Raw genomic sequence first — 72,089 nt, forward strand, 5'->3', positions numbered from 1 at the left:
AAAGGAGAAAATCCTGTTCGGATTCCACCACCTTCAAAGCTTCCTCCAGATGTGCAACCAAACAATTTGATCTGTAAAAACTCGGCCTGTAAGGCCTTTCTAACCTCAGATGACGCATTTTGCAAGAGGTGCTCTTGCTGCATCTGTCACGGGTTTGATGATAACAAAGATCCTAGTCTTTGGTTAGTCTGCACATCAGAATCCAGCGAACAAGACTCATGTGGGTTATCTTGCCACATTGACTGCGCGCTTCAACACCAAAAAGTAGGAGTCGTAGATCTTGGGCCGTTGATGCAATTAGATGGGAGTTATTGCTGTGCTTCTTGTGGCAATGTTTCAGGGATACTTGAGTGAGTAATTTGGTTGCAGCTTGTGGTTTCAATTTGATGCTTCTCTCCTATTCGATCTGTTTCATGTCGTTCTATTTTGTACTCATTTATTACTATGGTATGACTATTTCATGCAGATATTGGAAAAAGCAGATAATGATCGCTAAGGATGCCAGGCGTATGGATGTTTTGTATGATCGGATCTGTTTGAGTTATAGAATCTTGGATGGGACTTCGAGATATAAAGATTTGCATAAAATAGTGAGGGATATTAAGGACAAACTTGAAATTGAAGTGTGTCCTATGAAGGGAGTCTCCGCCGTGATGGCTCGTAGCATTGTTAGCAGACTCTCAATTGCTGGTGAGGTGCAGAAACTCTGTTCTCTTGCAATTGAGAAAGCTGACACATCGATAAACACCAATTCGAATGCCAACAATCCACATCACAGAGGTGAGAAAGCCAAATCAACTCAATCCCCATTTTTTTTTTCTTCTAACTGATTAGAAAAATTTTGCAATGAATAAACTTTTGTTCCTTTGTTTCCATTGCAGAGGATTCATACACAGAGACTGGCAACTTAGATTGTTTCGCCAAGAATGTGGACATGATGTACAAGAATTCCAATTCAACAGTAGCAATGGATCATAAGAATGAGAAATCCGGGGTTGAAGGAAGTTCCAATACAAACAGAGATGGCTGCTTTGATGCGTCTTATAGAAAACAAGACCAACCTCAAACTGGTTCACATGAGTTTGATATCAATGTCACTTCAGTACCTGATCTCAATATAGTGCCAACTCCACTAGTAGAGTGTTCGAGAGATGAAGACAATGGGTGCACTTTGGGGCAAGTTGTTGAGGTTGAGGATGGCATCACTTCTCTTGGGATGCAGAAGAAGGAGAGATTGAGATCTAATGGTAGCGGTGACTCACAGACCTTGATTAGTGGGTCCACTGGGCTTGTTGACTTTGACGGAAGCTACGAATCCTGTGTGAAGATCATTAGATGGTTGGAACGTGGAGAACACATTGAAAAGGAATTTAGAGAGAAATTCCTAACGTGGTATAGCTTCAGATCAACCGCAAAGGAGCATAAGGTGGTGAATACCTATATCCGGACTTTGATTGACGATCCAAGAAGCTTGGCAGGGCAACTGATTGACTCCTTTTCAGAAATCATTTCCTCCAAGAGGCCAAATAATGGTTGGCACTGAATCAGGTGGACACCTGATGACAGGGTTGATATTTTAAATTCAGATTTATCTTTTTCAGCAATAAGTTCTTTTTTTATTGTTAATTGTCATTTCTCAATACAGGCATTTTCTTCCCATTGTAGGATTTGATTCTTTTTTTGTTTTAATATGGGGCAATGTCCAGAAAAATAGTTTTTGATTTGGATACTGTGGAGGTGGTTTTTGATGATTTTTCTTTGGAGAGCCTTCAAAGAGGAGATTTTGAAGTGTTTAAGGCTTTCTCACTCATTTCCCAAACTTTTGATTACTTGTAATTTGAAGAACTGGAATATCTGCAACAAGGGTCCAGTTTTTTTTTTCTTTGTTTTCTTGGCATCTGTTGTTTGATGATGAGTGGATGAATGTTAGTTGATCCATAGTTGCATTCCTCAATTTTCATTCTTTTCCTGGAAATCCGAAGACTATGTTAGCAGAGGGAAGATGTATCTTAATGGTTTGAGTGCAACAGCTGTCAGTTTGGTCTGAAAGCAAATTCTTAAATTTCTAAATTCATAGTTGAGATGTTCCAATTGGATTTTGAATATTTGTCCGACTTGAAACCTGATGTTCGAATCTCTCCAAAATGCAATTTCTTTGAGCACAACTTATACAGTAGTCCATTTTTAGTCTCTCAAAATGGAGGTTTTTCCTTCTGTTTTTTTTACTTTTTACTAAATGTTTTTCTCACTCTATGGCATCTCTTTGCTAACCATTTTTACTCAAATCTCTTTGCACCAGTAATCGTTCTGCTGCGTTTTAAAGACGTGAAAATTTTATATAGGTATTGCTTAATCCATCTATTTTAACCCAATTTCCATCGGAACTGCTTCTGCCGTAGGTAATTTTCCACTTTTAAGCATAACCCAAAGAATTTTTTATATATATTTCATATCAAAACCCAGTTTTGATAATTTGCTGAATATATTGTAAAATGGTTTGTTAAGTTTATTGTTCTTTGTGGTTTAAATGTGAAGATGAATATTATATATGAAACCCATATCTGTTGCGATTCTCACTTGCATGGTTGACTAGGTGGCGCTGATGTGGATAGATTTGCATAGATCTGCTGGGGAGAACATATTTGAATCTTTCTATTTTTGTTTTTCTGTTGCTATTTTATAGGCATAGATTTCTTATTCTAGTTATAGAAGATTATGATAAAAGGAATAGGAAGCTCTGTAATTAGGGGAGAATAAAATGTTATTTTAGTCAAGGAGTTCAGCCAATTCGAACAAGCCTATATTTCTTCTTCTTCTTCTTCTTCTTTCTCTTCTTTTTATTTAGCAATGTTACAACTGGTATCAGAGCGTTCCGATCCGCAATGCCCACTCGTGGACAAGAAAAGCAAGAGAGGTTTGAGCGATTGGAAACAGAATTCTCATCATTCAAGGAAAGGATGGAAGATCAACACACACAGACGACACAAAACTTCACAGAAATTAGGGCACAAATGGTGGTGTTGCAAGGTCTCATTCAAGGAATGCTGGAACAAGACAAGGGCTAGGCACCAACAGTTTCGTTGGAATCACTAGAAATCGGATCCAATCATGATATTCGATCTGAATCTGTGGAAGTAGTTCGTGATCAAAACCCATTGCCGCCGGCTTACCCTCGTCCTCAAAAAGTCTTCCAGCATATCGATCCCATGTATTCCAAGGGAATGAAGCTGGATTTTCCGACCTTTGATGGAACACAACCATCCATATGGCTAGCTCGAGTAGAACGCTATATGTGCTTTCACAAAATCCCTGAAGAAATGAAGATGGAAATCGCAAGCTTCCACCTCGAAGGAGAAGCCTTCAAATGGCATGAATGGTTGTTGCACCATGTGGGCTACCTTCCGTGGCCGACATTCAAAGATGGCCTCCTGGCAAGATTTGGACCCACCAAGTTCGTCAGTTATTTTGGCGAGCTCACTAAGCTTAAACAAACCGGATCATTGGATGAGTATCAGCGAGAGTTTGAGAGGTTGTCTTGCCAAGTTACCGGAATCTCGTAAACTAATCTGGTGGAGACATTCATAAGCGAACTGCATGAAGACATTCATTATGATGTAGTTGGTCAACAACCTCTCACATTGGTCCAAGCGATAGCTTTTGCTTGACTATTTGATGAGAAGTTGGGTTCTCAACGACGTCGATCTAAGTTGGGGCAAAAATCAGCAACAAACCCAATCCTACCTAGTCCTCGAGCCAAAATCAAACCTCCGCCAAATCCCAACTTCAAGAGGTTGACCATTGTTGAAATGCAAGAAAGGCGATCTAAAGGCCTTTGTTATAATTGTGACGAGAAGTTTGGACCCAACCATTGTTGCAAGGCTCAACAGTTTTGTTGCATTGGAGAGGTTATGACAGATGAGGTCAACACAACTGAATCAACCAGGGAACCTGAGGAAGACCTAGAAAACGTTGATGAATCGATTCCACCTCTTTTAGCTGAGATCTCTGTTCATGCATTTGGGGGACAGCAAACACCACGCACTTTTCGTGTACAGGGTTTTGTGAAGAAGCAGCCCATCAATATTCTCATCGATGGAGGAAGTACACACAACTTCATTAATTATCGACTCGGACGGAGGCTCGGGTTTCCAGTACACAAGGGTGATAATCTAAATGTTACGGTAGCTAATGGTCATCGTATGATCACTTCCGGCATGTGCTCCCAACTCCCAATATCAATTCAAAACCATGTATTTTATGCAGATGTCTACCTCTTGGATATTGGAGGTTGCGATATAGTGTTAGGTGTTGAATGGTTACGAGCATTGGGTCCTGTAACTTTTGATTATAACAAATTGGGTATGCAATTTCATGTGGATGAGAAATTGATTGAACTTCAAGGGGACTCTTCCCTAAAGGCACACGCAATGGATCCATTTGCTGCTTTGAGATCTCTACAAGTAGGGGAGCCTTCTGCCTTTCTTTATATGAGTTTGGCAACAACAAATTCAACTGATGCTTCCATTGCTTCCGACTTACAACAAGTATTGGACACCCACAGCATTGTGTTTGAAGCATCAACGGGCCTGCCGCCATCACGGTCGAACATTGTATTAATCTCATACCGGGAAGCGAGCCAACTAATGTAAGTCCTTATCGATATCCACACTATCAAAAGGGTGAAATTGAAAAGATAGTTTAAGAGATGCTCTCATCAGGCATTATTCGACCAAGCAATAGTCCATTTTCTTCCCCGGTGATATTAATTCGTAAAAAAGATGGAAGTTGGCGTTTTTGCGTCGATTATTGTGCCTTAAATGATATTACCGTAAAGGACCGGTATCCAATACCCGTGATCGATGAGCTTTTGGATGAACTACATTGGGCTGCCTTTTTCTCTAAACTAGACTTGCGAGCAGGTTTCATCAAATCAGGGTCCAACAGGACGATATACACAAAACAGCTTTCAGGACTCATGATGGCCACTTTGAATTCTTGGTGATGCCTTTCGGTTTCTCTAATGCTCCCTCAACATTTCAGAGTATGATGAATGATGTGTTCCGCAAGTACCTTCGCCGGTTCGTCCTGGTATTTTTTTTATGACATCTTGATTTATAGCAAGTCTTGGTCCGACCACGTGGAGCATGTTCACATTGTTCTACCAGGCTACAAGATCTTAAGTTGTACGTCAAAAAATCTAAATGCGTCTTTTGAACTAGGGAGATCGAGTATCTTGAGCATGTCATATCTCGCAATGGAGTTGCAACCGATCCTAATAAGGTGGCTTGTATGCTTGATTGGCCAATTCCAAAATCGGTCTGAGCTTTAGGAGGGTTCCTTGGTCTTACAGGCTACTACCGAAAGTTCGTCCAAAACTATGGGGTAAGCAGTGCACCTTTAATTGCCTTACTCAAGAAGGATGGATTCAAGTGGAATGTCGATGCAGAAAATGCCTTCAATACCCTCAAGAATGCCATGTCTACCACACCGGTCTTGGCGTTGCCAGATTTTACCAATAAATTTGTGATTGAAAGTGATGCCTTGGACGTTGGTTTGGGGCTGTTTTGATGCAGGGAGGAAGACCACTAGCCTACATAAGTAAAGCAGTTACCAATAGAGATCGAGGATTATCTACTTATGAGAAGGAGATGGCAGCTATTATCTAAGCGGTTCGTAAATGGCAACCTTACTTAATTGGTCGATGCTTTGTCATCCGCACAGACCATCAAAGCTTGAAATATATGTTGGATCAACGTGTGTCTACACCTGCTCAACAAAAATGGATCTCTAAACTCATTGGGTTTGATTATGAGTTGGTTTTCAAGAAAGGTGCGGATAACAAAGTTGCAGATGCACTATCTAGGCGGACAGAAGACTCGTCACTAATAGCGATTTCCACCCCAATTCATACTTGGTTAGAGCAACTTCGGGCAAATCAGATGGATGATCCCCGTCTCCAGTCCATTGTCAATCGCCTCAAGAACGATCCCAATTCTGTTCCTAAATATTCCTTGGCCAATAATTGCCTTTTTTACAAAGGGCGCTTCGTGATAAACCCGATTAATTCCAACAAGCAATTGGTATTAAACCTATTGCATGATGGACCGGAAGGGGGACATTCGGGGTTTTTGAAGACATATAAGCGCATTCGACGTCATTTTTATTGGGCAGGTATAAAAAATGATGTCAAGAAACATGTAAGAGAATGTGATGTTTGTCAGCGTAATAAGACAGAATCAGTGGCTCCTCCGGGTCTCTTACAACCCTTGCCAATCCCTACCAAGGTATGGATTGATATCTCTATGGATTTTATTGACTGTCTGCCTATCTCTCACGGGAAAAGTGTCATTTGGGTTGTGGTCGATCGACTGTCAAAAGCAGCCCACTTCATTGCATTAGCACACCCATACACAGCAATCCACGTTGCTCAAGCTTTTGTCGACTATGTCTTCAAGCTTCATGGAATGCCAAAAACTATCGTTAGTGATCGAGATGTTGTGTTCATCAGTAATTTTTGGCAAGAATTCTTCCGCCTACAAGGTACCAACCTTCTCATGAGTTCTGCATACCACCCGCAAACCGATGGTCAAACAGAGCGTGTTAATAGATGCTTGGAAACTTATTTACGATGTTTTGTTGGTCTACAACCAAAACAATGAGTTCGTTGGCTTCCGTGGGCAGAATGGTGGTATAATACCTCGTTTCATGAGGCAACGAAAACCACACCTTATGAGATAGTCTATGGACAAAAACCTCCCTCTATTGATCGTTACATTAAAGGAACAGCTGAGGTACAACATGTAGAGGAAGAGTTACTCAACCGAGATCAGGTTTTGGGGCTTCTGAAATACAACCTTGAAATAGCTCAAGAGCGCATGAAAACTCAAGCCGACAAACATCGAACAGAACGCTAATTTCAAGTAGGTGAGCTAGTGTTCTTACGATTGCAGCCTTATCGTCAAAACTCCCTCGTAAATAGACACTCCAACTAGCTTGCACCACGATATTTTGGTTCTTTCCAAATTGTTGAAAAAATTGGGCTAGTTGCATATCGCTTGGACCTGCCCCAGATTCTAAGATACATTCAATCTTCCATGTATCTTGCTTAAAGAAACGACTCGGCAACTCCGTTCCTGTTTCCATGGTGCTACCACCTACTACTGATTCTGGACAAATATTGCTCTTACCTGACAAGGTATTGGATAGATGCATGGTGAAGCGTAATAATCAAGCCATTACCGAACTATTAATCCAATGGCGTAACTTACCTATGGAAGATGCTACGTAGGTACCATGGAAACGTGAATTTCCTTCGTTTCAACCTTGAGGACAAGGTTGATTTCAATCGGTCAGGAGTGTTGCGATTCTCACTTGCATGGTTGACTAGGTGGCGCTGATGTGGATAGATTTGCATAGATCTGCTGGGGAGAACAGATTTGAATCTTTCTATTTTCTATTTTTCTGTTGCTATTTTATAGGCATAGATTTCTTATTCTAGTTATAGAAGATTATGATAAAAGGAGCAGGAAGATCTGTAATTAGGGGAGAATAAAATGTTATTTTAGCCAAGGAGTTCAGCCAACTCGAACAGGCCTATCTTTCTTCTTCTTTCTCTTCTCTTTTATTTAGTATTGTTACAATATCTCTCATTGGTGAAGAGAATTTTTTGATTTGTGGGTTGTTTTTTGGTTTATGGTTGCTTGTTTTGTTGATAATTAAGCTAATTGATTATAGAAGAGTTCTAATATACATAAATATTTATATAACTCTTTCTGGTGCATGTGCTTGTACATATATAGTAAAATTTCTTTCTTTAATTGGGGGATTTGAGAGCATTTTGATCTTTCAATATTAAATGCTATTAATAAATAAATGTTGTAAACTTTTCTTTTTTAATAAAGACAATCATATAATAATATCTAAAAGAATGATCAAAATGTCTTTGGTTTTTTCACTAAAGGCATGGTGTAACGGTGTTTGAGTGCAAAACAAAAACAAATTGGGGGGAAAACGATTTGTTAAATGCTGAGATTTGCACTATAATAGCAAATCTTTGATACTAAAGCACTAAATCTGGATCTTATGAATGCTCTCGTTTTTTGTACCTTTAAACTTAATAGACAAAAAGGTCATTTTAGTAAAAGAACAGTAAAATTGCAACTAACAACCCTATATCACGTTGGTTTGTTTCTAAAATTATATTATCTTTAAAATTGCCTTAATAATTATTTTAAATTACAAATTAAACCTTTTTCATACATCTCGATTTGATTGCCTTCTAATTTAACTAAAAAAACATTTTCCTTACTAAGGATTGTTGAAGATCATATGGATTATCAAATTGGCAATCCAACATCCTAACCCTTTATATTTCATGAAAAAACTCAGATAAAAAATAAAAAAATAAAAAAAAATAAAAAATCAATTTTGCCAGATTATGTTTTTGGATGCCACTACTTATTATTTTCAATAGTAAAATTAAAATAGTTAAAACTTAAAATTAAGAAAAATAAATATTAAACAAAGCATTACACATAACACATAACACATAACACGCATAAACAAAGCATCAACATACTTATTATTTCAACATAAATAAAACATCACGCATAACACAAAAATAACAAACCCTTCGTCCGATTTTACATCGGTCTACCTATGCACCAAAAATTATTGGAATTGATTTTAAAAAATGAAAATTCCATGGACATTTCAAGAGGGGGAGTGATTGACAGAGAAATTCTTATAATTCAAAGATCCATAATTAATGAAAAGAGAAAAAAAATATTAGAATCATATTTAAATATGAGTGTGACACAAAACACTCATAAAATGAAATAGAAAGGAAAGTGAAATTCATTAGGAGAAAATCATTTTTTTTTTAAATCTATTGTTAAATCATATAAAACTTAGTACAATATATATATATATATATATATATATTATAATAGATACTTCTGATTGGTTTGGTTCTATTATACCTCTAATCTGGAACGGAACCAAATCAATTGGATTTTTTTTTACAATCCGCACCCAACCAAGCCGTACTCAATCCGAACCAATCCAATCCAAAAGGCTTCGGATTGGTTCGGTTATCGAATTTACCCAATCCATTGTGTACCCCAAAAATACATCATGTGTCATGTGTCAATCTATGTACCATTTGTCAACCCTTATGCCCTATGTCAAATACATCATATGCCATGTGTCAATCCATGCGCCATGTATCCAATATACCATATGCCATGAGTCAACCCTTATGCCATGTATTAAATACATCATATGTCACATGTCAACCCTTATGCCATATGTCAAATACACTATATGTCATATGTCATTTCTAACACCCTTATGCTAATGTATTGTTGAAAATGACTAGAGGATACTACCATTGTTTAGTATTTTCAATAGAAATAAATTATATATATGTAACAAATAAAAGTATTTAGTTTACTAATAAAGGATTGTAGAAAACCTATATAGAATGATGCATTGCTATATTTCTAGAAGTGGTGGGTCAATCTAGGATAACACTTGATGTATATACTCTTTGGTAGTATGGGATATCTTAGAGCGTTGTACAACTTGCAAGATCTAAGGATTTCTTATTTTCTTTCTTGATAAACATTGTGTGAAAAGACAGTCTTTCTATAGTGTAGAGGTAGTCGATGTTTACATGTATTACCTCTTAATAGGCTTAGACGCGAGGAGTTCGCTCTTAGGCTAGTTAGTAATCACTTTTAGTTTGTAGTCAGCAAATGAATGATCAACATAATTGGTCCAAGTATTTGGACCTTTGTCAATGGCCGATTCTGAGCTGGAAAATGATCATCCAAGCGTGGTAACATCGACCAGTCACAAAATTAGATGTTAACGATGGGATTCCATATCGTGAGAAGTTTGGAATATCGATTTACTATCTCGAGGCTGTTGTATTGGCATATTCCTCAACTCTTTTATCGATTATACTGTCATGTTCATATTATGTGTTTTTCTTTATTTTGTGATGACAGATAAATGTTTCCCTCTAAAGGAATGATAGAATATTTTCATGATAGAATTGATAGATTTGCCATTATTGAGGAGTCAAATTTATAAAAAATAATACGAAGAGATTTTTTAGGAGACTTTTGACGATGAGCTGCAACTCCCGTATACTTGAGGATTTGTCATAGGGTTTAACAGTTGTTTATGTTTTACATTTTTGAGAGACTTGTATCTATTTGGAGAGATTCAGTATTTTTTTATGTTTAAATATGGATTAAGATTATGTTTGTTGTTAGTTTCCGCAAACTCTGATCATTGTCTATTAGTTATAGATTCTCCGCTGTGTTATATATTCTTATCATGAATTGTTATGTATTATTATATGTTAAAATGGATTGGGATTGTTAATCACACCCTAAGATTCTAATAAAAGAATTCTTGGGATTCGTGTTGAGATTTTGGAGTGCGGCAACGTGGTATCAGAGCTTAATGTTAGTTTCGTATAGGACGAGATCTCGAGTATGTCTAGAAATCTATTAGAGTCTAGACGGGGGATATGATCAGGACTATTAGGAGGTTCAGTACAACTAAGAAGTCATAAGACAGCGAGTACTGTTAAGTCATCGATGGAGTTATGGAATTTGTTGAGTCATATGACAATATCCTAAGATAATTGGGGCAAACAATATTAAAAACTTGAACATAAATAACCTAGAACTTAGGAACAAAGTGATAATGAATGAATATAGCTAGATGAAAGTTATGACTCGTCATAAAGTGATAAGAATATATATACTAATAAAGTGCACGTGTGTTGCACGTGGATATATGTTTATTTTACCTAAAGTTATAATTAATTTAAAAGAATAATCATTTAATAAAAAACTTAATTATCAAATTTTTTGTTGACCATGACCTGATCAACAATCTCACAAAATTTCAATTAATAAATAAGTTTTCGGTTCCAACATCTTTATACACTTCTAGCTACTTATCAACATTGGTAATGGTGACTGCATTATATACCCTAGAATGGTCAAGTAGCAATATCTACTTTTTCTACGTTGCCCAAAAAAATCTCAATGAATAAATAATAAATCATCGATTCTAACAACATCTTTATGTACACTTCTAGCACCCATGACTTCTTCCTCTTATTCTTTTGTTTTGAACTTATCAACATTGGCAATAATGATAGCGAATAATGGTCAAATAACAAGATCCACTTTTTCTATCAATATTGCCTTAAATATTGAATATAATTGACAATTAAAGTATGACAGTGAGACACAAGATTTCTAAAATTCAAAAACACAAACACCCTATAGCCATATCTCTATAATTGTTTCCGCGTCTATCTCTTTCACCACCATAATCACCTCTACCACCACCCTTGTTTCACAAATATAAACTCAATCATACAACTACTCCGTAGTTTGATTACTTTCTATAACACACTAACTCCGCAACTCAATGATCCCTTTCCCTTGGAACTTCTTTTTAAAATTGATTATAATGTCAAGTTATGACAAGTGAAACAAAATTAAGTACGAGCTACAATTAAGAACTTATAGTTGTTAATTACTAACAAGTGCAAATTGAATATGAGAGAAAAAGAAGGTGAGAGAGACCCATGACTGTACAAAGGTGCAACTTTAGGTGCAGATTTCTCAATCATTGTGACATTGATTTTATAATCCCTTAGATCATGATCTAACAAACAAGGCCATGGAAACAATCAATAGAAATAAAGTACACTCAGATTAAATATTGATATATTTATTTATTTTTTTGATAGGTAGATTAAATACTGAAAATTGCTCCCAAGAACTTACTGTTGTAAAATCTCTCAGCAAGATGTGTTGTAGAAGGATCTTCATAAGACATAATTGCATCTCCTTTGCTATTTCCAGCATCATCTGTATATATTCCAAGGCCATTGATCCTTGAAACCTTGCTTCTACTTGATTCTTCCAATCTAAATAAGAAAAGCTGCATTAACATATTCAAATTGCACCAGTATGACACTTGTTAACTTTCAAAAGAAAATAACCTTCTCAAAAGGATCAAGTAACTCAATGATCCCTTTCCCTTGGAACTTATTTTTAAAATTGATTACAATGTCAAGTTATGACAAGTGAAATAAAATTAGTTACAAATTGCAATTAAGAACTTACAATTATTAATTACTAACAAGTGCAAATTAAATAGGAGAAATAAACTTAATTACTAAAATTGAGTAGTGTCACATAAGTAATTAACTTACCTTTTAATTTGGTTGGGCCACACGATTGATTTGTCCTTTAAATCAACTGTAGATGGCATGATCACTCTGCATTTTCAATTTCATAAAAATAAAGTTCAAGGTCGAGCCACACGTTTGATTTGTCCTTCAAATCAACTGTAGATGGCATGATCACTGCATTTTCAATTTCAGAAAAATAAAGTTCAAGTAATGTCTTGAATCTGTTAAAGTAAATATAAACTTAATAAAGGGTAAGTACTTTCTTATCTTAATAGCCAATCCCTTGTCTTTCAGTACCTCTTCAATGCAAACAAACTCAAAAATCATCCATCTTGTATTTCCATTTAATTCATAAATATATGACATATATCATCATAAATAAATGACAATTTCACCATCAAGAGATTAATTCAATTCAACTTAACAGGGAGTGTGAATTAAAAATTAGAATTTGATCTTTATTTAGAAAAGAGAAAGAAAGAGTGTATAATGGAGCTTGTTTCCTTGAATGACTGATATAATTATTTATTAAAAAATAATTAATATGAATTTCGAATTCCATGCTCAAACTTAGAAAAAAAATTAAGAACAACTAAAATCCCCTAAAACTAATGAATGACTCAGCACTGAAAGATACAAATTAAATCAATTTAAATATTCAAACCTAAACCCTATACAAGCTAAGGCCCCCATCAAGTATGGACACCAAAACCCACCAAACTGATAGAGAATATATACTATATAGAAATCAAATCATTCGAGTCAATCAGAAAAATTTATGTAGAAACTATCTACTTGTTAGAATATCTATAATACATGGTATGAGTATGAAGTTTTACACAAAAATTTCATTCAGAAATATACATGAATAAAATCCAAAAAAAGCAATGCATATTAGAAGACTGTATTTTGATAATATCCCTAACATTAAACAATCATAATATCCCTAATATCTAAATTTATAAAACATCCAACAATCCAAAATAATTTTAATCAAAGAAGTATTTAACTATCTTTTTTAAATCAATAATCTATATATGTTATTCATCAAGATTAGTAATCCTCACACATGTGAAACTCAATTTGTTTCAATATCCATTTTTGAACTATTTTTTCTGAATGTCAAAGATGTATGGTCTTTCCAAACAACTTTCTAGAATACTCATGTGAAAGTGCCCTCGATCTGCGGGGTGCGCGGATCCGCTTTTGACCTTTAAGGTTTGGGAGTCGCCACCTCGTTATTACGACCTAGGAACCGAACATTAACTCTAAAAGGATAAAATAACTAATCTACAAAAAAAAATTAAGTTCGGGGATCAAGTTACAGGGTTGGAAGGTATTAGGCACCAACCCCACCCGGCAAATGCCGGTCTCTACTAATTCCCAAATAAAATTACATTGCTAACAAGACCTAAATAATAAATAATAAAAAATGGTTACATTTTCTGAACGCAACGATTTTGTTCCCTCAGATCTGATAGAACAACTCCTTGTACAGAATTCCTCGCTTCGTTCTATTGCCGAATCCGATTTCTGATCTCCCAGTTGAGGTATCTTCTTCTTGGATTTGTGAGTTTTCTGATTTTTTATGGATTATAAGGTATTTTAGAAGGATTTTTAGGTGTTTTTTGAGCTAAAGTTGGGGTAAGGATGTTAGGTAAGGAGTTGGGACTTCAAAATTAGGGTTTATGGGAGGCTAAGGAAGCTTTTTGACTTACTTTTTCTAGGGTTTATTTTTTGATACCAAAATAGGTTGTAGGGACCCCCATTTATAGATTTTTTTAAGTGTTTGTTTAGATAGAATTAGTTTTTAATTATAATTTTTTTAGTTAGAGTTATATTTTAATTAGAATTATTTTAGGTAGAGTTATATTTTAGTTAGAATTCTATTAAATAGAGTTATTATTTAATTAGGATTGTTAAATAAAATTATTATTTAATTAGAACTCTATTAGGGTTTTGACTTTTGATCTTATTTGATTGACTTTAAGATTTTGACTTTAGTCTTACTTGATTGACTTTAATTTTGACTTTAGTTTTACTTAATTGACTTTAATATCTTGACTTTAATCTTACTTGATTGACTTTAATTTTTTGGAGAACCCCCCTCTATTATATCTTTAATTCTTTGGACCCCCAAATGGAAGGGTCTTTGAATAAATATCTTGGCAACCCTCAACAATTTTGCCTGAGAGCCTGATTGATCGATTTTTTTGGTTTAAAATTTTAAATTAATTTTATTAATATTTTAATTTAATTATTTAATATTTTATTTATTAATTTCGAAATTTTTAATTATAAAAATTGTAAAATTACCGTTTTACCCCCGGAGAGGACTTTTTGCATTTTAAGTCGTTTTTCAATGTTCCAAGATGTTTTAGAATCGATTTTTCATAAGAAATTCAATGGAAATGTTGGTTTTTATCATTTATGAAATTTTTTGTGTGGAATGGTCGTGAACTTTATGAGGGGTATTTTCGTAATTTTGTTGAATTCTATAAAAATTGACGAAATGATTTATTTAGTTTCGATTTGTTGTTTTATGTGTTTGAATGAGTTTTATTAAGCATAACGTAGGCTCTAGGAATATTTTAAGATTAGGGTATTTTGGTAATTTGATCATTTTTTAGTGATTTTTATCGTGAAGATTCTTTTTGTCTGAAAAATGATGATTTCTAAGCTTTTGGGGTTATATTTTCCTAGCGTAGCGTGGTTTCTACAGTTTTGTTAATTTGAGATACCTCATTCGGATTTCTGAAACATATCTGGTAACAAAATAAAGCATTGGGATAATCATCCATCATTAGGAACCGTTGCAATCGGGTTGACGAGTTGATTAATCAGGCGAGTGCAAAAATGGGGTGTCTACATCATGTAATTTGGAAAGTATTGATACCATGTAAGAAGCATGAACTATTTTTAGAAAAAATAAAACAAGATAATAAGGCTTTCCAACAAAATAAAGTGGAAAATTTATTAAATCCATAAGGAATAGTTTGAGTAGCCTAATGAAATAGATTATCACTAAAAGTATTATGAATAATTCTATAAGTGCTCACCACAATTTCCATTTCATCTTTTATACATATACATTATAACATATTACAAACATGAAATCTACTTAGTCCAATTTTTGTTCTAATACCATTTAATATTCTTTACATGGCACAATCTCATTCTAACAATTTAAAGTTGTCTGCAACACATTTGAGTGGTGGACCTATGACAATATCATAGTTAAAATACTTTTTTTTTTTTTTCCTTGTTCTGACTGGTTTGGAGATTTGAATCATTGAATTGGACATATTGCCTAGATAATATTTTTTTATAGAAATATGTTGATTCGTGCTAGATATGGATGCCAAATATCGATATCGAGAGTGTGCTACTCTTTTACGAGCTGTTGTCTTGAAGATAGCCATATCCTATATTTGAAAATGATGCAATGAGATAATAATGACACAATTTGATACGAATTATATCCTACCTAAGATGAATCTTAATTTTTATATCCTATTAATAAATTTTCTTCAAATCTATCAGAAATTTGAATTGACATGCAAAAATGACATTTCAAGTATGTAACATGAGTTATTCAGGTTTGATTACTTACTCCAATAAGAGACTTACTTTACAATATAATCACAAAAATGAGGTAGAGATGTGTACTAAACTAAGCTCATCATAGTAATTAAATCGCCATTTAATCAAAACATATAGATATATAAATTGTCTAGAGTCAGATTATGATCCTTATATAAGAAAAAAAAATCCAATGTTATATAAAGCAAAACTAGAATTTATCAAACAAATGTCTTAGGCAACATAGATAGGAGTTGGGGAAAACCCAATGTGTTTAAAAAAAAAAAACTTAATGTGTTTAAAATCTAATATAACAACTTGTAAAACTCCGAATTTTCAATTCGTATCTCGAGGAAAATAAATAGTAGAATTTTAAGAAAATCTTGAAAATGGGACTTAGGGGTAAAACTTTAGAATATTTCTGATAATTTTTAATGGAATCTGACCTCACCATTGGATTCAAAATGATCGAAAAACATACTTTAACCTGTAAGCACGCTCAAATGCGAGTCCGAATATAAAAGTTACAAAATCCTCGATTACCGAGTCGGACTAGGCTAAAATAGTGACTTTTTGCTAGAGCAAGAATTATTAAAATTCGATTATACCATTAGATTCGTAATGAAAAATTATTGAACATGGAATATTTATTTGTCATTTTTAGAGCACAAAAAGTCTAATCATCGTCAAAAACGAAAATGACATCAATTTTAGGGGTCACCTCAGGCCAAAAATGTAAATTTTTATTAGAGATAAAATTTATAGAAATTGATCATACCATTAGATCCGGAACAAAAAATTAGATAAAATAGAGTATTCATATGTCAGTTTTGGAGTCTAGATGGTCAAATTATCGTCGATCAAAACAATAGGCAAAATATCGATTTCGTCCCAAATTTTATATAAATAAAATTTTAAATTTTTTTTTTATTCTTCTTCTCCTACCCATCCAAACCAGCCAACCCATTTTTTTTTAAAAAAATCATTTTTTCTTCGATTTTTAACTTGGATTTGTTGCAAATAGCTCACCGTCGATGATCGCCACAGAAGGGAAAAAGGTCTGCAGCCTTGACATCTACAAAACCCACCCAAGATCTCTTCATTTCATCTTCTCTTTTCATCCCGTATTGTCAAAAATCAGCCGTATTTATATACGAGGTTTTGAAACTTCGACCTCGGATTTCATCCGTTTCAGGATCAAACCGTCTTCCGCCACAGAAGGTAGAAAGAACGATGGCATCGAGATCTTCAAAAACCACCGGGTCAGATTAAAAAATCAGCCTCTTCAAAGTCTGACCCATCTCAATTTTTGTGTCATTCGTCTCGATTTTCGCGCATGCACTTCGATCCTTTCGCACAGAGATAGTAAGGAACTCTCAATTTCTATTAGTAATCGTAGATTGTGAAAATTGCATTTAGGTTTTTATTAAAAATTTGTGGTGAGTTTCCAAAAATATAGAATTTAATCGTTTATTTCAAATTCACGTCAGAACTTGCATATTTGATATGTTTAATTATATTTTTTAATAAATTATACGTGGGTAGGATATTTCAACGGGCTATTTCTGTCAGTTGGGTCCTGTGCACCGCTCGGACCCCATTTTGATCTAAGTGTTGTACCTTTTCAAGATTATTGATGAAAATGAATTTCATAATTGGAAAAAATGATTTAATATTCAATGAACTCAAATTGAGTTGATGAATAGTAAAAAGTGGATATTTTATTTGAAAGATTGAAAACGGTAAAAAATAAATCGAAAAAAGGAAAAAAGGGTATGAAACGGTAAAATGTCAAAGTCATACCCGAGGGGTGAGGTCTGCATTTTACATTGTTGTGTTGTGTGTAGGTTGGTGAATGGATATCCAAGGATAATGTTACTAGTTGCATGTTTATTTACTTTCTGTTAGCGCGAGGCGCTGTTTTTATTTTTTTTTCCGTTCTGTTATTTATTTTAGGCCGTGTGGCCACAGTTGCATGGTAGGAAACTGGATATCTATTCTCAACCTTGTATGTTAATTTCTCTTTTATTTTCAAATGAAAATAATATATATATATATATATATATATATATATATAATATATATATATATGTAGCTATTTTGTGAACTGTTAAAGAGTCTGTGAATGCCTGAAGGGATAGTGCGTCATATCATCCAGAGTGGTGTACTATCCTGGGATGTACGGTAGGGACCACCAAGCTCATACGTGATATGGGACGTGTATGAAAGTGAAGACACAACTGGAATCCGGGTTTATTCCTTTCTATCTTTACTAGTGAACTTGTATAGTAAAGATAGTTGTATACGAATGATTTGTATGTTAGGGAATCATATGCACACCTGATAGGCATAGACGAAGATGATTAGTCAGTGATCACTAACAATATATAGTAGTCGAACGTTCTGACACATCGAAAAGAGACCCATTGCTTACGGTCACGTCAAATGGCCAGCCTGAGCTAGATAAATGGTCAACCAAGTGTGATAAGTGCAGCGATTGACCACAAAATCAGGAACTAAAAGTCAGAGAAAAATTGTAACATCATGTCCCGACTGGTAGCGATCCAGTCGTAAATCCCAACTCTCTAATTCCAATACTCCACCATAATGTATTATGTATCTATTGCTTTACTTTGATATATAAAATGAAATGCATATTTAATGTTTCTATTTGGTCAATTAGATTTGTATAAAAAGAAAAATGTTTCCATTTAGATAATTAACTTTGTATAAAAAGAAAATGCTATTGTGGGTACGGTTGATTGATGTAATGTGAGTTTTGAAATTTTTAGTTGCTCATCCCTGGCTATATGTACTAGTTAATCGTAGTTTCTTCTGTAAAACTTTGCATATTTTAAAATGATTCAGTATGTTTATTCGTTCATGTTAGGAGAGGTTATTGGCATAAATTGTTTGCTTCCTTACTCGGTAACTATTGTTACTCACCCATTCTGTGGCGCCCCGCCAAACGCTAACACAAATCCCCATGTCAGATCTCGAGGTACTAGGTGGCACCTCAAAATTTTGGCATGGTCTCCTATGTTTATTTTAGCATTCCAAGGCGATTCAACCTGCATCTAATAAACGACATACAATCCTGCATATAAATATATATATATATATATATATATATACAAAATATAACGATAGCGGAAGCCTACATACATCTAATAACGAACAATAGATCATAATACGGAAGGATAACAAAACACAGAATTATACAAACATCCTCACTCTAACAGAAGTCCTAACACTCAAGACAAAATTCATAATAGTCTTGGACAAATTGACACCACTAAGGGCTATAACCCCTATACTCACCAAGTGATGAACTCTGGCTATCTATTTGACCCACCAGATGATTCTCACTCGTACTCTATACCTGCCTCGCCAAGCTTCGGATCTGAAACTAAAAAATAGAGAAGGAAAGGATAAGTAACAATGGTTACCCAGTAGGGAAGTAAGCAATTTCTGTCAATAATCTCTCCTAACATAAACAAATAAACATCCTGAATCATTTTAAAATATACTAAATTTTACAGAAGAAATTATGATGAACTAGTACATATAGTCAAAGATGAGCAACTAAACATTTTAAAACTGATATTACATCAACCAACATTACTCAGTATATCATTTTCTTTATATACAAATCTAATTGATCAAATGGGAATATTAAACTTGCATTTCATTTTATATATTAAAATAAGACAACATATACATAATACACATGGTGGAGTAGTGGAATTAGAGAGTTGGGATTCACGACTGGATCGTTCCCAATCGGGACATAATATTACAATTTTTTATTGGCTTTTAGTTCCTGATTTTCTGGCCGGTCGCTGTATTTATCACGTTTGGTTGACCATTTATCCTGTTCAGGCTGGCCGTTTGACGTGACCGTAAGCAATGGGTCTCTTTTCGATGTGTCAGAACGTTCGACTACTACAGATTGTTAGTGATCACTGACTAATCATCTTCGTCTATTCCTATCAGGCGTGCATGTGATTCCCAAATATACAAACCATTCGTATACGACCACCTTTACATTACAAGTTTACTAGTAAAGATAGAGAGGAATATCCCGCATTCCAGTTGTGACTCTACTCTCATACGCGTCCCATACCACGTATGAGCTTGGTGGTCCCTACCGTACATCCTAGGATAGTACACTACTCCGGATGATATGACGCACTATCCCTTCAGGCATTCACAGATTCTTTAACAACTCACAAAATACCTACATATATATATTACTTTCACTTGAAAATAAAAGAGAAATTAACAATACAAGGTTGAGAATGGATATACAGTTTCCTACCATGTAAGTGTGGCCACCCGGCTTAAAATAAATAACATAACGGAAAAGTAAACAGCGCTTTGCGCTAACAGAAATTTAAATAAACATGTAACCAACAATATTATCCCTGGATATCTGTTCACCAACCTACACACAATACAAGAACGTAAAATGCAGACATCACCCCTCGGGTGTGACTCTGACATTTTACCGTTTCATACCCTTTTTCCCTTTTTTCCGATTTTTACAATTTTCAATCTCTTCAATAAAATATCCATTTTCTGATATTCATCAACTCCATATGAGTTATTGAATATTAAATCACATTTTTCAACTATAGAATTTATTTTTATCAATAATATTGAAAAAGAATACAAATTTTATATCAAAACGGGGTCCGAGCAGTGCATAAGACCCAATTGATGGAAATAACCCGTTAACATACCCTACCCACATATAATTTGTTAAAACTACAATTAAACATATCAAACATGCAATTTCTAACGTGAATTTTGAAATAACAAAAGAATTATATATTTTTGGAAACTCACCACAAATTTTTAATAAAATCTTAAATGTAATTTTCACAATCTACGATTACTAATAAAAATTGAAAGTTCCTTACAATCTCTATGCGAAGGAATTGAAACACGTGCGTGGAAATCGAGGCGAACGACGTGAAAATCGAGGTAACTCATACTTCGAGACGGCTGATTTTTGAAACCGGCCCGGTGGTTTCGAAGATCTTAATGTCGTCGTCCTTTCTCCCTTTTACGGCGGAGGACGGTTTGACCCTGAAACGGATGAAATCCGAGGTCGAAGTTTCGAAATCCCTGTATATACGTACAGCTGATTTTTGACGATACAAGGTAAAAAAGACGAGAAAATGGAAGGAATTTAGGTGGGTTTTGTAGAGAATGAGGCTGCAGACGTTTCTCCATTTTACGTCGGTTGTCGACGGCGAGCCGTTTACGAGGAATCTGAGGTGGAAGATCGAAGAAAAAATAAAATATTTTTTTTAAAAATGAGTTACTGTTAGACTGGTTGAAAAAGATGAAGTGAAAAGAAAAAAAAAATTAAAATTTTATTTATATAAAAATTTGGGACAAAATCGGTATTTTGCCAATTGTTCTGATCGACGATAATTTAACCATCCGGACTCCAAAACTAACAAATGAATACTCTATTTCATCTAATTTGTCATTCTGGATCTAATGGTATGGTCAATTTCTACAAATTCTATCTCTAACAAAAATTTACATTTTTGGCCTGAGGTGACCCCTAAACTTAACGTCGTTTTTCATTTTTGACGATAATTTAACTTTTTGATCTGCAAAAAATGACAAATAAATAGTCCATGTTCTATAATTTTTTGTTACAAACCTAATGGTATAATCGAATCTTAATTATTCTTGCTCTAGTAAAAAGTCACTATTTTAGTCTGATCCGACTTGATAATCGAGGATTTTGCAACTTTTATATTCGGACTCGCATTTGAGCATGCTTACAGGCTAAAGTATATTTTTTGATCATTTTAAATCCAATGGTGAGGTCAAATTCCATTAAAAATGATCAGAAATATCCTAAAGTTTTACCCCTAAGCCTACTTTCAAGATTTTTTTAAAATTTCACTATTTATTTTTTCTCGAGATACGAATTGAAAATTTGGGGTTTTACATTCTCCCCCCTTAATAAAAATTTCGTCCTCGAAATTGAAATCATACCTTATCGAGCTTTGTTGCGATTCCACTAACACGACATGTATAATAAACAACACCTATTTTCGATTACCATCTATTCTTAGTCTCAAGTCAATCTCATTTATAACTCGTAGACTTATGTCTCCTATATTCCGTCAACCCAACACATTCATTAATTAATCACTCTAATTCAAACTCATACTCCAACCAATCCATTATTTGTATAACCCTAAGATAACAATCAATTCACCTTATATCACTTCCTTGCTAATACCTATCAACAACAATTCCTTCAAATTTTCTCTATTCTTTATATTTACTTCTCTCACCAATTACACCGTTTATTATGTTTTACTCATACTTACCCTGATTATTACTCCTCATTGCATAGACTTACCGCAAACACATCACTACTATTTGCACACCATGTAATACTCCTTAATAAAATAATATACAATCTTCATATTTATTATATCCCTACTATAATACAAATATCTACTAACACTAAATTCGCAAACTGCATTAAAATCTCTATTCCCAATACACCAATATCTTTATATTCAGTATTCCATTTCTGCTTACCATGACATCTCCTCATAATTTTCATGATTTAAAACCTTAATCAAGAGGATAAATCTTACATCAAATAAATTGTTTTGCAACTAACCACGTGTGAATGCCTGACACATACTTCTTCAACATGGACACGTGGAACATCCGGTGAACTTGCTCAAAATCTGTTCAACTACTTCAAACGATCCCATAAGCTGCAAGTCACACGCTTTCTTTCTCTACTCCCAAAATTACAATATTAACCAGTTACTGTTTAAATATCATTGTAATATCAATTAATCCTTATTCATGTAACTTTATATTTTGCCTCAATCATACATATTTTCACTTATCATCTAATATTGACAGTACCACAATTAACCTTTATAAATCTCACAACTATCTCTCCTGACTTTCAATTCATAAGCAATATTGCTATCTTACCTTCTTCATCTATTTCTCACAATTCCATTAAGTCACCATTAATGCAACCTTGTCACAAAATCATTCCTTCTCGCATTTTACATTGACCTACCTTGCTTTCAAAATTACATTTTCTATCTAACTCTTCCCTACTATAATTCTAATCCTTTTAACTCTACTTTTAGCTTATCCAATTACCAAATCCAACATATTCCACTATTAATAAATCTACCCCTTACCTTTCCTAATGAAATTCATCATTTACACGTCGAGTTTACCTCCAAATACTCATTCATTTTGATCGCCTACCAAATTTCAGTTTTAGATTGCACACCTATACTCTGTAGGTTCTTATCTAATCTTTCTAAAAAATCTCTTTCTCTTTTCACAAGGTATCATCCTAAACATCACTTACCAACAAATATTTTTTAGCCTTTACGCACATAAACCCAACACCATATTATTATCATGTTATAAATGTACTCATCCAACAACACATATTTTCCCGTGTAATGTTCTTTTTGTAACACCCCGGATTTTCAACTCATATCTCGAGGAAAGTAAATGGTGAGATTTGGGAGAAAATATCGAAGGAGAGACTTAGAGTAAAATACTCGGATTTTGTTATGATTAATTTTGAGGAAAATCAACTTCGCCATAAGATTCAAAAGGATTGAAATATATACATTAGCCTGTAAGCAAGTCCGAATTCGAATTCGGATAGAGAAGTTATAGAATCCTCGAATTTCGTGTTAAGTGGGACCCAAAATAGTGGAATTTCGTTAGAGCGAGAATCGAAAAGATTTGATGACACCATTAGATCCGAATCGAAAAATTATTCGAAATGGTATATTCGTTTGTCATTTTCCGAGTCCGAATAGTTAAGTTACGATCGAAACTAGAAATAAGGGGGAAGTTACAAGTATACCCTCAGCCCTCTTATAAAAGAAAACTCACTTTCTTTTATTTCATTTCACTTCTTCACTCTTCTCCAAAGAACTCAATTCAGCCATTTTCTAGACCTAGGGTTTGAACCCATTCCTATCAAGATCTATCCCCATCAAGTCCGAGTTGAACCTCGACGAAGAAGGCAAAGTCGTCGGCGTTGTCGAGCTCTACGTCCTCACCCCATCCAACCTCCATTTCCTCTTCTTTTCTCTTGGTCTCCCACAAGAATCAGCAAGTGGGTTTTTTTGTATAATCACTTGGAACCTCATCCAAATCGTAGGAGAGTCGTTGTTGGTCATTAGGAAGCGGGGATAACACCTTCAAAGAGGGTTTCACAACCAACCACTCCGTTGGCACCCGAGTTCAACCACTTGCGGAACTTCGAGCCGCCTAACATTGATCCTTAGTGTTGATTCATCACCATTGGCGTTCACAACCAAGTAAGGGACTTCCAATTCTTATTGGTAGCTTTAGATTTCCGAAATGTGCATTTAGGGTTTTGAAACAAAACTTATTGTTTGCATTTAAATCGTAGAAATTGGTGTTTGATTTCAAATTCATGGTAGAAGTAGGTGTTTTGTTTATGCTTTATCGAATTTTGATAACAAAATCGTGGGTGGGTCGAATGGTTCGAAGAATGGAAGAAGAAATCGAAAAAGGGATCGAAAAATTCAAAAATCGCGAGTGAGGTTCAGGTTGTAGGTGGGAAGGGTCGGTGCCACCGGCACCTACCGAAGGCATCCTGTCGGTCCCACCGACAGAATGTTGCTTCTGCCACCGACGAAATCAAGAAGTCGCCGAAAACTTTGTTCTGTCGGCAGGACCGTCGGTCCCATCGACACCTGCCGATGTGTATTATGTCGGTTCCACCGACAGCATATTGATTCTGCCACCGACAGCCACCGGCAGACACAGTTTTGACCAGAACAGTGTTCTGACTCTTGGCTTGACTTCCTCACACCTTATACACTATTTCTCACCCTTTATTTCATCAAAAACATTTTAGTAAATGTTTACTTTAAGTTCTTTAATGAAATTATGGTTTTACCCCCCATTTCGGAACAATGGGAATGGTTTTAAGATCCAAATCTCAAAGGATCAAAATCCGAATTTTGGTTTCAAGAACAAAACGTATTTTTCGACGTTTTCGGCAAGTTTTCAAAATGAAATAACTTTCGCGTTCCTTCGAATTAGATTACAAAAACTATATGGTGTCGAATCTCATGATCAAGACTTTCGTTTCGAAAAACCCGTTTTTAATTTCGAGAACTTTGAAAAATTGAATTTCTGACACTTAGCCAAATTTTCACCAGCTTTCTCTATTTTTAACAGCTTTGGTCCCGAGCATCGCTGGGACCTTGTTTTTGAATAAACTTCGGTGGTTTTCAATGGAAAGACCAAAAGAATGATTTTGAAAGATTGAAAATGAATGGTTGATTTGAAAGGATGAAAAATGAGAATGTTGAGAGAATGGGAAAAGGGAATGAACGGTAAAATGTCAGAATCACACCCGAGGGGTGATGTCTGCATTTTACATTGCATGTTGTGTGTAGGTTGGTGAAAGGATATCCAGGTTATTAATGAAAGGGTTGCATGTTTATTTTCGATTATGTTAGCGCTTGCGCTGAGTAGTGTTATTTATTTTAGGCCGATTGGCCACGGTTGCATGGTAGGAACTGGATATCCGTTCTCAACCCTGTTCTGTTAATTTCTCTTTTATTTTAAATGAAAAATCATATATGTACGTAGCTATTTTGTGAGCTGTTAAAGGATTTGTGAATGCCTGAAGGGATAGTGTGTCACATCATCCGGAGGGGTACACTATCCTGGGATGTACGGTAGGGACCACCAAACTCATACGTGGTATGGGACGCGTATGAGAGTGGAGTCACAACTGGAATCCGGGTCCATTCCTTTCTTATCTTTACCAGTGAACGTGTATTGTAAAGGTGGTCGTATACGAGTGGAGTGTCATTTGGGAATTACATGCACGCCTGATAGGCATAGACGAAGATGATTAGTCAGTGATCACTAACAATCTAGTAGTAGTCGAACGTTCTGACACATCGAAAAGAGACCCATTGCTTACGGTCACGTCAAACGGCCAGCCTGAGCCGGATAAATGGTTCCGCAAGCGTGGTAGACACGACCAGCCACAAAATCAGGAACTACGATGTTATTGGGGAATATCATGTCCTGACTGGGAGCGATCCAGTCGTGAGTCCCAACTCTTTAATTCCAATACTCCACCATTTGTATTATGTATATGTCGTTATATTTCGAATTACAAACTGAGAAGCATGTCTATTATTTTAATGTTGCCAACGGTATTTGCATAAAATGGAAAATGTATAATGAGTATGGATGATTGATGTTATGTGAAATTTTTAGAACTGTTTAGTTGTTCATCCCTGGCTATATGTACCAGTTGATCGTATTTTATCTTGTAAAACCTTGCATGTATTAAAATGTTCAGTATGCTTTATTCGATCATGCTTAGGAAGGGTTATTAGTAGGAATTGACTGTTGACTTACTGGGTAACCATTGTTACTCACCCTTTCCTTCCTATTTTTTTAGTTTCAGCACTTGCAGCTGTCGAGGCAGGCGTAGAGGGAGTAATTGAGGAGTATCTGGTCGATCAGATCGACGATCAGATTTTATTGCCTGGTGAGCACTAGGGCCACATCCCTTAGTGTTGTTAGTTTCATCCAGGATGTATGTAGTTTTTGGATTTGAGAGTTTAGGCCTTTGTTAGAGTGAGAGTGTTTTGGTAAGCCTGTATATTGATAAATCTTCCGCACTCTGATCTACTTACATGTTAGATGTAATTAGTCTTCCGCTGTTATTTTCCTGTATCTATATTTTTATATACAGGTTTTGTTATAAATTGGTTTATCAGGTTTGAGTTCCGTGAAACGCTAACATAAATAGAGGAGACCATGCCGAAATTTCGAGGTGCCACCTAGTACCTTGGGATTTGGCCTTGGGATTTGTGTTAGCGTTTGGCGGGGCGTTACACTTTTCTACCCTACTCTACTATGCATATCTCGTCAGCATTCTTTGTCTCCTAGTACTCAACAACCTTTTGTCAATCATAGTCTTCTGGTGGCGTAGACAGTTTTATTACTTGGCCTATCTCGACAATTTCTAACTTTAATAAGTGTGCATAATCTTATCAGAAGCATATGATCTAAAGGAAACATCATTGAATAGAAGTCCAATTTTCTAACATCATAATTAGAAATCGTACATTCCAAAATTTCGTCTGAGACAGGTACTTTCTCCTGGGTCACAACCCTTGTTCGCGACTGTGATAAAGGGCATTCTTTTCTAATATGTCTCACCTGACCACATGCGTAGCATGTCAACGATCCTGTCTTCGTAGATCTCTGTGAAGCGGGCAGTTGGTGGATTGGGGTCTATAGGCTCTGAACCTGCCTTGTTGGTTCCTTTGGCCCTATTGGCATCATTGGAGTCTCAATTGTTATATGACTCGGTGGTGAAGAAACCATGTAACTCGATAGTGGAGTAGGAGATCGGTACTGCGGATATGCGGGTTCAGAGGCACTCGATCTTGAATACACCGGTCTCTTGGCTGGATCTGATCTGGAAGGAAGAGACGTCTAGGATTGACTAATATGTCCCCGGGATATCTGTAATTCCATTCCTTCTCGTTTTCGATCGCTAGTTCGGTCTGATTGTGGTGGCATAAGTTTTTCATCAATCTTCATAAATTTCAGTGGCCTTATTGTTCCTTGAGTTGGCCCATCTAACATTTTTCTTAGCCACGGATCTTTAATCGGTTGATATTGACCGGAACATTGCTCCCATCTATGTCCTAACTTACCACATTCGTAACATGCCATTATTCTTTCTTTTGACTGATTTAATATTATATGTTGTTATTTCTTGTAAAACTCTTCCATCTTTTGAGCAGATATTTCTATAGTCTCGCTTCTTATGCATGGTTGTTTTCCCCATGACTTTGTTAGTTTCGTAATTGTTTGCCTCTTATTAGATTATAACTGTCTTTCTTCAAATAGGCTCTGAGGCGATGATTGTAATATCCCTACTTCTTCTCGCAGTCCTCCCTGTGTTGGGATGTTTACCCTCGAATTCTTTTAGGATTTATCCTTAAGATGGTGGTTGAGCTTTTCTTCTATCCTCTCTAATCTCTTTGTAAGTTGACCCACTATAATTATTTGTGCCTCAAACATCTCCGATTGTCTCATTTCCATACGAGCCTGCTTTTGGGATAACTCCGAGACTGCGTCTATCAACTGTTCTAACTTGGTGAGTTTACTCGACCCAGGTAGGTCTTCCCCACTAGTTTGACTCCTTGTCACGGTCCAGTTACACCAATATTTCCTTGCATATTTCCTAACCTGTAAATTTAGAAATCTTCACTTTATCAAAAGCAAGGCACTTCTCCGAACCACACCAACATCATTCTCATAGAAGCATTAACTACTAGTACAATAAGGAATCTAGTAATGAATACAATTTTCATTTTTAACATAATGAACCTATAGACTTATCCTACGCTTGCTAAGCTCTAAGGATTTCTAGACACAGAAGAGCTCGCAATCCCAATACGGAACTACTAATAAGGTCGAATATCAGACTCCTAATGACACTCTATGATTATCGCTAATGTCTGTGGTATCAGTCAACTCTTCAAAATATAGCAGACCAGTATCCCATACGAATCTAATACTATGCTCTGATATTATCTGTGGCGCCCCGCCAAATGCTAACACAAATCCCCATGTCAGATCTCGAGGTATTAGGTGGCACCTCAAAATTTTGGCATGGTCTACTCTGTTTATGTTAGGATTCCAAGGCGATTCAACCTGCACCTAATAAACGACATACAATCATGCATATATATATATATATATATATATACAAAATATAACGATAGCGGAAGCCTACATACATCTAATAACGAACAATAGATCAGAGTACAGAAGGATAACAAAACACAGAATTATACAAATATCCTCACTCTAATAGAAGTCTTAACACTCAAGACAAAATTCATAATAGTCCTGGACAAATTGACACCACTGGGGGCTATAACCCCAATACTCACCAAGTGATGAACTCTGGTTGTCTATCTGACCCACCAGATGATTCTCACTCATGCTCTATACCTGCCTCGCCAAGCTTCGGATCTGAAACTAAAAAATAAAGAAGGAAATGATGAGTAACAATGGTTACCCAGTAAGGAAGTAAGCAATTTCTGTCAATAATCTTTCCTAACATAACGAATAAACATCCTGAATCATTTTAAAATATACCAAATTTTACATAAGAAATTACGATGAACTGGTACATATAGTCAAAGATAAGCAACTAAACATTTTAAAATTGATATTACATCAACCAACAGTACTCAGTATATCATTTTCTTTTTATACAAATCTAATTGATCAAATGGGAACATTAAACTTGCATTTCATTTTATATATTAAAATAAGGTAACATATACATAATACACATGGTGGAGTAGTGGAATTAGAGAGTTGGGATTCACGACTGGATCGTTCCTAGTCGGGACATGATGTTACAATATTTTACTGGCTTTTAGTTCCTGATTTTGTGGTCGGTCGCTGCATTTACACGTTTGGTTGACCATTTATCCGGCTGAAGCTGACTGTTTGATAAGTAATGGGTCTCTTTTCGATGTGTCAGAACGTTCGACTACTATAGATTGTTAGTGATTACTGACTAATCATCTTCGTCTATGCCTATCAGGCGTGCATGTGATTCCCAAATATACAAATCATTCGTATACGACCACCTTTACATTACAAGTTCACTGGTAAAGATAGAGAGGAATATCCCGGATTCCAGTTGTGACTTCACTCTCATATACATCCCATACCACGTATGAGCTTGGTGGTCCCTACCGTATATCTCAGGATAGTACACCACTCCGGATGATATGATGCACTATCCCTTCAGGCATTCACAGACTCTTTAACAGCTCACAAAATAGCTACATATATATATATATATTACTTTCATTTGAAAACAAAAGAGAAATTAACAATACAAAGTTGAGAATGGATATCCAGTTTTCTACCATGCAAGTTTGGCCACCCGACCTAAAATAAATAACATAACGGAAAAGTAAACAGCGCCTCGCGCTAACAGAAATTTAAATAAACATGCAACCAACAATATTATCCCTATATATCTGTTCACCAACCTACACACAACACAACAACGTAAAATGCAGACATCACCCCCTCAGGTGTGACTCTGACATTTTACCGTTTCATACCCTTTTTCCCTTTTTTCGATTTTTATAGTTTTCAATCTTTTCAATAAAATATCTATTTTCTTATATTCATCAACTCAATATGAGTTTATTGAATATTAAATCACATTTTCTAACTATAGAATTTATTTTTATCAATAATATTGAAAAAGAATACAAATTTTATATCAAAATGGGGTCCGAGTAGTACACAAGACCCAATTGATGGAAATAACCCGTTAACATACCCTATCCACGTATAATTTGTTAAAACTACAATTAAACATATCAAACATGTAATTTCTGGCATGAATTTTGAAATAACAAAAGAATTCTATATTTTTGAAAACTCACCACAAATTTTTAATAAAATCCTAAATGCAATTTTCACAATCTATGATTACTAATAGAAATTAAAAGTTCTTTACAATCTTTATGCGAAGGAATTGAAACACGTGCGTGAAAATCGAGGGGAACGACACGAAAATCGAGGTAACTTGTATTTCGAGATGATTGATTTTCGAAATTGGCCCGGTAGTTTCGATGATCTTAATGTCGTCGTCCTTTCTCCCTTCTGCGGCGGAGGACGGTTTGACCCCGAAACGAATGAAATCCGAGGTCGAAGTTTCAAAATCCCCGTATATACTTACGGCTGATTTTTGGCAATACGAGGTGAAAAAGATGAGAAAACAGAAGGAATTTGGGTGGATTTTGTAGAGAATGAGGCTGCGGACGTTTTTCCCATCTACGTTGGTCGTCGACGGTGAGCCGTTTGCGAGGAATCTGAGGTGGAAGATCGAAGAAAAAATAATTTTTTTTTAAATGGGTTACTGTTGGACGAGTTAGAGAAGACGAAGTGAAAAGAACAAAAAAATTAAAATTTTATTTATATAAAATTTTTGGACAAAATCGATATTTTGCCACTTGTTTTGATCGACGATAATTTAACCATCCGGACTCCAAAACTAATAAATGAATACTTTATTTCATCTAATTTTTCGTTCCGGATCTAATGGTATGGTCAATTTTTACAAATTCTATCTCTAAAAAAATTTACATTTTTTACCTGAGGTGACCCCTAAACTTGACGTTGTTTTTCATTTTTGACGATAATTCGACTTTTTGGTCTTCAAAAATGACAAATAAATAGTCCATGTTCAAAATTTTTTTGTTATAAACCCAATGGTGTAATCAAATCTTAATAATTCTTGCTTTAACAAAAAGTCACTATTTTAGCCTGATCCAACTCGGTAATCGAGGATTTCTTAACTTTTATATTCGAACTCACATTTGGGCGTGCTTACAGAATAAAGTATATTTTTCGATCATTTTGAATCCAATGATGAGGTCAGATTCCATTAAAAATGATCAAAAATATCTTAAAATTTTACCCCTAAGTCCCATTTTCAAGATTTTCTTAGAATTTCACTATTTATTTTTTCATCGAGATACGAATTGAAAATTCGGGGTTTTACACGTTCCTACCTATTTGTTTTAGCTTCAGAGCCTGCATTTGGTTAGACGGGCATAGAACCAGCGAGTGGAGACCATCTGATGGGTCAGATAGACGACCAGAGTCCGTTACCTGGTGAGTACTAGGGTCATATCCCCTAGTGGTGTCAGTTCGTCTAGAGGTATTTTGGATTCTGTATTGAGTGTTAGGAATTTTGTTAGAGTGAGGAATATTTGTATAATCCTGTATTCTGGTTATTCTCCACACTCTAATCTTTCGTACATTATTAGATGTATATAGGCTTCCGCTAGTATTATATTTTGGTTGTTTATATACAGGATTGTATGTCGTTTATCAGGTGCAGGTTGAACGCCTTGGAATGCTAACATAAATAGAGGAGACCATGCCGAAATTTCGAGGTGCCACTTAGTACCTCGAGATCTGACATGGGGATTTGTGTTAGCGCTTGGCGGGGTGCCACACGACTTCACCGCCAGATTAATGAAATGTGGTATTTCCATTTCAGGATGGCTTTATAAATATTTTAGGAAAAATTATTTAAAGGACCGTTGTGGAAGGGTTTCTTTCTAAATAATTCTTAGATTTTCAAAGGTTGCTTCACAGGACATTTAATAAAAACAATTTTTTTCTAAATGGTCCCTAGACCTCATCTCCTACGTTTCTCACGATTGAATGCACTAATTGTTCGAACCCATTCATCCAAAAATTGGAAGTAACCAATTAGGTTTACGACGAAACCTAGAAATCGATCACTGATCCAATTTGAGTACCTCTACGGGATAGACCTCAACAGAAAACTGAAGGGTAACGGCAGCAAGTGATTGAGTTCAGTAGTTCCTCATAGAAAATTATTGACTCTAGAGATATGGTAATATGGAGAAGACAAAATTGTTTGAAGCACCGACAGAACCGGAAGCGCCCCTTGTTTCAAAGAGAGGAGGACGGGTTATTCACATTTCATTTGATGGTCAGAGGCGAATTGAAAGCTAAATAGAATTCAAAAGAGATATTACCAAAAGTATTTGGAACAAATAGGTTGATAGAGAAAAGGAGATAGAGAGAGATGCTAGGGATTGTGGTGCTAGGACTTGGTTTCTAAAGTATTTGATGTGAAGCCATCGTGAGTTGAAAATATTCTAAAAAGATATCTGAATACCTATGAATCCTTAAGCCCAAATTTCACTTTGAAATGGGTTTACTAATTATTCTACACAAAAAAAAAAAAGTTCTAAAGTATAAATCCAAGTTTACAATTCACAAAAATCACATCGGAGTTCTTAAATAAACAATTTTCTTAGTGGTTTCCCATTTTTAAATAAGGTGTGTACCTTATATATTATTTTTAAATCAATAATCATATCAAATCTAGTTAATTTGTTTTTTCATTCTCATGGAAAGATTGGAAAGGAAAACAAAACAAATCAGAAGAACCCCCAAAATAAAATCCATAGAGATCCTAGAATCTGTGATTTCAACTCTCTATGTATCATTAAAAGAATCAGAATCCGCAAACCAACATGTCAACATTTTTCTTTATATTATAGCATCAAAAAAAAAAAAAAAAAACCAAAACTGAAAATTCCTAAAATTTTCCAAGAAATGTTCACACTTCCAGAGAAATTTTGCAATTTAACTCCCATTTGAGTTCATTCCAGATTAGTACTCCAATCAACAAGAAACACACTATTATGAGAAAGAGAAACATAGAGATCACAGAGACAAATTTTTATCAGAAAAAACATAGAAAACTAAAATTCAAACCCTAGAAATACGATTCAAACAAATACTAAATCGAAGAGACTCCTGAGAGATCGAGATTTGAAATCTTACCCAATTTTTCCAATTAGTAGAAGCGTTATGAAGTAATCGTAATCGACTTGAGTTCTATAGATCGAATACTTGTTGATTTTTTATGAGGAGATTGGGTGAGAGAAGATTTGGTTCTTTAGCACTTTTTGATTGTTGTTTGTTGATGAGGTGATCTGATTGTTTAACTGAATATATAGATTCGAAGCAACGTGAACTCTCAAAACGATTGCAATCGAAAAGATGCAAAACAGTTGCAATCGAAGATTTGGCAAGAAGTATATTCCTTGCGAGTGACGATGACGATGATAATCACAGAGAAGATGATGGATTCATCCATTAATGATTTGGAGAGAAGAAGATGAAGAATAGAGAAAGAAGATGGATGTAAATGGTATTTTATTAAAGAAAATGATATTTTATTAGATGAGTTTTTTAGTTAGGATGTAAAAGAAATTTATTTTTTAGATAAAGGTATTTTTATAAACTAAAAAGTCATACGAAACAATCTTCTTTTAATATAGTAATATATATAAGTACTTAATATATAAATGAAATGTTTTCGAAACTTCGAAGAATATTAGTGGATCTAAAGAAATTTACAAGGTTAATACTCGAATTTGTAGATTAGATAAAATGAAAAAAAAGTAGAAGTGCATTAAGGCCAGTTACAAGAAATCAATCTTTTGGGATAAATCTACCTGAGTCAAGACAACCTACAGAGATGGAAGTTGTGATGCAAGCAATCTTAGACATATCCCAGAGTCAGGCTTGTATGGAAGAAATAGTCCAAAATGTTTGAAAGTCAGATGATTATGATGGGTCAATTAACAAGAAAGATAGAGCGAATTGTAGATATACTAGACCATCATTATGAATAAATCCCTAAGAAGTCAATAAGTAAACCCTTTGATATATGAGAAACTGCAAGAGGATATGAAAATTGTGCAACCACTGTTTCAAGGTTTAGGAGAAACAATATAATGAGTTTTAAATGCCACAACTAATCTAGATGAGAGTCAAAATAAGAATACTCCCTTAACTAAAGGACAAATAGAATATCATTTTCCTTTTTTTTCAATTCGAAATGAGTTAATATCTAATAAGAGATAGAAGACTACAAGACAAGGTAGTTCAAGGATGCAACACTCACACATTAGTAGTGAGTGTATAGTATTATCAACTCAAGAGGTGGAAGATTTTTGTAAGAAGCAACATAGTATACTACAAAATCGCTTAGAAGAAAGAGTTGTTATATATTATAAGTGTGGTGAAATGGGATATAAAAGAGATCATTGTCCCGATCAACTTCTACAGTTTTAGGATAAATGGCTAAGTAAGATGTTAGGAAAGTCAATTAAGGAACTCATGAAACCACCATATTCACAAAACACTGATGAAATACCAATATCACCTCGAATAATCAATAATAATGATTGAAAGCATAACATCATGCAAGAAGTATTATAATTGCAGAAGACTTCCGTGAGTCAGAAAAATAGGGATCTTATTAGACGTTACGAATGTGGAGAGTTGGGACACTTGAAGAGGTAGTGTGTAAAATCCCAAATTTTTGATTTGTATCTCGAGAAAAAATAAATAGTGAAATTTTGAGAAAATCCTAAAAGACTTAGGGTAAAACTGTAGGATTTTGTTATAGTCATTTTTAATGAAATTTGATCTCATCATTGGATTTAAAATGGTAAAAAAATATACTTTAGCTTATAAGCACGCTCAAATGCTAGTCCGAACAAAAAAATTATAAAATCCTCAATTTTCGAGTAGGACTAGGCTAAAATAATGACTTTTTGTTAGAGCAAGAAAATTTTAAATTTGATTATATTATTGGGTTCATAACAAAAAATTATAGAAAATAGACTACTTACTTGTCATTTTTGGAGTCTAAAAAGTCGAATTATCGTCAAAAATGAAAATGACGTCAATTTTTGCTAGAGACAAAATTTATAGAATTTGACCACATCATTAGATTCGGAATGAAAAATTAGACAAAATAGAGTATTAATTCGTCACTTTTAGAATCCGAACAGTCAAGTTATCGTCGAATGAAACAATAGGTAAAATATCGATTTAGTCTCGAATTTATAAAAATATATTTTTTTTAAATAAAAACACTATTCATTGTCATTTTCTTCTTCCAAAACCAGTCACGGTTTTAAAAAAATTAGTTTTTCTCTGATTTTTAGCCTCATATTCATTACGAATGGGTCGTTGTCGAATTCCAACGCAGAAGGAAAAAAGGTCCGTAGTCTCGACATCTACAAAATTCACCCAATATCTTTTTGTTTCATTTTCTCGTTCACCTCGTATCATCAAAAATCAGCCATACGTGATACAAGATTTTCAATTTTTAAACCTCAAATTTCATCAGTTTCAAGATCAAACCGTCATCCGTCGCAGAAGGGAGAAAGGACGATGGCATCGAGATCTTCGAAACCATAGGATCAAATTCAAAAATCAGTCGCCTTGAAGTTCAATCCATCTCGATTTCCGTATACGCACTTCGATCATCTCGCACAGAGATTGTAAGGACTCTTAATTTCTATTAATAATCGTTGATTGTGAAAATTACATTTAGGATTTTTATCAAAAATTTGTATTGGATTTAAAAACTGTAGAATTCTTTTTGTTATTTCAAATTCACGCTAGAACTTGCATATTTGATATGTTTAATAATATTTTATAACAAATTATACGTGGGTAGGATATCTCACCTGGTTATTTCAGTCAGTTGGGTTTTGTGCACTGCTCAGACCCTATTTTGATATACGTTGTGTAAAGTTTTAATTTAAATTATAAAAATAAATTTCAAAGTGTGAAAAATAATTTAATATCAAAAAATAAATATTTGAGTGAATGAATCCGAAAACTGAATGATGTGTTTGAAAACGTAAAAAGTGCAAGAATCGAAAAAAGGGAAAAGGAGATGAAACGGTAAAATATAAGAGTCACACCTGAGGAGTAATGTCTGCATTTTACATTGTGATGTTGTGTGTAGGTTGGTAAAGGGATAATCAGGGATACCGATTGGTTGCATATTTATTTAAATTCTATTGACTCAAAGGCTCTAAGTTCTATTATTTATTTTAGACCAGGTGGCCACAGTTGTATGGTAGGAAACTAGATATCCATTCTCAACTCTGTAATGTTAATTTCTTATTTGTTTTCAAAGAAAGAAAATGATATGTATATGTAGCTATTTTGTAAATTATTAAAGAACTTGTGAATACCTGAAGTGATAGTTTGTCATATCATCCAGAGTGATATATTATCTTGGGATGTACAATAGGGACAACCAAACTCATACGTGGTATGAGACGCGTATGAGAATGGAGTCACAACTGGAATCCGAATTTATTCCTCTCTATATTTACTAGTGAACTTGTAATGTAAAGGTGATAGTATACGAATGGATTGTATATTTGGGAATCATATGCACACCTGATAGGCATAGACGAAGATGATTAGCTAGTGATTGCTGCATGTTTATTTAAATTCTATTGGCTCACAGGCTCCAAGTTCTATTATTTATTTTATGCTGGGTGGCCACAGTTGCATGGTAGGAAACTGGATATCCATTCTTAACTCTGTAATGTTAATTTCTTATTTGTTTTCAAAGAAAGGAAATGATATGTATATGTAGCTATTTTGTAAATTGTTAAAGAGCTTATGAATACCTGAAGTGATAGTTTGTCATATCATCCAGAGTGATATATTATCCTGAGATATACGGTATGGACAACCAAACTCATACGTGGTATAAGACGCGTATGAGAATAGAGTCACAACTGGAATTCGAATTTATTCCGCTCTATATTTACTAGTAAACTTGTAATGTAAAGGTGGTCGTATACGAATGGATTGTATATTTGAGAATCACATGCACACCTGATAGGCATAGACGAAGATGATTAGTTAGTGATCGCTAACAATCTATAGTAGTCGAATGTTCTGACACATCGAAAAAAGACCTATTGCTTATGGTCACGTCAAACGGTCAGTCTGAGCCGGATAAATGATCCCGCAAGTGTGGTAAACAGCGACCAGTCACAAAATCAAGAACTAATACTTTATTATGAAACATTATATCCCAACTGGGAACGATTCAGTTGTGAATCCCAACTATCTAATTCCACTACTCTACCATTGTGTATTATGTATCGATTACCTTATTTTGATATATAAAATGAAATACATGTTTAATGTTTCCATTTGATCAATTAGATTTATATGAAAAAAAAATGTTATAGTGGATACTATTGATTGATGTAATGTGAGTTTTAAAATGTTTAATTGCTTATCCCTGGTTATATGTATCAGTTAATCGTAGTTTCTTCTGTAAAACTTTACATATTTTAAAATGATTCAGTATCTTTATTCGTTTATGTTAGGAAATGTTATTGGTAGAAATTGTTTATTTTCCTACTGGGTAACTATTGTTACTCACCCTTTCCTTCTTCATTTTTTTTAATTTCAGATTCAGAGCTTGGCGAGACAGGTATAGAGCACGAATGAATATCATCTAGTGGTCAGATAGACAACTAAAGTTCGTCACCTGGTGAGTATTGGGGCTATACCTCCTAGTGGTGTCGATTTGTCCAGGAGTATTACAGATTTTGTACTGAGCGTTAGGAATTTTATTAGAGTGAAGAATGTTTGTATAATCCTATATTTTATTTATCCTTCCGTACTCTGATATATCGTACGTTATTAGATGTATATAGGCTTCTGCTAGTATTATATTTTGTATGTATATATGCAGGATAATGTATGTCATCTATTAGGTACAGGTTGAACGCATTGGAATGCTAACATAAATAGAAGAGACCATGCCGAAATTTCGAGGCACCACCCTGTGTCTCAAGATCTGACATGGGGGCTTTGTGTTAGCGTTTGGCGGGGCGTTACACAGTGCCCTAAGATCCCTCAACGGATATGTAATACAATAACTTTGACTAGGATCCAACTCATGTCTCAGATTGATACTATAACCTCAAAAGATGTTGCAGAAGGTATATTACAATCTTAGTGATATACCATATGAATGGATAGAGTTGTCTACTATTGTTGAAAAACTAGGAATGTTTGTCCTAAATGTAGATAAACAAATTTTATCAGTAAAGTCACTAAGATACAAAATATTGACACTTAGGATGAAAGATAATCACTACAACTTGCTTTAAGCAATTTAGGAGTTAAAGGTTCTAATATAATTCTATAGGTGATTTGGAGTAATATCTATTACCTATGCACTTAAGGTTTGGATGTATTATCTTGATGCGGAGACATTTGAAGTGGATTTCAAAAGAATAGGAAGACTTATTGGTAAAATATTGATCTTTGAGGTGAAGACATAACTATGTGATGTTAAAGATAATGAAATTTGTGGATTTAGTCTAAGGTAGAAATGACAATGAGTTTGAAAGTAAATCTAACAACTGTCACAAAATACATTAGATTTGATAAACTCAAAAGAACTGAAGATTTTGAAATTTATAAAGAGTCCTGATCATTGATTTGAAGTACATAAAGAGGATGCAGTATAACAATAATTATGAGATCAATATATTTATGTAGTCAAGGATAATTAGTCAACATATCAATTAAAAGTAAAAGGCAACGAAGATATTAAGATTAAATATTTATTTCGACATATAAGAATTATAAGAATATATGTTAGTAGAGATTCGTAATGGCAAAGGACATTAATTATACTTTTGATATACAATATTAAGGATATGTCAAAAGAAGTAAAAATATACTATGGTGAACATGTACATGATAAATGTGTCGTTTGCAGTGAATTTAAGATCATATAAGTTATTAGTGTGATAATATTAATGAGAGTATTATTAGGACTTCTGAAGTGATAATAATTTCAATGGATCAAATGAAGGATAGATATAATGAAAAAGTATCTTTTATACTTTGTATAATGAATGATTTTATCATTTTAGTAAAAAAGATATTTGATTTCCTAAGCATGGTGAGGAAAATGTCTAATTAGGTATATTAGATTATTATGATGCATTGAAGAATATTAATTGATGTTGAGTTTAATTTTTTGTATGGAAAAGGTCATATCCAAGATAATCAATAATCTGGTATAACAATCATATTGAAATAAATATGATGACAAACTCTAAAAAAGTACAAGGATTTTCTTGATAATTAGATATGAGATAAACAGTGTGTTATTTTTCATCGAGATAAACATGATTTAAAATTTGGAGATCCTCATTAGAACCTTATTAGGAAAGGATATGATAATTTAGAAATAAAACAAGTGGTTTGTAGATGAATGTTATTAACTAGTTAGGGGAATAATTTACTTTAATTTCACATTCCAAATTATAATTTGTTGAAACATATGGAAATAAAGGAACAAAAGTATCTTTCTAGGAGTAAAAAAAATTATATTCAGTAGGCATCTTTATCATCTTAAGTTTGTTATTGTATTATGATAAGCAGTTTAAAGATTTCAAAAACATTTCTTTATGGATTATATCTTGATGTGAAATTTGATTTGTAAATGAGAGAATTATACTCGTTCCTAGTTCATTTGGAGATCTTTGGACTCATCAAAATAAGGTATGAACTCAATAAATAAAGGAAAATCAAGATTCTAAATGCAATGATTCATAAATTTGAAATTTTTGATATTGAGCATTTCATATAGAAGAATTGTGTAATTGGTTAAGAAGCTAGATGAGATATTTTGATTGAATATTATTGAATTAGAGATTTGTATCAATTGGGAAGTCTAATTGAAAAAGATTTAGTTTCTTGAAGTTAAAGAGTTTGTAGAAAATAGAAAATGTGTAATTTGAAAGTTAATATATATATATATATATATATATATATATATATATATGTATTTGTGGCTCACACCGATTGACTTTGTAATTAAAACAAGATATTTAAGGAGTGGTAAATGTAGTTCCATGATTTAGAGTTTGGTGTATAAGAAGTGCAATGCATAATATATGTTGATAAATAAGATCTTGATTATAGATTTCTAATGAGACAAAAGCGTTGTGGAAATATCGCAAAAGCGTAATAGGGAATAAGATATGTGAAACTCGATATAAATATTAATTGTAGGACCATTTGAAGAATAAAATACATACTTATTCTTTGATTTATGTTCGCTTTAATTTCGAGGAAGAAATCCCCTTAAATGGGAGAGGTTGTAATGTCTTAAACATTTATTACGCATCTCGAGATAATTAATTAATATTATGTGTTCTCCAAATATTTAGTTAATATTGAAATTGATATCATGGAAAGATTTGGGAGAATAAGTTTAGAATATATAGAAAAACTAATTTTAGATTATAAATATATTAGAATCAAAGTTCAAACAAAAAAATTAATATACCCCTTGTTAAGCGTGCAAACAACTTATCTAAAATTGAATTTTTTTATGTAAGTTGTTTAAAAAAAATTGAGTATACCATTGGATTCGTATAAAAAAAATTAGCCAAAGTAGACTATAAGTTTGTGAAAAAGGAGTCCAGAGCGTTAAGTTATTTATAAAAAAAAAACAATCACCTTAACCTAAAAAATAGATGAAAACAATACTGAATAACCCCAAAATAGTTTAGGCCATAACCCTCCTTGTACTTGTAAAGCAATTCAAATCTGTGTCTGAATCTTAATTCTGTAAAACAGATTCAAATCTGAATTTTATCCATAAAATGGTCCAAATTTGAATCTGAATGTGATGTTTGTGAATTGATTCAGATCTGAATCTAAGTGTGTGCTTGGTAACACTTCTGAAGTCCGAATGGAGGTGGTCTACCTTTAAAATCTAGACTTCAGAAGCTTTATTGTCATTTGTTTCATTTCAGATTTCAGCCTTAAGAACTAAAATTCAGAACGTTTAGCTCAGCAATGTGGGGACGCTGGATGAAATGTCTAAATTCTGAATTATTATTTTTTCCTAAAATACTCTCCTCAAAACATTGATTTTTATTACTTATCCCTTCTTTATACATACCTTAAAACTCTTATTCTTAACTTTTCTACCTCTTCTTCCTCTACAATTGTGTTGTCAAGGTCTTTCCACTTTTCCTTTTGATAAGGTAGTTCACATCTCAATCCACTTTTTCTTTTGATTTTGTTTGTTAAATTTATACTTTTTTTTAAAACTAGAATCTGTTTATGTTGCTAGTGTTTCAGATTTCTATCATCTATAATGTCTACTTGTATTTCTCTTTGTTCTAATGAAATTCTTTTGTAGTGTTTTTGTTATAAAAATCGAAATTAAATGTATGGATAGTTTCATTATGCATAACATGTTATGTTTTTTAGTTAACAATTTATTAGAATTACAAAAGGGTAATATATTCAAAATGACCATTATGTTTTAAAATTTTGTTTGTAACCAGAAACTTTTAAAAATGATAAACAAACAACTTTTCTAGAACAAGACTTCAGATTCTAGATTTCAGAAAATAGAAACTAAACTTTAGACTTCAAACTTCAAACTTTAGAAGTGTTACCAAACATATCCTAAGAATTCCACAAGAAAATTTTTCACTTCACAAAAAATCGAAGTCTTCTTGGAATCTAAAACTTCGGATTAACCTTGCTCTGATACCATGCCAACCTGCACTACGGACAAGACTCTAGATTTGCAGAACAAAAACAAAGAGTTTAAAGAAGACAAACTCAAGGGGAGAAGAATGTTTGATCATTCCTCCAACCCTAATAGGAACAAGTTATATTATTTGTGTTATAGGTAGATTTATGATATTATCTATGATACGATGATATTATACAATAGATACACAATAATAATATGCATCACTATATCTAATCATCTATTGTTCCACAAAAGAGGCAACATTTTAGGCTAATTTATAATCTAGAAAATGGGCTCTTAGGCAAAAAAAATTAAGGAAAAATGGAAGATGATGACAATTGGGAAAAAAGTTTATCTCATGAACATAGCAGGTGGTCTAATTTCCATCTAATTTTTTATTTTCTTGGCATCTAATCACTGATAAGTTGATTCCCTTTCAATTCATCTATGTGTTGATTATAGAGCTCTCAACGAGATATCTCACAGTAAAAGATAAATTTCCTATTCCCGTTATTGATGAGATGTTTGACAAATTGAGGGGAGCCACTGTTTTTTCTAAATTGGATTTGCAGTCAGGTTACCATCAAGTTCTTGTACACGGCCCTACATTCCAAAGACAACTATTAGAACCCATGAAGAGAGCTATGAGTTCTTGGTAATGCCATTTGGGCTTACCAATGAATTCAGTATTTAGATCTTGGTTCCCCTCAATTCGGTATTTAAAGCTATGTTGTGTCCTATTTTTTTTAAACTTTTTTTATTACATTCTTGTGTGCAAAAATTCTTGACATGAACATTGGGGCCATCTTGATTTGGTATTCAACATGTTATTTCTAAGTGGCAATCTTATTTGTTGGGGCATATATTTTACTATCTATACTGACCCTTGTAGAATTAAATTCATGTTAGAGCAAAGGGTGGCCAAGCCTTTGCAACAAAAAATGGATTGCCAAGTTGAGGGGTTTTGATTTTAAGATAGTCTACTTCCCAAGGGAAGACTTTTATATTCATTGTTGTTGATCAATTGTACATTTGACATTACAGGGACTACTTTGAAAATCAACATGTACCAGCCAAAGTACATAACATTTTGCTCAGTGTTGCTAGCCTAAAAGCACCATAAATGCTTATCATAAGCATTAACAACTATGAGATCCAGTGTGAGTCAGGGACTAAGAAATGCACAATGAGAGGTAGCTATAATTGGTTCCTAACAAACAATGTTTGAGGCTTTCCGTCAGACATACGGCCTAGATGAGATAAAATATATAGAAATTCGTTTTACACAAAGAGTTGCCATCATTTTAAAGGCAGTTTTTTAGACCAAATAATATAAAGAAATACATAATCAAGTAGATCATTCAACTTGCATTTTTCTCCAACTTGGTCAATTTAATTATATTTACTTGTCCCAAATATTTTGGAAGAAAGTGATCAAATTTGAAATGTTAGAGTAAAAAAAATGTGAGAATGACTTTTTCCATGAAAAGTTACTCCCACATTGGATAGACCCCCAGTGCGCAATGCACTTATAAAGCGTACTTTGCACTTTGGAGGCAACAGACTGAGAAAGTCAATTCGAGTCACCCATCACACTAACTCATCATCGATCCTAAGTGATTTGCCCAATACTTTGAAAATAGGTGAGTCAAGTTATTCATTTTTTCTTTTTTTGATATAAAATAGAGACATTTATGAAAAAGTTATCAAGTTTTGATGAATTTACGATTCCGGTTCACTGTTCATTTTAATTACCAAAACGTGAACGATAACAAATTCAGAGGTTTTTAAAGTGACTATTTCGCAGCTGTGACAATTTCACTTTAAACCTGTGAAATTGTCACTTTGAACCTGCGAATTAGTCACTTCATTCTGAATTTTTTTGAACGAATACGTGATTGTTCATGTTTTGGTAATTAAAATGAAAAGTAGCCGTAATCGTAAATATCTCATTTTCAGTTCACGAAATGTTAATTCACCTGAAAAAACAATCAATCTCTAATAATTTAAGTGGCTGATATATATATATATATATAGGGGACGGTTCAACTGCCCTAAAGTTTGCCAAGTTTGGTGCCAAACATTTTTCAAAATATGGGTTAGAAGCTTTTGAGTGAGTTGATTTTTTGTGAGGATGATCTCTATGATGAGGAGATCATCCTCACCAAAAATCAGCCTATTCCAAAACTTCTAACCCCATCAAAAGTGATTTACAAAAATTTAACGGTCCACGATTCTTCACTCTTTCATTCATCAAAAGTGATTTACAAGTTTGGTGCCAAACATTTTTCACTCCCTTACTCTCTCATTCTCTCTCGTTTAAACCCGATCGAACGAAATAACAAAAAGTTCTGTCAAACCCTCTCTCTCACTGAAACTCTCTCTCTCTCACTCTTTCATTCTCTCTCGCCCTTTTCGTCGCTGCAACTACCTCGCCCTCTCACGAACGGCTTTCGCTGCAAAATTCCTCTCTTCTCTCGCTGCAACTCTCGCTCACGTGTGCTGCAACTCCCTCTCGACGAAGACAGGTACTCTCTGAATTTTCAATACTTTCTTGAATGCTAATGTGGGTTTTTCTTATATTATTGATTCAAATTAAGAACTTCATTGAAATTATATCTGGTTTCTAGGTAGAAAATGGTTTTGATTCTATTTTTGTTCAACCTATTGAGCGATTTTTTTTGAGTTTGTAGAAGTGGTTTTGATTCTATTTTAGTAAGAATTATTTGAAATAAACATCTCTTTGTTGAGAAGATTGTAGTTCTAGTGTTTAAATTAAATCCTTAATTGTTATCCATGTGAAACCCCATTTTAAAATTCTCTAAATGCCTAACTTTGTGGAGAACCATCGATTTTTAATTTTTTTTTTGAGTTTGTATGTAACACCCCAAATTTTTAATTCGTATCTCGAGGAAAAAATAAATAGTGAAATTTTAAGAAAATCTTGAAAGTGGGATTTAGGGGTAAAACTTTAGGATGTTTCTGATCATTTTTAATGGAATCTGACCTCACCATTAGATTCAAAATGATCGCAAAACATAGTTTAGCCTGTAAGCACGCTCAAATGCTAGTCCGAATATAAAAGTTACAAAATCCTCGATTACCGGGTCGGACCAGGCTAAAATAGTGACTTTTTGTTAGAGGAATAATTTTTGAAATTTGATCATACCATCGGGTTCATAACGAAAAATTATTCAACATAGACTATTTATTTGTCATTTTTGGAGATCAGAAAGTCGAATTATCGCCAAAAACGAAAACGACATCAAGTTTAGGGGTCACCTCAGGTCAAAAATGTAAATTTTTGTTAGAGATAAAATTTGTAGAAATTGACTACACCATTAGATCCGGAACGAAAAATTAGGCGAAATAGAGTATTCATTCGTCAGTTTTGGAGTCCGGATGATCAAGTTATCATCGATCGAAACAATTGACAAAATACCGAATTCGTCCCACATTTTATTTAAATAATAATTTTAATTTTTTTTTATATGTCATCTTCCCCAACGCGTCCATACGGCCGAGACATATAAAAAAAAAACGAATTTTTTTTTCTCTTCGATCTTCAATCTCAGATCTCTCACAAACGGCTCACCGTCGATGATCGACGCAGAAGGGAGAAATGTCCGCAGCTACGTTCTCTACAAAACCCACCCAACCTTTCTTTGTTTCACTTTCTATTTTACCCGATATCGTCAAAAATCAGCCGTATTTGGATACGGAAATTTTGAAACTTTGACCTCGGATTTCGTCCGTTTCCGGGTCAAACCGTCTTCCGACGCAGAAAGGGAGAAACGTCCGCAGCCTCATTCTCTACATAACCCACTCAAGTTCCTTTCGTTTTCTCGCCTTTTTCACCCCGTATAGTCAAAAATCAGCCGTATTTTTATACGGAGATTTCGTAACTTCAACCTCGATTTTCATCAATTTCGGGGTCAAACCGTCTTTCATCGTAGAAGGGAGAAGAGACGAGCACATCGAGTTCTTCAAAACCACCGGGCCGGTTTCGAAAATCAGCCGCTTCGAAGTTCGGTCCGTCTCGATTTCCGCGCCGTTCGCCTTGATTTTCGTGCACGTGCTTCAATTCCGTCGCCTAGTGATTGTAAGGAACTCTCAATTTCTATTAGTAATCGTAGATTGTGAAAATTGCATTTAGGATTTTATTAAAAATTTGTGGTGAGTTTCCAAAATATAGAATTCTTATGTTATTTAAAAATTCACGCCAGAAATTGCATGTTTGATATGTTTAATTGTATTTTTAACAAATTATACGTGGGTAGGATAGTTTATCGGGTTATTTCTGCCAGTTGGGTCCTGTGTACCGCTCAGACCCTGTTTTAATATAAGTTTTGTATTTTTTTCGAGATTTTTGATAGAAATGAATTTCATAGTTAGAAAAACGATTTACTATTCAATTAACTCATGTTGAGTTGATGAATATCAGAAAATGGATGTTTTATTGAAGATATTGAAAATTGTAAAAATTGGAAAAGGGGAAAAAAGGTATGAAACGGTAAAATGTCAGAGTCACACCCGAGGGGTGATGTCTGCATTTTACGTTGTTGTGCTGTGTCTAGGTTGGTGAACAGATATCCAGGGTATTGGTTGCATGTTTATTTCCTTTCTGTTAGCGCGAGGCGCTGTTTACGTTTCCGTTATGTTATTTATTTTAGGCCGGGTGGCCACACTTGCATGGTAGGAAACTAGATATCCATTCTCAACCTTGTATTGTTAATTTCTCTTTTGTTTTGAAATGAAAATAATATATATATGTAGCTATTTTATGAACTGTTAAAGAGTTTGTGAATGCCTGAAGGGATAGTGCGTCATATCATCCGGAGTGGTGTACTATCCTGGGATGTACGGTAGGGACCACCAAGCTCATACGTGGTATGGGACGCGTATGAGAGTGGAGTCACAACTGGAATCCGGGTTTATTCCTCTCTATCTTTACCAGCGAATTTGTAATGTAAAGGTGGTCGTATACGAATGGTTTGTATATTTGGGAATCATATGCACGCCTGATAGGCATAGACGAAGATGATTGGTCAGTGATCACTAACAATCTATAGTAGTCAAACGTTCTGACACATCGAAAAGAGACCATTGCTTACGGTCACGTCAAACGGCCAGCCTGAGCCGGATAAATAGTCAACCAAACGTGGTAAGTGCAGCGACCGGCCACAAAATCAGGAACTAAAAGCCAGAGAAGAATTGTAACATCATGTCCTGACTGGGAGCGATCCAGTCGTGAATCCCAACTCTCTAATTCCAATATTCCACCATTGTGTATTATGTATCTGTTGTTTATTTTGATATATAAAATGAAATCCATGTTTATTATTTCCCTTTGATCAATTAGATCTGTATAAAAAGATAATGTTATAGTGAGTACTGCTGATCGATGTAATGTGAGTTTTAAAATGTTTAGTTGTTCATCCCTGGCTATATGTACCAGTTAATCGTAATTTCTTCTGTAAAACTCTGACTATTTTAAAATGATTCAGTGTGCTTATTCGTTCATGTTAGGAAGGGTTATTGGCAAAAATTGTTTGTTTCCCTACTGGGTAACCATTGTTACTCACCCTTTCTTTCTCTATTTTTTTAGTTTCAGATCCGAAGTTTGGCGAGGCAGATATAGAGCACGAGTGAGAATCATCTGGTGGGTCAGATAGACAGCCAGAGTTCGTCACTTGGTGAGTATTGGGGTTATTACCCCTAGTGGTGTCGATTTATCCGAGAGTATTATACATGTTGTTCTGAGTGTTAGGATTTCTGTTAGAGTGAGAAATTTTGTATAATCCTATATCCTGGTTATTCTTCCGCACTCTGATCTTTCGTACGTTATTAGACTTATATAGGCTTCTGCTAGTATTATATTTTATATCTGTATGCAGGATTGTATGCCGTTTATCAGGTACTGATTAAACGCCTTGGATTGCTAACATAAACAGAGGAGACCATGCCGAAATTTCGAGGTGCTACCTAGTACCTTGAGATCTGACATGGGGATTTGTGTTAGTGTTCGGCGGGGCGCCACATTGTATCAGTTGTTTGATTCACTTTGTAAATTTCTCTAAAATATCTGTTAATTATGCAACGAAAATTTAAACTAAATTGATGTACAAATTAAATTACCAAACAACATACCAGAAGGAGACTCATCATGCCAGAGTTGACAGCATTGTGGAAGTTAAATTTTGTTTGTGAAAATTCTGAATTTGTTGGGTAGCTAAGAAATAGGTGTAACATTTTGCAACCATATCCTCCAAGTTCCATGGAAAATTGTCACCTTTCAAAGCCTTGACTCATACTTCAACAGTTGGCTGGTTTGAAGATTTGTTTAACTATTGGTATTGCATCTCTACTGCAGGTATGGTTAGCAGTTACAGCCTAGTGGAGTCTGGTTTTGTGTTCATCATTATAACATACTTTATTGAATTCTTGGATGGTACACTGCTAAATGCTGCACAACTTACGAACAATAAGCTTGATAATGGAACTGGTGGGGATGGAGGAGACTGGACAACTTCAATTATTCTCTTTGGCTTGTGGGCTGTACTAATGTACTATGTTTTTATGCTCACACCCAACCAAACTCCGGTACGCCCCTTTGCTTTAAAAATTTGGATGAAATATATACTTTCTCTATCTGTTTGTTGGTTTAATTGTTGTGGTGTTGTTGGTTGATTAGTTTAATTTCTTCTTTAATCATCTTGTTGTGTGTCTCATTGCTAAGTAGAAATTCGAACATTGCTTCATGTCTGATGAAAAACTACAAAAAAAAAAAAAAAAAAAACAGTCCAGTTCATTCACAAGCATTTTTGTGGAATTGGCATTGTTTTATTTGGTTTGACTAATTTACTTTCTGTTTTTATTCTTTTTGTTCCTCCTGACTTTCAATAATTTTTTAAAATAGTAAATGTTGAAAGATACTAGAAGTGGGAAATATTTAGCTTTTTTTTTTTTTTTTTTTTTTTCTAAAATCATGATTTGCAGCCATCAAGTGGTGATTTTTTTATTTTTTTTATTTTTATTAGTAAGCTGGACTTGAACCCATGGTTTTAAAATCTCGCCCGAGACCGAGATGATTTTTCCGATGCATCTCGGTATCGTCCACCAACGAGGATAGACAAGTCAAACGTGTCGGAAGAGATTTAAAATTGTGGTTCATTTTTCTCATTGTTGAACGAGGTGGCTTAAACGTATCGGAAAACTCGTCCAAGATGATTCAGTCTCATTCATGGACGAGATGAGACGTGAAAACGAGTTTTAAAACCATTCTTGAACTGAGGACCTCAAAGTTGCATTGCAATATGTCAACCACTGTGCTATCGTCCAAGACCATCAATTGGTGAATGATTCCCTCTGCGTTACAAGTGAGAGTTTTATGGAATGCTATGTGTAGATTGTATATGCTGCCTACTAGAGCTGAACTATTGATCATTCCCACAATATAATCTCAAATTGCTCTTTGTTTCACTTTTTTCTTGTTTTGTTTTATATATGTTAACTTTGGAACTTTCTCCAGTCTAGGGACATGTATTTCTTGGAAAAGCTCCTTAATTTCAAGGGTGATGATGGGTTTAGAATGAATGAGGTGCTTGTGTCACTGTGGTACATCATGGGTTTGTGGCCCCTTGTGTATAGCATGCTTCTGCTTCCAAGTGGTAGAAGGTGACAATCAACACTTAGTCAAAGACAAGAACTGCTTGAGTGTAAGGTAACATCTTGCGAAACTTAACCAACAGACTACAACCTACCTTTGGCTCGCTTGTTTATCCAAAATAGGGAAGTGCTACAATATTACCATATGAGATAATGGCTATTGTATAATGGTAGCCAAAGTAATGAGAAGAATTTTACAAAGGAAAATGGAGTGGTGAGGATTTCTCTTTACTTCTATTATTGGGTGCCTCACTGTTGGTATCAATGTTACCTGAATACAACATATTTTCTTACCCTTATCCATATCGACTACTTCAATTTAAAGTGTGCTTGTCTTTTACACCTTGTATTGGTTCCATATCCTTTCTGTTTTTGAGTAAAAAATTCTTTGGCTTCCATTGTCCTTTGAAATTTTTATTTTTCCTAAATGAATTATGTTTTACATCTTTTTGATGAATTATTATATTGGCTGATGAGAGATTTGTCTGAGTTTTGGTTCTTAAAGTCCAAAGTAATATCTGTGCCTGGAACATGACATAGTTTTTCTAATACTTTATATACAATTTTCAAGTCCTCCAAAATTTCTCAAATCATTTTAGAGAACCTGCGTTTGAGAGTTCATTCTGTGATGCAGGATCTAAATGCTTCTAATGTGGAGAAAAATACACCTCTTCATTGGGCTTGCCTCAATGGGCATATCGAGGTGATAGTCCTGCTTCTCTTCTTGTGGTTGTCAATTTGATCCCTCATGCAAATTTAGTGATAGATGTTCTCTCAGGTGGTTAAGAATTTGATTCTGGCAGGAGTGAATGTAACCATTCTAAGTTGGTATGTATTTTCCACCCTGACAACAAATTCTGAAGCCATTATTAGTGTATTAAAGATGCTCTTTGTTTAATCTTTAATGCTTGTGATGTTGGGTGTTGGTTAGCTATGAGCGGACACCAATGGATGAAGCAGTGAGCCAAGGGAAGATGGAGGTGATCGATGCAATCAATGCGGCTGTGACACAACTGGAACTTAATGTCGTTAGGGTCTCCTAACACTATAAGGAATCCACATCTTCAGCTGTCTTATGATGTTAGCTTCTGCATTAGGAATGTTGGTGAAATCTATTGGCTAAATATGTGCAATTTTGGCATCTAGTCAATTTGCATTACATGTAGAAAGGGTAATAGTTTTAAATTCTGTATGAGTGTTTAAATAGATGTAATCGTGGAATCATGATGGGAGTTTGTTTTGAGGCTGCTGCAATGTTATAAGATCAAATTTCATAATTAACTATTGAGTTATGAAAATCCGTAGAAATTTTAAATCTTAGCAGCTTTCTGATCTTGAAAATCTTTCATGATCCATGTTGATAAAAAATATGTTTTATAGAGAAATGATAGTTATAATGTAACCATTGCAACATTGAGCAATGTAGAAATACTGAATTTTATTAATAATTCTTGGATGAATATTACAAAAGTCCCAATAGGGTATTTATAGGCATTACATCAATCAAGATATATGAAAACTACCTAATATAAATATTCTAGAATATTCTAATTGATATATTCTAAATATCAATATATATTCTAGAATATCCTTCATCACAACCTTCCATTTGTGTAAGATACACTAACAATGATACAATGTATCTCATGCATTTTAATACAGTGCATCTTATTCTCTAATAAGCAACAATAGTGTAATAGTAGCAAAACCTTAAAAGGTTGCATGAATATTGGTCAATCCTTCAAAGTGCAATTATATCCTCATTCTTTGAAAAAAGAAAGATCTATAGCCAAACTTACTTTTACTTACAACACACCAATCCTTTTGAAATCGAGTAGTAGTTTACATAAGTATAGGGGTGTGTTATAAGTAAAAGTTGGCATGTTAATAGCAGTTCTCTAAAAATATACAAAAGATTTGTTGATAAAAGCATAATCAATTGTAAATATCATAGTGCCATTTCAAAATTTAATTTCTTTTAATTCGATCAAATAAGGAAAAAAAATGTTCTTTTTTATTTATTTATTCTCCATTTCAATATTACAATTATACAACAAGTATAAATTTTGAAAAGGGACTTCTAATGTGAAAGTGAAAACAAATGAAGATATTACAACTATACAAGCATAAATTAAATTTTGATTCTAAGAAGGGACTTGTAATGTGAAAGTGAAAGTGAAAACAATGAAGATTTAAGTGGACCACAGATCAAATTGGAAGAAATTAAAATAGATCTAAGTCTCCAAAATTTTGAGTATGTCATTCACCATTATTCACTGTCTTCACAGATATCCGAAATTTTGAGTATGAGATTCTCCATCATTCACTTGTCTTCACGAATAGACGGACCATTCGTGGACTGGGTTGTATACTGGGTCGTATTTTGTGTACTAGAAAAATTTTATGAAGGTGAGGGAGAATTTTGTTATAAAAAGTTGAGTAAATATTAGTCAAAGGAATTCATAAATTGCTAATGAGAAGAACAAATAAAAGAAAGGAATTTGCAAATCTGCTATCTTTGGAACTAACAGTCGGTTCAATCAAGGAATTCATCAACTATGGAAATGAACAACAGCACAACACTGGAGGAAAATGGAGAAAAGAAAATTAACATTTGAGTATAATTATTTATTGGATCTCAAAACATTTCACCGTTTTACCTTCACTCAGGGAAATGAAACAAAATACAAACCACTTTCTTCTCCAGATAAAAGGGGACCAAGCCACCCCCCCCCCAAACAAATCGAAAAAACAAAAAACAAATGTGTTTTGCAATCACAAACAACGAAAATTATTCCATAAAACACAGCATCCTTCGGTCACAACTCCCAATCTACTCATCGACAGCCAGAGGAACTGAAAGTGCCTAAAATAAGATGATTTCACACAAAAAAGAAATAATCAGCTGAAATAAAGTTAAAAATAACAAACCGTTTGAGAGAAAATAACACCCCGTATTGGAGACTCCCAACACTACTTTATTTTTAAAATCAAAGTTTTGGGCATTGGGGATGAGCAAAGGAGCTTACCAACTTATGATACTTGAGGGCATAAAACTTCTCGAGATAGCGCTTGGTCTCACCACGTTCAAGGTTGGATACGTGCTTCCAAAAGCTATAAACCCCAGACAGTGTCATCAACCTCTGAGAGTAGATTTGCCATGTGAACCTGTGAAATAGGAGAGGAACAAATGTAAAACTTCAGACAATGAGAGAGTGAGAGAGTGAGAGAGAGAGAATGAGAGAGAAGGTTTCGGCTGCGATGAAGTTCGAAGAGAAAAGGGAAAAGGGATCGAGAGATCGAAGAGAACTCTCTGTACGTTTCTGTCGGATTTGAAGAGAAGAGGGACTTCGCACTAATTAACTTAATTTAGAGGGATGGCGCTGTAATATATATAAGTTATATCGTTTAAGTTAAATAGCGCCAAGATTCAATCACGTCCGTTAGATCACGTTATATCTAACGGTCCGAAAATGTTTGCCAAACAGTTTGCCAATCCGTTAGCCAGCGGACGGGACCCTTTAAGTATTAATTATCAGTGCCCAAGTAATTTCATCTATTGTGTGTGTGTGTGTGTGTTATAGAGAGGTTTTGGTTAACCTGACATGTGGTTCATCAAAATCTCTGATCTTCTAGTTCTAATGTGATGAACCTTTTCTCATACCATTGATCCTCTTTCTATCCCTTTTCATAAAGGCACCCATGTTTTAGTTAATCAATTGGCATCCTAGGAAATATTTCCAAGTTGATAACTTGCTTCCCACAACAAGAGTAATGAATAAAGAAAAGCTTTTAAAAAAAAACAGCAAAGCAGGACATTAATGGCTTCAGTCTCCCACCAAATATAATTTTTTTGCTCATCATCATCATTGCTTTAACTTCCTCTCACCATTCCAAATATTGGAACAATTTTGATACATTTATTGCTCCCCATCGGTACCTTAATGTATTGCACCATATAAAACTAGGTGAAGAAGATTGGGCCCAACTTTGGCTTTCGCAGCATAGTATCCTTATCTTGTGATGAAGAATAAAGAAAAGCCAAAGTTTATTGATTTGTTTTCCATAAGAAACATAAAGCGGAGTAAAGAGCAAAAGAAAAAGTATTCAAATTGAGCACTTTTGATTTATAGAAACATTAAATTGTTCGATTCTTAAACTCATAGCCTTCCTGGGGCACACTCTCAACTTCTTGTATTTAAATTGAAACATAGCTACCTTTACAAATTATACAGAGAAATTACAAAGTAAAAATATTGATCGTTCGTGGTTTACATACATCATATTCTTATCTCTCATTACCTATTTTGATTTTACAGTATCAAACACGGTGTGTTCCTCACAATATGATGCAATAATTGTCTCTACTTCAATAACTCTTGATAAGCCTGTTGTGTCTTTCACCACAGAAAATTTTGGCAATGCTCACTCTTATTGTGATTTTAATTTCAATAAAAAATTTCAACAATACTTTCACACATTAGTTTTCTCTTATCAGCAGCTCATTAAAACGAATTCCACACGTAAAGTAGTTTAAAGGCACCCATGTTGATTACTTGATTCCCACAACAAACATAAACAAGAGTAACGAATAAAGAATTTTTTTTTATGAAAAAGGAAAACCACAACATTCATCACCCTTCATCTTCATTCATTGCTTTAGTCTCCCACCATAATATATTCTACTCTTTCATTCTTGTTCATCCTTGTTCATCCTTTCTCTTCATCTTCATACATATCTTCAACCTTCTCTCTCAACATTCCAAGTATGGCAAATTCACTTGTTTCTGCTATCATAGAGCAATTGATATCCATCTCCCGACAAGAGGTGGAACAAAAAGTGAGACTGGTGGTGGGTGTTGATGATGTTAAAAAGCTACAGACTACACTCGAACTTGTCCGATCCGTGCTCAATGATGCAGAGGAGAAACAGGTAAAGAGAGATGCGGTGAAGGTTTGGTTAGAAGGACTCAAAGACGTGGCCTACGATATGGAGGATGTGTTGGACGAGTGGAGCACCGAAATTTACAGTTCACAAATCGAGGGAGTTGACGATGCACGCATCCGCAAGAAGAAGGTATGCTCCTATTTACTCCGTCTTTGCAATTGCTTTAGTCAAGTTTCTTTGCATCATGAAATCGGCCATAAGATAAAAGAACTAACGAGAAGACTAGAAGTGATTGCAAAGGAGAAGGACAAGTACCAGCTTATTGATAGTGGGAGGGCTGAGGAACCACCATTACGAATGACTAGCCCTGTTATTGATGAAATGGATGTATGCGGTCGTGACCACGACAAAGATATTATACTAAGCAAGTTATTGAGTGAGAGTAGTCAAAATGAAACACCTAATGTTCCTTTTGTCATCTCAATATGTGGAACTGGGGGAATTGGCAAGACCACTCTTGCCCAAATGGTCTTCCTTTATGAGCAGAATTATTATAACCATTTCGAGAAGAGAATGTGGGTGTGTGTATCTGAACCTTTCGATTTAACAAGGCTTGCCAAAGCGATCGTTGAAGCTGCTGGTGGGAACATCCCTAATTCCATTGAGTGGGAAGCTTTGCATCAAAAATTATATAGATCTGTCCTGGGAAAGCGGTTTCTACTCGTGCTGGATAACATGTGGACCGAGGATCACACAAAGTGGAATCCCTTGAAGCTTGCTCTCAGCGGTGGTGCACAAGGGAGCAGAATTGTCGTCACTACACGCAGTAAAAAAGTTGCATTAGTGATAGAATCAAGCTACACTCATGATTTGGGTCAATTGTCCGAGGAGGAATGTTGGTTATTGTTTAAACGTATTGCTTTTCAGGGAAGGAACAAAGAAGAGTGTGACAAATTGGAAGAAATCGGTAAGGAAATCGCAAAAAAGTGCAAGGGTGTGCCTCTTTTCGTGAAGAATTTAGGCAGTCTCATGCTCTCCAAAATAACTGGACAAGAATGGAAACATGTCTTGGAAAGTGATGCGTGGGAACTAGCAGAGGTTGAAAAAGGTGTTTTGCCTGCTCTAGTATTGAGTTATTATGCAATGCCGTCAGATGTAAAACGTTGCTTCACATATTGCGCTCTCTTTCCAAAAAATACAAGTATTGAAAAAGATAAGCTAATCAAGTTGTGGATGGCAGAAGGTCTTCTTAACTCCGTTGGAAGAAGTGAGTTAGAAGAGGTGGGTATAGAATATTTCAATGACCTATTGATGCGCTCATTTTTCCAGAACTTGGAACTAGATGACGATGACAGAATAATTTCTTGCAAGATGCATGACCTTATTCATGATTTAGCAAAATTTCTCACCAAGACTGAATGTTTAATCATGAATGGTAATAATACGGAATTCAACAACAGTAGCAAGAAGGTCCGCCATTTAAACGTTACACAATTTACCGATTTAAATTCCATTTATATAGTAAAGAATCTACGCACGCTCCTCATCGATGGACAGGTATGGGCATCACAATCTGTTCTAGTTCTTTCGGAATTATTTTGTCAGTTAACATGTCTTAGAGCACTATCTTTGCGCAATTGGGATCTAGAAGAACTGCCAAATGAGGTTGAGAAGTTGATACATCTAAGATACTTTGACTTGTCTATGACAAGGTTGAAGGAATTGCCTGAAACAATATGCAGATTGTATAATTTGCAGACGTTGAAACTTTACCGTTGTAAGAGGCTATGTAAACTACCTCAAGGGATTGGGAAAATGATCAACTTGAGGCATCTCGAAATTAAACATACTAATGAACTAAGCTACTTGCCTCAAGGAATTGGTAGATTAAGCTCCCTTCGAACATTGTCTAAGTTCATTGTGGGGGGTGCAAGCGGAGCAGGATGCAAGATCAGAGAACTAAAATATCTCAACCACCTCCAAGGGGATTTAGAAATAAGTGGTTTGGAAAGGGTTGAAGATGTAAATGAGGCTTATGAGGCAGAATTAAAGAATAAGCAACACCTCCATTGTTTGGATTTGATATTTAACTGTAATGAGTTGGAGAACATGAGAGAAGGCGATCTCGAGAGGATTGAGGGTGTTCTTGAAGGCCTCCAACCACCTCCAAACTTGTTATATATGCGACTACGAGGTTACTCAAGTTCTAAGTATCCTAGTTGGATGGTGGAAGATGCAGATCCACAATAGACTATGCCACTCGAGTTGCTTGAAGGACGTAGCATCATTTCCAACACCAACATCCGAAATACAAGAGGTAAAGTTCATTTGTTGCTTTTTATTTTAAGTACAACTTTTACGTTTGAATTTTGATTTAAGAAAAAAAAAAAAAAAAAAGACTAATTGGTTGCATACATCAACTGATGTTTTTTGGCTGGCTCTCCATCATCACATACCAACAGTTGAGATGATGGGAGAATACTATCATCAGATAAACTCCCAATACAACAGAAATATATGGGATTTGTATGTTTTTCTTTCTCCTCATCTTGGGAATGAGTGCGGATCGTATGCACCTAGGGTGGAGGATTGAAACCCTCCTCTTTCCTCGGATCATGGCTTACTTGGTGTGTATTAAGGTGTGGGAAGAGGGTTACAATCCTCCACCTTGGGTGCATAAGATCCGGACTCCTTGGGAAAATGAATATTTGAATCACAATTGGAAAAAAATGAAAATTCTTTCCTTAAGATTTTAAATCTTATTTAGCGTCGTTTTGCTCAAATGGATTACCACATTGGCAATCCAACACTACAGCCCTCTAGATTTCATTTGGAAAAAAAAAATAATTCAGATCCAGAAAAGAATTTAAAAAGACAATTTTTGGGGGGCTTGATGCCACCGCACTTCCACTGAATTCCCAAATTTAAAATAGAAATTCAACTCTGAAAAATAACTTTTTTTGAAATTTTTTTCCAAAGATCATAGAATTTTGTCCTCTTCATCCCCATAGCATCGGATCATGCTTTTGGATGCCACAAGATGAGCTCAAGGGCCCTTGGTAAGATTTGATATTAAGATATCTGAATTTGATGGGTATTCTAAATCAATATTCAAATTCGATAAGATAATATCGGATTTGGATTTGATATATATATATAATAGAAGGTTATTATATTATATATAATAATTATTATATCTATTTAGGTTCGAATTGAATATAATTGAAGAGGATATCTCAATATTCGAATTTTTGAATCCAATATTCAAAAACTTAGAGTAGTATTTGATTATTCAAATTTGTATTTGGATAATCGACTATCCATTGATAGGCCTATTAAACCATAGTTTTTAAAACTCGAAAATTCAACTCGACTAGTTTGTCCATCATGCTGAGTCAGGACTACCAACTTAAATTAAAAAAAATTAACTTATAAAAATATTTTTTAAAAATGTTTCTAATATTTTAAACTAAATAAAATATTTAATTTTAGTTCTCCACACAAATATTATGTATAATTTATATGACTAGGTCAATTTTCAGGTTTTGACAAGTTGACTCTGGAAGTTGGTTTCTTCGAATTTTGGGGCTGAGTCAGCTCGAAATCCGATAGAGTTGAGTTGATCAAAAAAAGTTTTGAAGTTAACTCGATGAATTTATAACTATGCTAAATGTCAACTCTCTCTTTGATATTTTCCTAGGCACAATCAAACAGTGGAATTCATTTTCCCATGATCATTTCCTCAGGGAATTCTTGTTCTCATGAAAACTAAATCCTTTCAATGAAATAGACATTATGGAATTAGGAGTCGTTTTATGCTCACAGAATTTTTAAATTTTTACTCACAGTGCTCACAGACTCCTCAATGCTTGCCACGTCAAGCATACAGGGGTAGTTTTGTAACTAGCAATATTTTTGAAAATGACGAATGCCATTCAAAGCACATGGGTACATGTGATTGGTGGATCCCAGATTTATGTGAGCAAACAATTTTTCATGATATTAGTGTATACTACTAGAAAAAAGACTTTAGACATCACTTTCTTTTTAATGATGGCTATAAGAAAAAAGTGATGTTTATTCTTCGGATGAAAAAGTGTGTGTAAAAGATGGTTTTTGCACGATCCCTCCAGCCAAAAAAAAAATGAAAATTAGATTTAAATTTTATGTTTAATTTTTTTTTTTTTTAAATGATGACTAAAGTCTTTTTTATTATTTATTATAGTAGTGGTATGCTTTGTATTATATCATTCAACTTTCCTGATGTTATTTTTATTTTATAAGGAACATTGGCTAAGAATTAAAGAGGCGACTTCTCTACTTTTGTACACTTTTATTATATGTTATTAACAGTCAACCGAAATAATTTTTTTGTCCAACAGGATGAAGAACTATTGAAAGGATCTGAATTTTATGGAAGACCTTCCTAAAGAAGAAGTAGTAGTTGTTGCTGTTGTGAGTTGTTGTTGTTGTTGTTTTGAGTTCATGGCTATTGTGTTCTAGACTTGTCTATGATGTTTGATTTTTATATTTCATATTATTTGTTTGGAAAACCTTGTGTTCTAGACTTGTCTTGTATTTTGTTGGTGGTAATGGACTGTACACCAAGAGAGACTCAATAGATTTAGCTTGTGATTTTTCTCAACATCATCGTTACTTTTTTACCTATGGGCGGCTTCGTAAACTTGTATTAGGGATTATAATATATATATTTTCATGGAAATAGTGAAAAAATATTTGCATTGTCCGTGAACATAGGCAAATTTTGCCAGATCACGTAAATCATCTCCGTTATTCTCTTTATTTTACTACAATTATCATTATTTCTCGCCCCAATTTTTCTATAACATTCAATTTTGGGAGCAAATTAAACCTTGTTGTTCAATATTTGTGATATTTTATTAGAATAAAGAAACAAGAAGTACGAATCTACAATGTCAAAGAAACCTTCGAACAAGGCCAAGAAAGCACAAATAAGTTACCCAATTATAATATTCTTCCAATTAAAAATTTTTATCAAGAAATATACCCCTTACACCAAAGCCTTTATAACAACTATGTTGTAATGAACCCTTTGTCCACATTCTTACTACGTCATAATAAGCAAAAAACGACGGCCCAAGAAAGTCGTTCTTGAAAAAAACAACGGCCCCTACAGTCGTCAGAGTTGTTGTCTTAAAAGAAGTCACCTTTCATTTGTGACAGACTAAAAAACGTACGACGGTCTATGGCTTTCGTTTTTCTAGATTTGTAATTTTTTAACATAACAACTTTTACCTATGAATTCAACAAATTTATGCTAAAAAAACTGATAAAGATCCAATTGCAGTCACCTCACATTTAGCCATCAAACATGATGGTGTCACAATCAAACTCACTCTTCCAAGACATGGCCAATGGACTACAAAGGAGCGGATCTTTACAAATCCACAACTATAGCCCACATTCACCACTCTGCCCAACTGTTCAGACGGATCTGTTACAGAGCATAAAATGTCCTCATGTAAAACCCTCTCTCGAATGTAAGGAAATCATCAATATTTCTGATGCATCGTGCCAAGTTTGAAAGAATGCTCTATGCCTGACCATCGAACAAATAATCAATGTTATTTAGATCCTCACTACCACTGGTTTCCATTAAACTCTCACAATCTGAATCACTAAGGAGCATCTACATATCTGGATTCCTGTTAGAATGTAGTTGTCAAGCATTACTAGCATACAACAAGCACATGCTATGGTTTCTTAGTGTCAGAATAGTTTAAAATTTCAGCTAATCTTCAAATACACAACCATGATGAGTACATGATATTTTTCTTGAAATATAACTTAAGAGTGAGCAGAGAATACAATGGTCAGGATTTACATACATAGCATTATGGCCTCTATACATCATGATCTTCTTCTCATTCTTCTTAAATTATAAATATGAAAGAAGATGAGAAAGAATCGTATAGCCAGAAAAAGTGTAATGATTTTGTAACGCCCCCCCCACCTAAGCTCCCATCACAGAACCATAGATCATTTGCCTCGGGATACACATAACCATAAACCTTTTCTTGCGTATCTCAAGGCAAATGATACACGGTTCTGTGATGGGGGTGTCATATTATCACGACTCCCAAAAAAAAAAAAACATATAAAAAAAATAAGGATTTAGGGTTTTTGGCCGTAGTATTCGACTTTTTTTGAGAGGATTTCCTAAAGTAAAAAACTTAACAATTAATTATTTTGATAAATATATTAAACATCCTTTATATTTTGAAAAATCTTAAAAGTATAATATATTATGAAAGGAAAATGTTGAACTGTCTTCGTTGGATATTGTGTTCAACACTGAGATGATGTGATAGTGCATAGAGAATCGTAGATTTCTTTATTTGTATCTCGAGAAAAGAAATTTGTGGTTATTTGTGCACTACCACATTAGTTCAATGTTGAACACAGTGTCCAATGAAGGCAATATAGGACGGCTCATTATGAAAATGTATGTAAAAAGTCCTACAAAATTCTTACTAAAAATGGGTAATTTAAAACTATTAAATAATTAATGATATTTGAGAGACCTCTTTTGTTTCATTATTTAAATAGGTTATACGAGTCAGGTTGTGCGAGTCAACACGGCACATAAATGACACAATAACTAAACAGGTCAAGCAGGTTGGAGTCCCTATAGAGCCAGCCCATTTAATAATAAAGTCTGAAGAATTCACATGATTATGATCCAAACAAAATTAAACTCAACCCAAACCCACTAACTTCATTTCATTTTTGAGTCGTGTTTGTGCGTTGTATTAAGATTATAACCCCTAAAGACATTCAATGAGGGCATTTTGAACAAAGAAAAAGGTTTATTGTAGGAAATGCCCTTTTTTGTATTAGCTTTAAAGTGTCCCTTTTTTTCTCAAGTAACTAATACCTGAAGTTTTTTTCCATATAAATATATAGGATTCTGATTAAGAGCCAACACATTTTGTCCTATATGGGTCAGAAGTTTCGGAACGGGCTGATTTTTTGTGAGGATGATCACTATGGTAAAGAGATCATCCTAAAAAAATCATGAATCGGCAGTTTACAAGTTGAAGATTTGTGGACCATCATGTTTCTGTTAACCACTTTTGATGTGGGTTAGAAGTTTCGGAACGGGCTAATTATTTGTGGGGATGATCTCCTCACCATAGAGATCATCCTAAAAAAAAAAAACCATTCCGAAACTTCAAAACCATATCAGACGGGATCATTGGCAAAAATGTTAGCCATTTAGTTGGGTCTTTGAACCTATATATATGGGAAGCGATCGGAGGACCTAAGAGAGCTAAACATTGTGCCAAACATTTTGCAAAATAGGGCTTTGAAGTATCAAAATGTGCTAATTTTTTGTGAGGGTGATCTCTATGGTTAAGAGATCATCCACACCAAAATTCAGCTTATTCCGAAACTTCTAACCCTAGTTTACAAGTTGAATAATTGTGGACCGATTTTTGCAAATCACTTTTAATGGGGGGTTAGAGTCTCAGAATGGGTTAAAACATTTGGCACAATGTTTGACTCTCTTTAGGGCCTCCAAACGCCACCCTATACGTTCTAGAAAATTTTTGTCTTATATGACTAAAATGTTTGGAAATGGGCTGATTTTTTTTAGAGGATTACCTCTATGGTGAGGAGATCATCCTTACAAAAAATCAGCTCATTCATAAATTTCTTGTAATGGCCTAAAATTTTAACTTGTATCTCGAGGAAAAATTAAGTAATGACCTTGTAAGTTTTGAGTTTATACTATGGTTTAGAAGTAGATCTTAAATTATAAACTTCTAAAGAAATCTAACATCACCAATAGATTCATAAGGATTGAAAAACATAATTTAGCCTTTAAGCACTTTGTAATTAGAGGTCAAACGAAAATTTATCAAATCCTAGGAAAAATAATTGTTCATATTAGAATTTGGGAAATATGGTCACACCATTAGTTCGTAAAGAAAAATTACTCAAAATGAACTATAAGTTTAAGAAAATCGAAGCCTAAGACATAGACTTTTTTAAACAAAATAAAGCAAACTCGAAAATGACCTTTACGTCCTTAGGTCCCTATAAATAATAAAATTAGAGAAAAATTTATAGAATGTTAATCTCTTCCCTAGACTAAAAAACTAACCCTAGCCTCTCTATAATTAGAAGTTCCGATTCGAAGATTGTAAAGTGGGATTCAAGGCTCGTCGAAAGAGAAGAAAAGTTTTGTCACGACAAAGACTTGAAATTGATCACAGATGTGCTTTGGTTGAAGAAAAACTTTCGAGATCGGACAAAAGTGATTGTTTGGACATGTTCCTTCGTAGAAGACGGAATCATGTAGGATATTCTCCCTTCTACCCTTTAATTGCTAACTTTATTGAAGAAAATCATTTTATATTAGAGTATCTCGTTAGCTTTTCAATTTAGGATAAAATCCTCCAAAAACCATGCATGGATAGTTGATTTCAATTCGAAGATCTCATTTTAAATTGATAGATCATGTGTTAGATAATATGATTTGAGTAGATCTATAGCTTTTAATGATTATCTATGAATTGGTAACCTTTAGAAATAAATTGATGAAATTGGGACAAAAATCGGAGAAGAAAAATAAAATTTTGGGTTGTTGGTTTGAGATTTGTCAGTGGCACTGACAAAAATACCTTCTACCACCATTAAAATATTTATCATATGTGGCACCGACATCCTCCAATAGAAACTGGTTTAGCCACCGACAGAACAAAAGTTTCTACACTGTTTCAACATTGATTGTTTTCCACCAGCACATACATTCTATATGCTATCAAATCTCATTTATTAAGACTCTCATTTCTAAAATCCCATTGTACATTTAAAGAACTTTGAAAAATCACATTTTGACATTTAACCAAATTTTGATAGTTTTTCTCAATTTTAATTATTTTCTATTTAATCGCATTTTCCGAGTCTTTTTACTCAACCAAGACCATCATATAGAATTGGTTGATACCTTAGAATCATAAATATTTTAAAAAGAAATGTATCTTGATAGTTACCTCTAGTGATAGATGTTTTATCGATGGATTGATGGATAAATAAAGAGAATTTATGTTCTCGACTAATTGATGGGACAAAGTATCCAGTGTTATGTAGTGGTTATGTCACATTATGCATAAAATATACATGGATGGATATCTCACGTTCCCACGATCACGTGAGATATTATTGATGGATAAATGGTTTGACAGATGGTATAATTGGAGGGCACTACTATACATTTATTTTTTATTTTTTATATAAAAAACTACATATATGTACACACATAAAACTAATTTTATTTACTAGAAAAAGATTGTAGAAAACCTAAAAAGAGTGATGCGTTGTTATATTTCTGAAAGCGATGGATTAGTCTAGATCAAGTATTTGTACATTAGTTAACAACCAATTCTGAACTAGACAAATGATCACCCAATTGTGGTAGTAACGATTAGTCACAAAATCAGATGTAAATGATGAGATTCCATATCACGAGGAGTTTGGAATATCGATTAGCCATGTTGAGGCTATCGTATCGGCATGTTCCTTAACACTCTTATCGATTACACCATCATATTTGTATTATGTATTTTTTTATATTGTATGTTGATAGATAGATATTTATATTTTGAAAGCATGTTAGAACTAATAATGATATATTTAATAAACTAGATAGTGTAATATTTATCTTAATTGTTTTATTACTTTCTTTAGTCCTTATCTGAATGTTATATCAAAACTTACACAATTTAAATTTTAGTATGTTTATTCATTACATGTTGTAACTAGTTAATAGAACGGTAGACATCCTGTTGAGTAACTCCTGTTACTCACCCTACTATTCATATTTTGTTATCAGACAACGTTAGAGGAGCCAGTCATTGAGGATGAGATTTACAAGGAGACATCAGAGTTATATGGATGAATAGTCGCATCCTTTAATTTGAGTAATCTTAGAGCTTAGTAGTTGTTTATTTTTATGTTTCAGTTTGAAACACTTATGTTAGGGCATTGTGTTCTAATTTATATTCAGTATTGATATGTAGTTAGGTGTTTTATTTCAATCAGTGAGATTGATTTTGTTGAGATTTGAGGATTCTGGATCATGGTTTGAATATTATTAGTATCCGTACCATATTAGTTTGTTAGTATTTACTTATATTTCTACTAAATTATAATTGTGATACATGATCCATATTTTATTATTATAGTTATCATGGGATTGGATAGTTAATCAAGCCTTGAGATTTAGCAAATGAATCATGGGGATTTGTGTTGGATTTGGGACGTGAAAACATGGTATCAGAGCTCAATATTAGTTCTGTATGGGATGAGAGATCATTTATGTCTAAATTTCAGTTATAATTTACATGAGAGATGATTGGGAGTATTAGAAGGTTCAGTGTGACTGTTAAATCATACGATAGTCTTCCATTCTAGGAATTAACAGGACAGACAAAATTAAAAACTTGAAAATGAATAACCCCAAACCTAGATAAAACATGACAAATAATGAGTATAACCAAATAAAACTATGAAACACAATAAAATAAATTAATAAAGCATATAAAACATGCTATATAAATGGTGTACTACTAGAAATTTTGTTAGAATAATACTAAATCGGAGAAAGCTCACAAGGCCATACTTGAATTTATAGACTAGGCAAAATGAAAGGAAGTAGAAATTCATGCAAACGAGTTATAAGGAACAAATCTTCTGGAATAAATCTATCTGAGTTGAGAAAACCTACAGAGATGGAGATTGTGATTCAAGCAATCTAAAAACTATCCCATAATCAAGCTAGAATGGAAAAGAGACATGCAAAAATATTCGAAGACCTAATGGTTATGATTGTTTAGTTAATAAGAATGATGAAATGGATAATAAATATACTAGACCATCATCATAACAACAAATCATCAAGATGTCAAGAAGTAAACATTCCACTAAATGGAAAATAACAAAAATACATGGAAATGATACAACTGCCATATCAAGTTTCAAGGGAAGAATGGAATCATGATCTAATAAGAGATAGAAGACTACAAAACAAGGTAGTTCGAGGATGCAACACTCTAACATAAAAGTGAGATTATGGTATTTTCAACTCAAGAGTTGGAAAAGTTTTACAAGAAACAATAGAGCATACTGCAAAATCAGTCAAAAGAAAGAGTTGTTGCATATTATGAATGTGGTGAATTGGGATATAAAAGAGATCAATGTCCTAATCAACTTTAACTGATTATAGATGAGTGATTTAGTAAGATGTTAGGGAAGCTAATTAAGGGACCAATGAGATCACAATATTTTCAAAACACTGTTAGTGTTAGTATCACCCCAAACGATTACGATTAAAGGTCGAAAGCGTAGAATCTCACCAGAGTCATCATAGTTAAAAAAAAGACTCCAATGATTCAAAAAAATAAGAAACTTGTTAGATACTACGAATGTGAAGAGCTGGGACACATAAGGAGACAAGGTCCTAAGGTACCGTAATGGATCAGAGACACCTTTCACATTAAGGCCTATACGAGAACTTAGGCCAACCGTACAACATTGAAGGATGTGGCAGAAGATATGGTTATGATACATAATTTCTTAGCATATGTAATGACAAACTAAATTTGTATTCGTTCTTATGTCACATTGACTTTTATAAAAAGACTAGGATTACCAACCACAAACATAAACAAATAAACTTCTTTGATAAAGTTATTAAGATACAAAATAGTATCGCTCGGGATAAAAGATAGATCATTGAAACCAATCTTAACTATTTTAGGACTTTAAGATTTCAATATAGCTATCAAGCTAATTGGGAGTTACTAATTATTGACAATGTATTTAAAGTTTTGAGACATTATTGGTATGATGATAGATTCAAAAAGGGTTCAAATCACAAGAGCCTTGATTCATGATTGAAAGTAGACTAATTGAGAAACTAAGATAACAGTTGTGGAACCTATATATTTTTATGATTTTATTTTTTTTATTTGTCAATTGATTAGATAATTAATTTATTCTAAGTGGAGGAGTCTTTGATCTTCCATTCCAATTAAAATTTGTAGGGACATACGAAAATAGAAGATCAAACATATCTTTCAGGGAGTTGAGGACTCCATTTAGATTATCATCTTTAACATCATAAGTTTGTCGACTTATTAGTGTAAGCAGTTTAAAGATTTCAAGAATTTTTCTTTGAATATTTCAATCTTTAGTTGGGAATTAATTTGTAAGGGGAGGAATTGATATGTGTTCCTATTTCTCTTTGAGGTCATCTTGTTCTTCTTATCATTGAAATATATTTACTTATCAAAAAGAAATGTGTGGACTCATTAACAAATGGAAAAATAAAGTTTTAGATGCAATGATTTGTAAATTTGAAAATTTTGATACTGAAGTTTTTGCCTTGAAGAACTCCATATTATCAATTAAGAAGTTAGTTGAAGCATTTATGTTGAGTAAGATTGAAACAAAGATTAATATGAGCAAATGAATTCTAATTGAGAAAGAACAAGTTTCTTGAAGTTAAAGAATCTGCAAAAATTAGAAGATGTAATACCCCGGATTTTTAATTCGTATCTCGAAGAAGTCAAATGGTGATATTTTGAGGAAAATACCTGATAAGGTCCCAATAATTTCATTTTGGGACCGTAATTTCATTAAAATTATCAAAAGTTTAAGTACTAGTTCCCTTAAAATAATAATAAATTTTATTAAATCCCAAATTAATGTGGCTAACAATAGTTTGTTACTAATTTCAGGTGAAAAAGGTATATTCGGAAACCAACAAAAGGTGTAATATTTACTATTACAACATGCGAGCAAAGAGGAAGCATCCGGCAAAATCTCGATGAATTTGGGCGCCGCGGCTAGCCAAGACCGTGCCGCGGAAATATCGAGGAATTTGTCCTCGAGATTCGTACAGAAGCTTCTAGAAGCTTCGGTGGTTGTAATTAATTGGGTCATTTGAATCGAATTATCCGTGAAATCACCCCGATTACCCGAATACGAACATTATAAATTGGAAGGTGGATTTCAGAGAAAGGGGCTCTTCTCTTCTGTAATTTTCTTTAGTTTCTTCTTTTAATTCTCTGTAATTTTTCCTTTGGGTGAGCTTTTGAGTATAGTGAGAACATCAAGAGTAAACCATTGGCTCTATTGTAACTCTTTTCAGAGATCATCAAGAAAGGAATTAAGTTGCAGCACTGTTCTACATTCTCTCCATCTATTTTCTTCTTGCTTTTATTATTGTTGTAACATGATCCTTGCGATGATCGGCTAGATTCTCATTAGAGAAGTCAAGAATGTCAGAGCAAGTTCACTCTATAATGTTGTTTTAATTCATTACTTTTGTTTTACATGTTAATTTTATGAATCTCTTCATGATAAGATCGTCCAATTTATACTGCCATTTCAAGCTTTGATGAGTGTTACTTAGATAAGCTCAAGAACATTCATGCTCTGTGATGAATGGAAGCATAAGTCGGATAATCTTGCATAAACAAGAAACCTTCATGAAGACTTTTGGGTTCCAATTAATGGTTACATCGAATCATCTTCCGATCCACGAGCAATAACTTGCTACGTGGATTGAGTCATGTTTTAGAATTAATTAGCATTTTTGGGTAACTTGCAATGGTAAACTTGAATTCTCTAAGCTCCTTTCTTATATCTTCGATCATTATTTTCTGTTTTTAATTTCAATTGCAATTGATTTCCATCTTAATTGTGCAACAAAGCTGTTTTGTTTTAAAACTAATCTATTTCTAACTCTGTTTTAGATTTTAACCGATTGAACATTTGAATCCAAACTGTCCCTGTGGAACGAATTCAACTTGCCCAAAGTCTCATTCTAATTTCTATATCTCTGCATTTTCACAAGAAGTTTTACAATCGATCAAAATGGCGCCGCTGCCGAGGACAGCGAGTTGATTCATTTTCCAATTCGGAAAGTATCCGAAACAATTTTCGAAACAGAACCGAACTTGTTTTACTTGAAACAGAAGCCAAACGAATTGAAAAAAATTTGAAAAAATTTCCATTACAATCCTCGAGATATCAAAAACCATTTCCAATTTGAAAAATCGATTTTCATCAAAATTTCACCGCTCCGCGATTGTCCCTAGGTGCTTCGCGGTGACGTGGCAATAATTTTTGCTGATTTTTGTTGACAAAGTTTCTGACATCATGGACATTGTAATGGACATGCTGGTTTTTTCTATAGCATTCTGATTTGAATAATTTTTGTTATTTTCAGGTGACGGACTTGATGGAAGTCGACGGAAGTTGACGAAAGGCGACACGTGGATTTTTTATCCACTGAATTGGTTCTTTCACCAAGAAGATCAGAAAATTCAAATTTTCTTTGCATTTTTTTTTTCTTAGAAACCAACTTGTATTAGGAACTTGAACTTGTATTAAATTTTAATAGTATCCGAGAGGGCTCAGATTGTAATAGAATTAGGGACGGACGATAGTGGGACGAAACTATTTCAGCCCCTCGTGTTCGTACACCAAATTTGGTGTTGGTGGCCCGAGTCGACTCAACTCAATCATCCCCCGTCTAGAACGGGAGGTAAATTTCGAAACACTCACGCATCACTCACTAGTGAGTTTTTGTATTGCTTTTGAGTGACTAATCTGTACACATTGGATCGCACATAGTAATAAGGGCACCCTTACAAGGATGGCACCATAAGATAAGAATCGGAGTTCATTACCAATATCTTGCCCTTCTAGGAAAATCAAATTTACAACAAATTAATTAATTAAAATTTGATTAGACTGGACTCTAGGTTCCATTGAGCTCATTAAGCAAAGCTAATCAAAAGTTGCACTAATTGCACTTCTTGATGGTGAACAGTGCCTAAGTGCAATCTTGCCCTGTAGTTCTACGTGAATTCAGGGGATAGACACACACGTCTATTCAAGACGAGAGGTGATCTAAGAGTGCCCTTGCTCAGCATTGTGCGTCACCTCTCCTCTGGAGATTAAACTGGCTGTTTCAATTTCAGAGATTTGGGTTCGAGGCTTTGATTAATCCTTTGAACCAGTTAGGAGCTGTCTAGTAATAGGCACCCAGTTTTCACGTGTGAATTTCTCCCTCCTATTGTGTGCAATTTGGTAGTGTATGTTAGGTAGGAGATCACAGAAAAATCCAATTATTTTTTATCCGGAGATCACAAGGTCTTACCCACTACCGAAGGTTAGACGAGAAAGCAACATCGTTCTCACTCCACCAGTCCCAGAAATGGATCCACATCCACTTCCACCTCATCACATCCACGAGGATCAACGAACGCTCAATGAGTTATTCGCACCTATTACTGCCAACCCTCCGTCGTGGATAGCTTTACCTGCCGTTAACGTGGCACAATTTGAAATTCGGATAGCCACCATCAATATGCTGCCCAAATTCCACGGTTTCAAAAGCGAACAACCGTACAATCACCTCAATAAATTCTTGACCTTATGCTAGACATTAAAAAATGGTCACCTCAACGATGAGAATGTCAAGCTTAGGTTATTTCCACTCTCTCGAAGAAGACCATGCTGTGGCTTGGTTAAACTCCTTATCCTCCAACTCTATCACTACGTGGGATGAGTTGTCGAGAAAATTCATGGTCAAATTCTTCCCGATGGCGAAAACGGAACAATTCAAAAATGCCATTCGAAACTTCAAGGGAAGACCGGATGAAGAATTCTCCCAGACATGGGAAAGGTTCAATGACCTTCTTGTTAACTGTCCGCACCATGGATAGATAAAGCCCAATTCGTTAATTTCTTTTATCGAGGTCTCCGAACAGCCCAACGTATTTTTTTCGAGTCTATGCATCAGGGTAAATTCATTAATCAAACTCCTCATCAAGCTTATGAATTCTTAGTCGAATTGGCTAAGAATGCTTCAAATTGGAGCACAAACATAGGGGATTTCGATAGAAGAGATTTAGGAGTCAAGAAGCCAGGCATGTATGAGGTTAAGTCTGATCTTGAACTCAAGAATGTCATGAATAACCTTGTGAGTAGCTTACAAAGTCTCAACAAAAAGTTCGACGCTTTCAGTGTCAAAACCAACTTCCAAGAAGCCACTCCAATTCTGCAAGTTGCTATAGAGACATTCTCATCATGTCAACTATGTGAGAATTTCAATCATTCTACGGAGAATTGTCCCACCTTGACTCCCTCGCAGTCAGAGCAAGCCAATGCTATTGGAAACTACAGCACATACAGGAAACCCACTCCTAACTCCTATAGCCAGACGTACCATCCCGATAATAGGTTTTACCCCAATTTTTCATATCGACAAAGTGAACCTATCCAATCAGGAGGTCCTCCAGGATTTCAGAAAAATTTTAATCGTCAAATTCATGCTAGTGCGAACCTATCTTTGGTTTCGCAACAATCTTATTCTTCACCTCAAAATTCTGATCAAAGGACGATCGTTGTCGACCCTATGACCAATTACTCTCCTCCTGTTGCTCAAACAAACTCAGCATTGGAATCAATGATGGCTAAGATATTAAAGCAACAACAGCAACTCATACAGCAATAAATTCAAACTATCTAGAGCCAGTCTCAGACCAACCAGGTTACTGCACAAGAAATAAAAAGTTTAGAGGTTCAAATGGGTCAGTTAGCTTCATCCATAGGGGAGAAAAACAAAGGCCAGTTTCCCAGTCAAACTGTGCCTAATCCAGCAGGAACTGTTCCAAGAGGACAGTATGAAATTAATAGTTAGGCGGGTCCCTCAAGTTCTGTCCAAGCCGTCCACACCTTACGATCTGGTAAATTGGTGGACAATAAAATTAAAATGCCTGAGGAGGTTCTATCCAAAGAAACAACCTCTTGAGCACCTTCCACAGAAAAAGAAGACCAGTCCAAGGAAACACCTCCTCCTCTCGAGAGTCGAGTGATCATTCCCAAAGTCCCGTTCCCTCATAGACTTCTAGACAACAAAAAGGGAAAACAATTGGAAGGAATTTTATAAGTGTTCAAAAATGTGCAAATAAATATTTCCTTTCTTGACGCAATTCGTCAAATTCCCTCGTATGCCAAATTTCTCAAAGATCTCACCACAGTGAAGCGAAAAACTCCTGTGCCAAGAGAGGCTGTGATGACAGTCCAGTCTTCTTGTCTGATTCAGCAAACAATTGTTCCCAAATTCAAGGACCCAGGCTGTCCTACAATTTCTGTGCACATCGGAGATACGATGATTGAGAAATGTCTATTAGATCTTGGGGCTAGTGTGAATCTTCTTCCTTTCTCAGTCTACCAGCAATTAGGTTTAGGGGAACTTAAACCTACGGATATCACTCTGAGTCTAGTAGATAGATCGGTGAAGATTCCCAAGGGAATAGTGGAGGATGTGATTATCAAAGTGAAGGATTTCTGCTTTCCTGCTGACTTCGTAGTTCTTGACACTGAACCTGTCATTAACCCAAATTCTCATGTTCCAGTCATCTTAGGAAGACCTTTTTTAGCTACTTCCGATGCAGTCATCAAGTGTCGCAATGGTATCATGACCCTATCATTTGGGGACATGAAGGTCAAAATGAATGTCTTCCAAAATAAGTTTCAATCTACTGACATGGATGATTTGGAAGAAGTCA

General features: G+C 34.4%; 3 protein-coding genes across 3 annotated transcripts in view; all 3 read left to right on the plus strand.

Moving 5' to 3' along the window:
- Positions 1–1,882, plus strand: part of LOC147388834 (VIN3-like protein 1) — a 10,137-nt gene extending 8,255 nt beyond the window's left edge. Inside the window, exons 2-4 of the mRNA XM_086418315.1 lie at positions 1–350; positions 467–780; positions 882–1,882. The exon at positions 1–350 is cut by the window's left edge and continues 71 nt beyond it. Coding sequence (XP_086274441.1) covers positions 1–350; positions 467–780; positions 882–1,543 — 1,326 coding nt within the window. The 3' untranslated portion in view covers positions 1,544–1,882. The remainder of the gene's footprint in view (positions 351–466; positions 781–881) is intronic.
- A 5,259-nt stretch (positions 1,883–7,141) lies between these two features.
- Positions 7,142–50,880, plus strand: LOC147388835 (uncharacterized). Its single transcript, XM_086419651.1, has 6 exons — positions 7,142–7,284; positions 7,479–7,534; positions 48,268–48,497; positions 50,197–50,265; positions 50,341–50,390; positions 50,494–50,880. Exons 1-6 carry the CDS (start codon positions 7,142–7,144, stop codon positions 50,603–50,605), a joined length of 660 nt encoding a protein of 219 aa, XP_086275777.1. The 3' UTR covers positions 50,606–50,880.
- A 3,450-nt stretch (positions 50,881–54,330) lies between these two features.
- LOC147388836 (putative disease resistance protein RGA3) lies at positions 54,331–56,700 on the plus strand. The gene has a single exon (XM_086419652.1). It carries the CDS (start codon positions 54,331–54,333, stop codon positions 56,698–56,700), a length of 2,370 nt encoding a protein of 789 aa, XP_086275778.1.
- The last annotated feature ends 15,389 nt before the right edge of the window (positions 56,701–72,089 follow it).

Source organism: Akebia trifoliata, chromosome 12 (genome assembly GCF_017979445.1).
Source record: "Akebia trifoliata isolate Shusen 1 chromosome 12, ASM1797944v1, whole genome shotgun sequence".
NCBI classification, from domain to species: domain Eukaryota; kingdom Viridiplantae; phylum Streptophyta; class Magnoliopsida; order Ranunculales; family Lardizabalaceae; genus Akebia; species Akebia trifoliata.

Coding starts and splice junctions, on each gene's coding strand:
- LOC147388835 (XM_086419651.1), top strand. CDS start 7,142: ATGGTGCTACCACCTACTACTGATTCTGGACAAATATTGCTCTTACCT. Junction 7,285..7,478: donor TTACCTATGGAAGATGCTAC/GTAGGTACCATG, acceptor GCTATTTTATAG/GCATAGATTTCTTATTCTAG. Junction 7,535..48,267: donor TAAAAGGAGCAGGAAGATCT/GTAATTAGGGGA, acceptor TCTCTACTGCAG/GTATGGTTAGCAGTTACAGC.
- LOC147388836 (XM_086419652.1), top strand. CDS start 54,331: ATGGCAAATTCACTTGTTTCTGCTATCATAGAGCAATTGATATCCATC.